Below are 60,948 nucleotides of genomic sequence, written 5' to 3'. Positions count from 1 at the left end.
ATCTAGTGGAAGTATACAGATATACAATGATCACTCAAGATAAACGAAAGCTAAAACATTAAACAAAAGGCAAATTGAACCAATTGCCGTTTCATCTTTTTACATTATTCAATCAACATAAACAGGTATGCAATCCAACAAATCTAGTTTTGCATTTTATCTTCACACTTCAACCTTTTGCAGCACCAGTGATGTAGGAGATTTCATAAAGCGTGCTTCCGAGTCCGCGTTTTGGATTTTATACCAGTTACTCGTAGAGTAAAAGGGTATACTAGATTCGTTGAAAAGTATGTAACAGGCAGAAGGAAGCGTTTTCGACCATATAAAGTATACATATTCTTGATCAGGATCAATAGCCGAGTCGATCTTGCCATGTCCGTCTGTCCGTCCGTCTGTCTGTCCGTCTGTCTGTCTGTCCGTCTGTCTGTCCGTCTGTCTGTCCGTCTGTCCGTCTATCTGTCCGTCTGTCTGTCTGTCCGTCTGTCCGTCTGTCCGTCCGTATGAACGCTGAGATCTCAGGAACTACAAAAGCTAGAAAGTTGAGATTCGGCATACAAACTCCAGAGACATAGACGCAGCGCAACTTTGTCGATTCATGTTGCCACGCCCAATCTAACTCCCACAAACCGCCCAAAACTGCCACGCCCACACTTTTGAAAAATGTTTTGATATTTTTTCATTTTTGTATTAGTCTTGTAAATTTCTATCGATTTGCCAAAGAACTTGCTGCCACGCCCACACTTTTAAAAAATGTTTTGATATTTTTTCATTTTTGTATGTCTTGTAAATTTCTATCGATTTGCAAGAAAACTTTTTGCCACGCCCACTCTAACGCACACAAACCGCCAAAAACTGTCAGTGTTGAAGACTCTCCTTCGCACTTTCACTGAGAAACGGGTATCAGATAGTCGGGAAACTCGACTATAGCGTTCTCTCTTGTTATATTTGAAAAACAGCTTATAAGAGAAAAAGAGCTATTCACTCTGAAATGCCATAACGCACCCCGAGTTTAAAATTCTGTCCAGAGTTGCCAAATGCTTTACCAAATCTCTGTTCGGGAAATAAATAAAATAAAATAAAATTAAAAAGAACACTTTCGAGGTCCGTCCCACTCGAATTTCTTCAACGGTTTCGACGTTTTGTATTAAATAAAAGACTCGAATCTTCCTCTGTGCTCTATTTCAAACGAAGCAATCGTGATCTAAAAATGGTGTCGAGGCAGTCAAACTACTTCTCTATTTCACCTGCTCCTGTTTCTTTCGTCGGTGTTTCCGGAGCTTATATTAGTTTCTCTCGTTGCCCCTATTTTGACGAAAAAATGCTTTTATTTTATTACTATAGGCTTTTTGTGGCCAAAATAAATAACTACAAAACGGAAAAAAATATTGAGTTCATGCTTTTCTGTATTGAGTACAAAACTTTTATAATACCAAAAATCGTGGGCGTGGAACCGCTACTTTAATCTAAATCGGAACTAAGTGGGCTACAATATTAAGTATTGAATTGAATTACATAAAACGCAGTATAGATATTATGGTCAGACTATATAAAACTCAGTCTAAATCTGAAATTTAACATAAGATTTTGTTCAACTAATATAGCTTAAAGCGCTACGCTTATATACAGGGATCACCACAAGAAATCCAACATATCAAAATTTTTTGATGCCAATATAACTTGTTTAGTAAAAACTTACCTTAGTGCCTTTTTTATTAATTTTTAAGCGATTGTGTAATTTGAAAACAAGCTCACGTGAGCACAACACTCCGACAACAACACTAATTTAAAATTTTTGGTACATAACATTAAAGTCTAACACAATGATTTTTCAAAACTTTTAAAAAGTGGGATTTTGGCCACAAAAAGGTATCATTCAGCTTGCTTTTTCGTTTGTCATAAGGTGTCTAAACATGTGTTTAGACATGATAAGTAGACAAACTATAAATATGTTCTATGTATGGGCTGCAATAAACATGTCACGGGACAGCATAAGTGGCAACTACATTTAAGTACGATTGCAGTTGTCTATTGCCGAAGTGTCAAGAGATATGACTACGTGGAGGTGATTAGCGCGATCATAGGACTTAAACATAGATTTAAGAATAAATCTCAGCTGCATTGACCAACGCAGACTGCAGCGTCTTACAAGCGCTGCATTATATAATTAGATGATAAGAACCTATGTAAGAACTAGTGGTAAGAAACACAGAATAAAAGACCACGCCTTAAAGTACTAGGACGATAAGGTGAAACATTGTGTTCTTGCTTTTCCTTGGCTGATCAATCAGCTGTGAGTCGAGGCACAGCTGGGTCAACTGGGCGACCAATAAAAAATCCTCCAACGGATCACGCCAAAGAACACAAGCAGAAAGCACAAAAAAATCACAGTGATTGTTTTCCCAAGATGTTGTCGGAAAGATCTGTGAAATTGATGCAAGACCAAGGAGAGTCGCAGAACAAAATACTGCAAGCCATCAAGGAAAAGGCATCTATACCAGCAATAGAAGCATTGGTAGTCCGAATTACTACTAACAACAACGCGCTGGTAAAATTGGGAGTTGGCGATCATCAATGTTTTAATGATAAAATATTTATTAAAACTAAGGATGCTGTCAAGGCCTACAAGGAGTCGCAATTAAAGGTAGAAACACTTGAAGAGATAAATATACCAAGTGGATCAAAATTATCTGATACCGCATCAGCTCGGAGCTCCAGTCAAGTTGATAATCTGGTTCAACTGGTGGACAGAAGAGCGGACAGGGTGAGGCAACAGATGAGCCTAATCTACGAAACCCTAGATAGTTCAAGTAAGATTGAACTAGTCAAGCAGCTGGCAATGATGAAAAGTCATTGGTCCAAAGAGACGGACACACTGAAACTGCTGGAAAACAGGAATGACAGAACTGCTTTGATCAAGATGAGGCAGACATTCTGCAATCTGAAGCTTCCGCACTAGAGATGGTACTTCAGAGGAAGTTTGAACAGTTCAAAAGTTCCAACTACGACGTGCCAGAACTCCCAAAAGTGGACCTTCCAACGTTCAATGGAAATGCGAAGGAATGGGCAACATTTTACGAGCTGTTCTCTGAGCTAATAGACAGCAGGAAGGATCTCAGCAACACAAGGAAGCTCTGATATTTAAGAGCCTGCTTAAAAGGAGAAGCTCAAATGGTGGTTAGCCATTTGATAACGGGATCAGCGGCTAGCTATGTAGCAGCATGGGAGCTTATCTGCAAATGCTATGAGAATAGCAGAAAAATATTCTCCCAACACTTCAACAAATTAATTGAACTGGAGGGCTTGCTGCCCCATGATGAGAAAAATTTAGGGAAGTTTTTGGATACTGCGACCGAGAGCATATTCATCATAAAGCAAAAAGGAAAAATAGGAAGCTCTGCTGACGTAATTTTAGCAGCAATTCTGCTGCGGAAATTTTCGCCAGAAGCCTTGCAGCTGTATGAACAGCATGTAACAAAGGCAAGAGCTATACCGTTCTTACAAGATGTACTGGAGTTTATTGAGCAACAATACAACTCAGTATATGCCATTACCAAAAATACCGCTCAGCTTGCTAAAAGAAAAGTACAAGTTAGATCGTGTGCCTTTTGTTCTAAGGATGGCCACGATATGATAAAGTGTCTCAAATTCAGAGCACAATCAATCGAAAAAAGAAAAGAATTCGTTCAAAAGAACAGCATGTGCTTTAGATGCTTTGGAAAGCATAATGCTATCGACTGCAGAAAGGAAATTACATGCAATCGATGCTCCAAAGGACACAACAGCCTTCTTCATGAAGACACAAAACGCAGTATCAACAGCAATAGCCTCAAGCAAGGCCAAGACACACTATTGGCTACAGCTGTTGTTTTAGTGAAAAACAAATCTGGAGGTTACAACGAGTTGAGGGCGCTTATTGACGGTGGATCCCAGAAGACGATTACAGGCAATGCAGAATGCGAAAGAAAATTACAAGAAACAACTGTCATCAACGAGGAAGGCAGATTTGTGGTTTCAATTCCATTCCACCAAGAGGCAAAGCTGGGAGACTCTCGCAAACAGGCAATGGCAAGGCTTATGCAAATGTTATGCAGAAGTTTCAAAGAAGCCCAACGAATTCATGAAATAATACTTTAAGATGGGACATATGGAATCTGTAAAGACAACGGGTCAAGGTAAATACTATTTACCCCATCAAGCAATCATCAGGCCTGGAAGCTTAACTACGAAGCTACGAGTAGTTTTTGACGCATCCGCAATGACGACAAATGGACTAAGCCTAAATGACGTTATTATAGCTGGTCCTAAGATTCAAAAGGATATATTCGATATTCTAGTTAAATGGCGCAAGTGGCAATATGTTATGGTAGCTGACATTGAAATCCTCATCTCTGACATATCCTATGGAGAGATGATCCAAAATTGCCGATCAGTGAGCTTAAGTTAACAACCGTAACTTATGGCACCTCGGCAGCACCTTTCTTAGCAGTCCGATGTCTACGAGAGTTGGCAGTTCGCTTCTGCCAAGAGGATAGCGTCTAAGCAGAAACAATTAGAGACGCCTTTTATATGAATGACCTCATAACTGGTGGAGACACAGTCAACGAGTGCTATGAACTACAAAGGAAATTGAGACAAGTGATGGAGAAGGCCGGCATGCATCTGCGAAAATGGGTTGCAAATGACGAACGTATTTTAGCTGACATTCAGGACGACGGTGCTACGGAGAAAAATCTGCATTGAGGAGAATGAATCGATCAAAGCCTTAGAACTTCAATGGGATCCGAAGAAGGATACATTTACGTTTTCGGCAGAAAACCCAATGCTAACACGCATAACAAAGCGGTTGTTATCACAGTTGTCCAGAATTTTCGACACCCTAGGATGGTTGGCACCTGTAACGATGGAGGGATTCGCAGATTACTATTGCTTGGATACAGAACAAGCGCAGCAAGTTCGTCAGAACTAGAGTGGAAGATATCAATAAACTAATTCCCAGTGTCAAATGGAATTACGTTAAATCGGAAGAAAATCCAGCAGACGTGGCTTTAAGAGGGATATCACCGCAAGCTCTTAAAATCTGTGAAATTTGGTGGAGAGGGCCGAATTGGCTATCTATATATGCACAACACTGGCCCTCTCAAAAGAAATCGGAAATTGTGGTATCCACATTGATAAAATCCGAATATCTGCAAAACCATCTTTTATCAAGTATTCATCGATCGACAAACTTCTTAGAGTAATGGCGTATGTATTACGCTTCATAACAAAACTGAGAGGAAAATCGCAACAACCTTCACATCTTACGGTGGAGGAATTAAAGCTAGCGAAGATCGCCGTGGTAAAGATACAAAAACAGCTGGATTTTGGACACGAAGTCAGACTACTCAAAAACGTTTTTGGATAGTGATGGCGTACTTCGAGTTGGTGTACGACTACAAAACGCAATGATACCGTATAATGTAAAACATCCAATTATACTGGATAAGTCACATTTGACTTGGTTAATTGCAAAGGATGCTCATAAAGAGTTCTGGATATTTGGCATACAAAATTCCTTAAAGAAATATTTAAGGGAATGTATTGTATGCATACGATACAAGCAAGGGATGTCCAGCCAACCGATGGGAAATGACGCCAAGTAAAGCCAAATCTGAAGGAGGGACAGCTGGTTCTTATAAAACATGAGAACACTCACCCTGCAAGATGGCCAATGGGAAGAATCATTAGTACGACTAAAGGACAAGATGATAAAGTCCGGGTAGTCACGGTTAAAACCAGATCTGTCAACTTCCTGTTAGCGAAGCAAAACCAGCTGGGGCTGAAACGCCATCTATAACGTAGTCAATGCAGCTACGCAAGGACAAGAAGCTTAGGCAGCGTCTGAAATGTCCCTAGTTTACGAATTATAGATGACAAGGAGACATGGAACGCGGTCCCGCTGAAGCACTTGATTGTCAACAACACTAATGAACTGCAAAATCTTCAAATGCGCATCAAGACTCTGAAAAATAACAAAGTACACATTCATGACTTGATTTTCCACACGGCAAGCGGACACTCGGCTCTAGGGTTGACAACAATTATCATAATTATAATGGTCATTTATATCCGGAGGCATCGCATAAATGAGAGACAACTACTGACCGTACATTTTCCCGCCCCAGAGAATGTCTAAACATGTGTTTAGGCATGATAAGTAGACAAACTATAAATATGTTCTATGTATGGGCTGCAATAAACATGTCACTGGACAGCATAAGTGGCAACTACATTTAAGTACGATTGCAGTTGTCTATTGCCGAAGTGTCAAGAGATATGACTACGTGGAGGTGATTAGCGCGATCATAGGACTTAAACATAGATTTAAGAATAAATCTCAGCTGCATTGACCAACGCAGACTGCAGCGTCTTACAAGCTCTGCATTATATAATTAGATGATAAGAACCTATGTGAGAATGAATAAAAGGCGATGCCCTCGCAGTAGCGAGTCAGTTAGATTCAAACACCCGAACTGAACTCATTAAGTGTACGCATTAGTTTATAGAGTGAACAGAAGGTCTACAAACATAGTTGCAGTGCAAGTTTGTTGACCCATGGTGCCACGCCTACTCACAAAACCAACAAAACTGCAACACCCACACATTTGAAATATGTTTTGATTTTTCATTTGGTTATTTTTTTCCTGTATGGCATCAATATGCCAGAAAAATGTGAAACTTTTTTGTTCGCACCTTCTTTGTTGTAAGGAATGGTGCGTTTGTCGATGGAGCATTTTTGATAGAATTCAAATTCAATCTTTATAAAAGTGTTGATATTGTATTTTTTTACAAATGTTACAAAAATTTCATTGACTTTATTTATTGGAGTATTATTAAATATTTATTATTAATTAATATTAGTTTTTAATATTTTGTTTTTAAATACCACCTTTAATGTATGAAGATATAAATGACTTATAAATCATTACAAACTTTCTTGTTTGCACCTTCATTGTTGCTTATGCATCGTTTATATCATCAACTTGGTGTAAGCAACAAATGAACCACATCTAATTTTTTACTTTTGATTTTTCAATCCAATTCCTTCAAGAGTGAGTAATGGTGCGTTTGTGTACAAAAATTTCATTCAATTTATGTATTGGAGTATTATATACTATTTATTATTAGTTATTATTATTCTCCAGTAACATATGTTTTTAAATACCACCTTTATTGTATGAAGATATAAATGACTCATAAATCATATAAAAAAAATGGGAGCTGCAATTCATGACGCAGTTGTTGGCTTCCTATCCCAAGTGTCAAGCACCCAGCAACGCTGTACGCACCATCCAGGACGACAAGAGTAGTAGGAAAACGGATACGAGGCCGTCGAGCAATCCCATTAGAGGGCTGCATAACACCATTCAAACTAGACATCTGCATGATTCCACTCATAAAATATGTCACATAGAATACATTCGAATGGAATTGAATTGAATGAGTGAAACGCAAGAAATGAAACGACATTGTATGAGTGAGAGGTTCTCATTCCACTCATAACTTACTACCTGCAACGAAATGAACGTAAATGAATGAAGCGTAAAATGAAATGAAACATTTGGAAATGCCTAGAACATTCGAATGATTCGAGTTGTTGCGTGCGAATTCGGTCCATTCCTTTGCTTATTCTTGACGGCTGTACTTCAAAGACGCAATAATGGACGCATTATTTTCAAAAGAAGCTTCATTTTTAATTAATGTTGGAGCTACATATGGTGGAAATGTCCATACACAACTATAAAAACAAATTTCATTTCTTTTTCATTGTTTTCAGTTGTCACTCGAATCATTCGAATGAAGCGTCTCAATTTACTGTGTTCTCATTCCATTCAATTCATTTCCATCTGTTTCGTTGTTGTGCGACTGAGTCGTACGTAAATTCAATCACTCACTCACTCATACCAGTTTGACTTTGCTTTCATTCTCATTCCATTTATTTTCGGCATTGTGTATTGAATGTGCTTTTTTCGCCACTCATGCAGATGTCTAATTCAAACCGGCAAATGAGACATTCGTGTTGAAACGAACGAAGTGAATTCGGTGCGTTCGCAAATGAACGAAGTGAAGTCGGCAACGCGCGCCTACTTCAATTCATTCAATTCAAACGACACATTCTGAAACGAATGAAGTGAAGACCGAGTAAAGTGAATGGGTGATTTGAATGTCTTGTCTGCGTATGTGTGTGTGTGTGTGTGTGTGTGAGTTTCAATAAAAGATGCTAAATTCGTGTTTTAATATTATTGTTTATTATTACATAACTGATAATACATTATATTCTTATCTTATAAATATATATATATTTTTTCTTTAATTTTCAATGTTATTGTGTAAAAACATAATTTTATTAATATTTTCCGACTTAAGCGAAATGGCAGATAAACGATGCGTCGCCTGACGTTAGCTATATAAACGATTTTATTATTTTGTTTTTACTATTTTTTTTAAATATTCATATTTGACAACACAATTTATATATTCGTATTAGACAAATGCTACAATATTATTAAATAAGACGCACACGCACATAATAATACAGTATTCAGAGTACTCTGAATTTCTATTGAAAATTCATTGGCTTCATTTAGTTTTCGCGCGCAAAACTCCGAACGCATACGAAGTGAACGCAAAGAGATCGCGACAACTGAATGGTATGTATTCTGAATACATACTAAAACGAATGAGTACTCTAAATGCAAACAAAGAGAATGGTGTTATGCAGCCCTCTAAATCCCATCTAGGTACGTTCGTACCAGCTTGAGGAAAAGATAGGGTGGAGCGTTCGGGTGTAGGCATCTTTCTACATGGACTGCGACGTAAACCGGGCGATTGCACGGAGCTTTAGTGGAAACGAAACAGGCGTCTGGCTGGACAAATTTTGCAGACTGCGCTGTTGTTAATTACTTCAGTATAATAGCATTTGACTGATCTTATTTTCTTTGTGTTTTCCTTACGTTTTCTTTTCACTTAATTATATTAGTAGTAGGGTCAATAAGAAATATCAAAAACATAATTTACAGAAAAAGCTTTATTCAATAATCATGTAAAAATATATATCGATTTTTTTTCAATAATACCGATTTTTTGATAAATGATACACATACCTACCCTGTAGCTGGGTGTCGTGTACTTAGGCAAGAAATGGCTTTCAACAGATTTTGTAAAGACAAGTACTAAGTAAAAAATACGTCCCAAACGATCCCATCCATTGAACTGTATTACTTGCTAGTATTTGTGAATTTAACAGGTAGGCAATTCTAACCGACGTTTGTACAGAAACAGACCGGATCGGACGAATAATAAAGCTGCGCGGCAGACGTGCCAGTGCGTCTTCCGGGTATAACGACGTAAAATCGTCGGTCCCTTGAAAGTCGCTATAACCGGATTCTTCTGTATTTTATTTTGATAAGCGCGCAATTATGGGTGGTAAGCTCTACGAGTAACGGATATAAAAAACTTCTTTCAAACCATAATAGTTACGAATCGAAATTGACCAAAACATTAATCAAATTTGTTTCTTAGATCAAAATTGATTTCGGCCCTAAAATCGTCTTCTAGCACAAGCACGCACACATACACACTATCTCCTTTCTTGTTTTTACTCATACAAGCAAGACAATTCCATTTTTCGATTTTAAAGCTTTCAATTTTAGGCGAGCGAAAAGAGAGCAATTTTGGTCGTCACCAAAAAGTGGCTGCATAGTGCAAAACCCATGTATGGCCGTTACGCATCTTGTTATTATTATAATCAGAAGCATTGCAGTGGACACAGGTCGCAGGGCTGAGACTTGTAGCAAGAAGGGCGGAGCTACGCAAATCAGATGTTCTTACGCTTTCCACCTGATTGCCTTCGCATAGCTTTGTATGGCGAACTCCATATTCTCCAGCGACCTGCATCGCTGCTCCAGAAACGATGTCTCGGATTCCCATGTTGGAATTGAACTCATTAAGACTGGTTCCTCCAAATGCTCCTCCCATTTCGCCTGACTCGCTGGATCCTTGGGCGATAATGCATCGCGTTGACTCCAGCGAATTTGGGAAGCTCAAGAGAGGGCAAAGTCAACGCACTATGATGGAGTGCTGGACGGTAGCTACAATCACACAGAAAGTGGGACGCGCACTTTGAAATCTCAACCGAACAGAGGATTTAAAAGTCACGAGAGTGTCATCAAATTTCTCACTTAAATGACTTTTCATTTCGTCAAAATCCAACTTTTTTAGCTCTTTACGAACTTTTCTAAATGTCGAGCTTATCGTTAGCGCTAACCTCCCATAGAAATTGAGATCTCGACGTTCATACGGACGGACAGACGGACATGGTCAGATCGACTCGGCTATTGATCCCGATCAAGAATATGCATACATTCTATAATCGGAAACGCTTTTTTCAACGAATTTAGTATAGCCATTTACTCTACAAATAACGGTTATAAAAACATAAATTTAGTAACTGCTGGTGGCTGCGAGTCCCGACAGGTTTTGAGAATATTGGTATCTGGATTGGTAAGTTAAAAATGTTTTGGGATATCATGTTAACTGTGGCTGGTATCAATAAGAAATTTAAAATTTTTGTATTTGTATTAAATTTTTATATATTGAGCTGAAAATTTTCAGCCGGTTTGACCTTGGGTTCTTAGCTGTCATTGTATGCCTCGTCTGTATTAATCTTCTGTGGCAGTTGTGTTGTCTGTGAACTTCGGTTGTATTCGTTTGATAGTAATACTCCAGATAATAGTCCGTATGGTCATAAAATGGTAAAAACGGTTATAAGAATATATTTCTTCATAATAATAATATATAAGCAGCTGTCTCTTATGTAACGGTTTATCCACATTTATCCTAGTTGGACTTTTGTAAGATGGTTCAAATTAGGATACGAAACAGATGACCATTTCTTGAACGAAAAGAAAATCAGCATGCAGAATTTTTGGTTTTTATGCCCTATTACTATGACCTCTTCTGAATCCGATCCCTTAATAGTGTTTTTCAAACATTTTCGAAAAAATAGACAGTAGATTAATTGGACGTCAAGATGTAAATTCTGATCCCATTCTGTTTGACTTATGGATTATAGTAACCTCTGCACATTTCCATCGACTTCGAAATGGAAAGAAACAAAATGTTTTTTTTTAGTAATCCTTTATTAAACTGTCGTCCATTTTATCTGTAGGTCTGGTGTTTTTTTATTGTTCTAGCAATTTATGATACAACTTCGTCAAAATTAATTATTTTAAATTGATACCTTATATTAATGTTGCAGTCATGCGCCTTTTCGATGATGTGGTTCGCTGTGTTCTGTTCTTAACCCACCGTAACGTACTGTGAAGTTCTTCGGTTACTATTTAATAATATAAATGTCCAACTTTTTCAGGTTCAAAAAATTTATGTTAAGTTAAACCTTAACATTTCACCAGTTTGACATTTGAAGACAACTTTATCTAGTGGAAGTATACAGATATACAATGATCACTCAAGATAAACGAAAGCTAAAACATTAAACAAAAGGCAAATTGAACCAATTGCCGTTTCATCTTTTTACATTATTCAATCAACATAAACAGGTATGCAATCCAACAAATCTAGTTTTGCATTTTATCTTCACACTTCAACCTTTTGCAGCACCAGTGATGTAGGAGATGTAGCCGAGTCGATCTTGCCATGTCCGTCTGTCCGTCCGTCTGTCTGTCCGTCTGTCTGTCTGTCCGTCTGTCTGTCCGTCTGTCTGTCCGTCTGTCCGTCTATCTGTCCGTCTGTCTGTCTGTCCGTCTGTCCGTCTGTCCGTCCGTATGAACGCTGAGATCTCAGGAACTACAAAAGCTAGAAAGTTGAGATTCGGCATACAAACTCCAGAGACATAGACGCAGCGCAACTTTGTCGATTCATGTTGCCACGCCCACTCTAACTCCCACAAACCGCCCAAAACTGCCACGCCCACACTTTTGAAAAATGTTTTGATATTTTTTCATTTTTGTATTAGTCTTGTAAATTTCTATCGATTTGCCAAAGAACTTGCTGCCACGCCCACACTTTTAAAAAATGTTTTGATATTTTTTCATTTTTGTATGTCTTGTAAATTTCTATCGATTTGCAAGAAAACTTTTTGCCACGCCCACTCTAACGCACACAAACCGCCAAAAACTGTCAGTGTTGAAGACTCTCCTTCGCACTTTCACTGAGAAACGGGTATCAGATAGTCGGGAAACTCGACTATAGCGTTCTCTCTTGTTATATTTGAAAAACAGCTTATAAGAGAAAAAGAGCTATTCACTCTGAAATGCCATAACGCACCCCGAGTTTAAAATTCTGTCCAGAGTTGCCAAATGCTTTACCAAATCTCTGTTCGGGAAATAAATAAAATAAAATAAAATTAAAAAGAACACTTTCGAGGTCCGTCCCACTCGAATTTCTTCAACGGTTTCGACGTTTTGTATTAAATAAAAGACTCGAATCTTCCTCTGTGCTCTATTTCAAACGAAGCAATCGTGATCTAAAAATGGTGTCGAGGCAGTCAAACTACTTCTCTATTTCACCTGCTCCTGTTTCTTTCGTCGGTGTTTCCGGAGCTTATATTAGTTTCTCTCGTTGCCCCTATTTTGACGAAAAAATGCTTTTATTTTATTACTATAGGCTTTTTGTGGCCAAAATAAATAACTACAAAACGGAAAAAAATATTGAGTTTATGCTTTTCTGTATTGAGTACAAAACTTTTATAATACCAAAAATCGTGGGCGTGGAACCGCTACTTTAATCTAAATCGGAACTAAGTGGGCTACAATATTAAGTATTGAATTGAATTACATAAAACGCAGTATAGATATTATGGTCAGACTATATAAAACTCAGTCTAAATCTGAAATTTAACATAAGATTTTGTTCAACTAATATAGCTTAAAGCGCTACGCTTATATACAGGGATCACCACAAGAAATCCAACATATCAAAATCTTTTGATGCCAATATAACTTGTTTAGTAAAAACTTACCTTAGTGCCTTTTTTATTAATTTTTAAGCGATTGTGTAATTTGAAAACAAGCTCACGTGAGCACAACACTCCGACACAACAACACTAATTTAAAATTTTTGGTACATAACATTAAAGTCTAACACAATGATTTTTCAAAACTTTTAAAAAGTGGGATTTTGGCCACAAAAAGGTATCATTCAGCTTGCTTTTTCGTTTGTCATAAGGTGTCTAAACATGTGTTTAGACATGATAAGTAGACAAACTATAAATATGTTCTATGTATGGGCTGCAATAAACATGTCACGGGACAGCATAAGTGGCAACTACATTTAAGTACGATTGCAGTTGTCTATTGCCGAAGTGTCAAGAGATATGACTACGTGGAGGTGATTAGCGCGATCATAGGACTTAAACATAGATTTAAGAATAAATCTCAGCTGCATTGACCAACGCAGACTGCAGCGTCTTACAAGCGCTGCATTATATAATTAGATGATAAGAACCTATGTAAGAACTAGTGGTAAGAAACACAGAATAAAAGACCACGCCTTAAAGTACTAGGACGATAAGGTGAAACATTGTGTTCTTGCTTTTCCTTGGCTGATCAATCAGCTGTGAGTCGAGGCACAGCTGGGTCAACTGGGCGACCAATCAAAAAATCCTCCAACGGATCACGCCAAAGAACACAAGCAGAAAGCACAAAAAAATCACAGTGATTGTTTTCCCAAGATGTTGTCGGAAAGATCTGTGAAATTGATGCAAGACCAAGGAGAGTCGCAGAACAAAATACTGCAAGCCATCAAGGAAAAGGCATCTATACCAGCAATAGAAGCATTGGTAGTCCGAATTACTACTAACAACAACGCGCTGGTAAAATTGGGAGTTGGCGATCATCAATGTTTTAATGATAAAATATTTATTAAAACTAAGGATGCTGTCAAGGCCTACAAGGAGTCGCAATTAAAGGTAGAAACACTTGAAGAGATAAATATACCAAGTGGATCAAAATTATCTGATACCGCATCAGCTCGGAGCTCCAGTCAAGTTGATAATCTGGTTCAACTGGTGGACAGAAGAGCGGACAGGGTGAGGCAACAGATGAGCCTAATCTACGAAACCCTAGATAGTTCAAGTAAGATTGAACTAGTCAAGCAGCTGGCAATGATGAAAAGTCATTGGTCCAAAGAGACGGACACACTGAAACTGCTGGAAAACAGGAATGACAGAACTGCCTTTGATCAAGATGAGGCAGACATTCTGCAATCTGAAGCTTCCGCACTAGAGATGGTACTTCAGAGGAAGTTTGAACAGTTCAAAAGTTCCAACTACGACGTGCCAGAACTCCCAAAAGTGGACCTTCCAACGTTCAATGGAAATGCGAAGGAATGGGCAACATTTTACGAGCTGTTCTCTGAGCTAATAGACAGCAGGAAGGATCTCAGCAACACAAGGAAGCTCTGATATTTAAGAGCCTGCTTAAAAGGAGAAGCTCAAATGGTGGTTAGCCATTTGATAACGGGATCAGCGGCTAGCTATGTAGCAGCATGGGAGCTTATCTGCAAATGCTATGAGAATAGCAGAAAAATATTCTCCCAACACTTCAACAAATTAATTGAACTGGAGGGCTTGCTGCCCCATGATGAGAAAAATTTAGGGAAGTTTTTGGATACTGCGACCGAGAGCATATTCATCATAAAGCAAAAAGGAAAAATAGGAAGCTCTGCTGACGTAATTTTAGCAGCAATTCTGCTGCGGAAATTTTCGCCAGAAGCCTTGCAGCTGTATGAACAGCATGTAACAAAGGCAAGAGCTATACCGTTCTTACAAGATGTACTGGAGTTTATTGAGCAACAATACAACTCAGTATATGCCATTACCAAAAATACCGCTCAGCTTGCTAAAAGAAAAGTACAAGTTAGATAGAATTTTGATAGAATTCAAATTCAATCTTTATACCAAAGTTATAAAGTGTTGATATTGTATTTTTTTACAAATGTTACAAAAATTTCATTTAATTTATGTATTGGAGTGTTATTCAATATTTATTATTAGTTATTATTATTCTCCAGTAACATTTGTTTTTAAATACCACCTTTATTGTATAAAGATATAAATGACTCATAAATCATATAAAAAAATGGGAGCTGCAATTTTGAGACCTGCTACACCGCGAATCGAGAAATGACCCTGGCGTTAGTCCGATAGTGTTTAATAGGAGGGCCCAATCCTAGCAAGGTTCCGCGTGCGTGGCGAGATTGTGGTGAAGACCAGGTCGACTGTTTCGGAGATTGCGTAACGTAAACCGGGCGGTTGTCCGGAGCGTTCGAAAGAGCTCAGCAGTCGTGCTACTGCCGCGACCGATCGGAGCAGACGCGGGGTTACGTGTTGTTGTTTCGCAGTTTCGCACATGACGCAGTTGTTGGCTTCCTAGCCGAAGTGTCAAGCACCCAGCAACGCACCAGGACGACAAGAGCCATAAGGAAAACGGAAACGAGGCCGTCGAGCAATCCCATCCAGGTACATTCGTACCAGCTTGAGGAAAAGATAGAGTGGAGCGTTCGGGTGTTGGCATTTTGCATGGACTGCGATGTAAACCGGGCGATTGCACGGAGCTTTAGTGGAAACGAAACAGGCGTCTAGCTGGACAAATATTGCAGACTGCGCTGTTGTTAATTACTTCAGTATGATAGCATTTAACTGCTCTTATTTTCTTTGCGTTTTCCTTACGCTTTCTTTTCACTTAATTATATTAGTAGTAGGGTCAATAAGAAATATCAAAAACACAATTTACAGAAAAAGCTGTATTCAATATATCATGTAAAAATATATAACGATTTTTTTTCAATAATACCGATTTTTTGATAAATGATACACATACCTACCCTGTAGCTGGGTATCGTGTACTTAGGTAAGAAATGGCTTTCAACAGATTTTGTAAAGACAAGTAATAAGTAAATAATACGTCCCAAACGATCCCATCCATTGAACTGTATTTCTTGCTAGTATTTGTAAAATTAACAGGTAGTAGTAATCAGATTGTGTCTTAGGCAATTCTAACCAACGTTTGTACAGGAACAGACCTGATCGGACGAATAACAACTGTGAATAACAGAAACGAGCTGGCCACAAACCCCCCTCTCGGCTATTCTTGCTGCCAAGTCTAGAGAAGCCACCTGCGGCAAATATCAAATAGGCGCCAGCGCCGGTCAAAAAGACACGCTCGCCAGCGGCTGCGCTAGCGACGTACATTCCTCGATCGACGTAGACGTTCTACAAGTTTCACTGCACCTTACCTCGGTATCTGGCGTCTTGTAAACTCCTCACCCATCGTGGAAATATACGATGACTTTGGAGTCTATTCCTAACCTAGCCATCGTGACTGTCGTTCTAACGAAGATTTTCACTCACATTTCAAGCTGATCGTAACCATTAGTTATAAGTAAAATAAAATAAAATAATAAATTTCGAAAAAACAAGCTGTCGCTTGATAGTAAAACGATCGGGCAATGTCTCGGCCACATTCCTTCCCCTGACAAATAAAATAATAAAATAATAATAATAATAATAAAATAATAATAAGTGTAATAAAAATAAATGTAAATGCTAGTGTAACGAGCGGGTTGTTGTCCAGGAATAATTTAAGCGGAAGCCGATAGTTTGTAATCGAAAGCTAAGCTATAAATAAGAGTTTAAAAAGGCACGCGTAAAGAAGGACACGCAAAGTTTTGTGAAAGCGATGGTTAATTTAGTTTAGTTTTATAATATTACCCTCTTACCCAAAAATAAACACTCCATTATCGAAAAGACAACAGACTTTACAGTTCATAAGTGGGATAACTTGAGTTGGCAATGTGTAAGCTGCAATAACAGTGTAAGAGACATAGAAAAGAAGAAGGAGCAGAAGAGTCGTCGGCGTGGGATGTTTGAAATGGGATAGGTGTTCCCAAAAGTCTACGGGACAAGAGATTACAAATTATGGATAAGGCATCCTTTTCTACGTGTATGAGCGGAACTCAAGGCAGACCATTTGCCGTATTTGGTAAGAGAGAGGAACTTGGGCGTTGCAGACTTCAGTGTTAGTGCAGAGACTAGTGGAACACCAGAATTCTGAAGAAGTGGACTTGGTACAAGCAGTTCCACTTGCCAACACGAAGAATTAAGCGCAGCACAGGCAGCTGCGATTTCACAACTACAACAGCAGATGACGACACTGACAAACATGATGTTGGAGCAGTAGTTTAAGTTTAAAGTATAAGAGATCTTAGAACTATTATGAAATTCCTATGTTATGTTATGTTATGTTCGACCAATTATGATATCATATTATCATATGTTATCATATTCTCATGAAAGCTCTACTATGTTAATGAGCCCACTCGTAAAACTGAAGTCGCATTAAACATTTTGGGTCGAACCTCTCGTTTTTTTTCTATCGGTGGAAATTTCCCAGCTAGGCTGTTAGCCGCCAGTCTTAATTTTGTAACAAATTTTCTTTGGGAAAACTCTCCCGAATTTTCACATGATGTCACAGTTTGTCAACAATATGCCAACAACTAATCAGCAACAGCAGAAACGGAAAGATGAGATTGATATAGATGAGTTCATCAACCGACACCCTGAAGATCAAAAGGCGGTTGACAAGCGTCAATTAAAAATTACCTTACCAGACTATGATGAGAATTCGATCTCCGTGAGTCAGTTCATCGATCGTGTTAACAAATTAGTATACTTCTTGCTATATATACAAAGCTGAAGGGTTCCGCCAAAATGTTGCTCGATTCCTCGCAGATTTTACACACAACATGAAACAGTTTTGCATCAGCAATCCGAGAGAAATTCGGATCGGAGCCGGACGATTCAGAAATTCATTTTATCATGGCAAATGCAACCAGACGATCGAAGGAAACCGTAAAGGAGTATTGTTTCCGTACGTCAGCACTTGATTTGCGATTTTAGCTTAATGAAGCTGCAGTCACTCGATATGTTATAGCGGGTCTACAGCAGAGAGAGTTGCAAAACAGTATTTCAGCCATTAATTCTTCGTTGATGAAGGAGTTAAGCGACGCTACCGAGTCGTATTTTATAAATAGAGGGAGGCCCAATACAAATAAGAAAAAGTTCTTACCCAAATCCAGTACTTTTCAGGTAAAGCTGGAAAATGAGATAAAGCAATCAAAGCCACGAGAAGATAGAGCATGCTCCAACTGCCAAAAGTTTCATGCCATCGATAAAACTTGACAAGGGGCTTGTGATGATTTTGGTCGCATCCAATCAGGACATGCTGTTCACACTGATAATCTACATCAACGAGAAAGGCTAACGGTTTAATTGATACTGGAAGCCAAGTAATCTGTTGCAGGATTCTGATGGAATCAGCCCCAGAGAAGTCAAAACTAATGCCACTGCAGACTTTGAAAAGCCAAGTAATATCACCGAAGGGTGCTGACGAGCGTGATCCAGAATCATGACCAAGGCGTGATGACTGATGCCGAATTAGAGAAGCTCCGAGCTGACGCTGCGCCCACTATTTATGACCGCAAAGCAGATGCCAAGAAGAGGACTATCTCGTCCTGTATCATTGCGAGCGTGTACAAATCGCAATGGAAAGCGTTTTCGCCCCTTGGGACAATTATGTCTACCAGTTCGTTTAAAAAATACTCCCTGCAGACGAAGTTAACCGTGTGGCGCCTTTTATTCCCGAATAGAATAAAGGTATTTTTGGACGAGAAATGTGCCTCCTTCAGTATTATCTGGTTCTGGAAGAAGTTCAACAGGCCCAAATGATGGCCAATAACTCCCGCTCGTTAGTCGCGTAGTTGCACTCACTGTCTTTAAGAGTCCTGGAAATCATTTTTACTGGGCGGCCCTCTTGGGACAACAACGCACCTATACCGTAGGCCGAAGCATCTGTCGTTAGATCAAATGGCTTCTTGTACTCAGGGTAGCTGAGCATGACGTCTTCTGATGCCAATATATTGCGCAGCTTTTGGAACGTCTCGGGGACTCGGAGAAACGCACCTGCATATTTTTCGATCTATGCCTACTGACTATTCCATTTTCGCCCTTTAATATGTTCGAAATGGGCCTTGCTATGGCACAGAAGTATTTTATGAAACATTTATAGTAGATCGCGAGGCCCAGAAACGACCTGACTTCGAATACCGTCTTGGGCTCACGCACCAAGAAAGCTCACGCTTTTCTTAAAAAAACGCGATTTCTCGGCCGATACTCTCATGTTCGTTTCTTGAAGGCTCTTTAACACCCACTCTACATTGCGAGACGATAATCACATCATCAACATAAACATAGCAAAATTTGCCTATTTGTTCACGTAAGATCGTTCGCTGGAAGATGCTGGCGGTGTTCCTGAGACCGAACGGCAGTCTCTTGAACTCGTATTTTCCCCGTTTACCGAGAAAGAAGATTTTTTGCGATCACGTTCCGCTAGCACAACTTGATGATATCCGGATTTGAGATTAAGGGCCGAAAAATAATGGGCTTAGCCCAAATTGCTTAGTATCATTGATATATTCGGCATCGGGTATTTGTCGGAAATGGTTCGCTCATTGAGTTTGCGAAAGTATATCACCAAGCGCTTGTTGCGGTTTCTCGCATCATCGGTGCCCTTTTTATCTACTAAACATTTGGCGTTGTTGCAGGGGGATGCTGATTTTTGAATTATATCGTTTTTTAGAAGATCTTGGATTTCCTCATTGACGAAGTCGGCTACGCCCATGGGATATGGTTAAAGTTTGGCATGGATGGGCTCTTCGCTCACTGCTCTGATGGTGGCAACCACCGAAGTTTTCGTATGGCAGGGCCTCGTTTGGGTCTGCAAAGGCCTTTTTTCTGGTCTTTAGTAATTTTCGAAAAGCCTACCGCACTAAAGGGGGCGCGTCTGGGTAATCCACATTGGTGAAGTTGACATCAGAGCATTTGTGGAAGGAGATTTTCTCGACCTCCGTACCCCATTTGAACCGATTGGAGGCCAGAGTGACGCCCCGGCCTGACCTAACAAATCGAGGCCGATTATACCATCAAAGGTTGACAAGTCTGGTAGAATGAAGAATGTTTCTCATACGTTCAACGAAACACAACCTTTTTGTGTGACGGTGGTTGAGGCATGGATCGATCGCATGGTGAATTGCGAGTTAACCGGACGGACGCCTCGCAACCCCTTGTGTGGTCTGATGTAATTTTTGGACGTCCCGGTGTCCATAAAAAAGCTCATATGCAGCCTCTCTACTCTTCGTCTGATGACGGGTAGCAGGGATTTTCCCCTAACAAATTGAGGGCGTCGGAATCGCTTTCATTATCGTCTTCGATCTGTGCCGCAGCGCCATTGGCGGTTTCGCCGTACAAGTTCTGCCCCTGTCTAGCATCTTGGGTTGCTCTTACCGCTATAGCAGTCGGACATAGCCAACCGCTTGCTGATACCAATGGAGGCCTAAATGGGCTGTCCATTGGTTCTGGAGCACTGGCGTGAGTTTGCTGCTCGGCGTTTCGCTGGCCGTATTGGCCTTGCTGCTTGTGCTGCCTACAAAAATGTGGGGTCTTGGACCCGCTTGCCTACGCTTCTGCTTGTTGGGGTAGCTTGACCCACTGCTGGGCACTTGCCTTTTTCCTCCACGCTCCTCGCAAAGCTGGCAGCGAACGCATATCTTTCATGGTTCGATTCTACCTCTTGCGCCAGCGCCAGAGCTGCCGGCAAGTCCCTTGACTTTGTTCAGAATAGTATATCTGTGAGACTACGCTTAAGTCCCGAAATAAACACACGTAGTGCATCTTCGCGGATCTTTTCACAGAGGCCCTTTGCTAGGACCGGCTCGTATGACATGTTGACTTTATTAATCAACAATGTAAGTTTTTTGCCGACTTCATCGAGCTGCCTTGTCTTAGCGTGCCCAACTCTTGCTAAAATGAACTGGACCTTTGTCGCTGTATGTGAAGTCGAGGCGATTTATAATCGCGTCAAAGTTAAGTACTGTGCCGAAAGAGGACAACAACACCCGCGGTCCCCTTGATTTTATTCCTTATAATTATCGCCGCCTGATAATGGCGTGAGCTTCCGTCGTACGGTCTTAAAATACGGTAGGCTGCGAAAGCCGCCTGTCTTCATGAAACATATGATTCGACAAGTGTTTTTTTTTTTTTTATTATTCTAGCTGCCAATAGTTTGTTATTTTTCGTCAACCTAATCCACCACTACTTTCACGAGTCGTTTTTGTGTTAAAACTTTGTACTGTTTAATTCCATTTTAGTAAAGGCACTTCCAAAAACTGTATTTATACCCGTTACTCGTAGAGTAAAAGGGTATACTAGATTCGTTGAAAAGTATGTAACAGGCGGAAGGAAGCGTTTCCGACCATATAAAGTATATATTTTCTTGATCAGGATCAATAGCCGAGTCGATTTGGCCATGCCCGTCTGTCCGTCCGTCTGTCCGTCTGTCCGTCCGTCCGTCTGTCCGTCTGTCCGTCTGTCCGTCTGTCTGTCCGTATGAACGTCGAGATCTCAGGAACTACAAAAGCTAGAAACTTGAGATTAAGCATACAGACTCCAGAAACATAGACGCATCGCAAGTTTGTCGAATCATGCTGCCACGCCCACTCTAACGCCCACAAACCGCTAAAAACTGCCACGCTCACACTTTTGAAAAATGTTTTAATATTTTTTCATTTTTGTATTGGTGTTGTAAATTTCTATCGATTTGCAAAAAGAGTTGAAGACACTTTGGAGGGTGTTGTGTGTGTGGGGGGGGGGGGTGCTTGTAAGAGAAATCCTGGAGTCCCTGCGGTACTACCGCGAGGCTATGCTTTGCAGGGCCAGGATGCGCTCATTTTTCCCTAGCTAGGGTCCTGTCCTCTCCGGGCGGCTCTTTCTCTTTCCGACCCCGTCGTCGTGGCCGAACCTAGCCAGATAGCTCCTGAAGCATCCATGCCCGCTTAGCATTTGGGTGAGCCAAAAATTCACCTCGCCATGCCGTCTTCGCGTCCATGCGACCACATCCGGGATGATCCTAAAGGTCCATCGTCCCTTCGTCGACTGCTGCCACCTTTCCGAGCTGTTGGTTCTGGCGTTCGCTTTTATGGCTCGCTTCTGGGCCGAGCTGCACTGTCCTACAGTCTCCTTCGCCTCCAAGGCCAGCAAGTCTATGGGCAGAGTTCCCGCTATAACTTGGGCTGCGTCGTCGGAGATTGTCCGAAAGCCGGAGCACACCCTCAGGGCACACAGCCTGTGCGTCGATTCCAGGCCCCTTATGTAGGACCTCTTCTCCAAAGCTTCCGCCCATATTGGGTCTGCGTACAGCGCTGTTGCACTGCAGACGGACTGTAGGAGTAGTCTGCGTCCCTGTCTTGGGCTCCTGCAGTTGAGCATTATTCGCTTTAGAGCCCTAGCGACGCTCGACGCCTTCCTGTTCGCTTCCGCCAGATGCTCCTTAAACGTTAGCCTAGTGTCTAACAAGACCCCTAAGAAACGAATAGCTCGCGCAGACGTGACCGTGGTGTCTCCGACTCGGATGGTGGCTGTCTCTACCTGCTTGCGGCTAGATATGAGCACTGCCTCCGTTTTGTGGTGTGCAATGTCCAGGCCGACCGCTAAGAGCCACTCCACTACGATGCCGATTGCTGCATTCGCGAGGGTCTCGGCTTTTTAAACTGTTTTTGCTACGATTACCACGGCAATATCGTCAGCAGAGCCAATCACTTTGGTTCTCCCTGGTAGTGACAGCAGTAGCACACCATCGTACATAGCGTTCCACAGCAGCGGCCCGAGGACCGAACCTTGGGGGACCCCGCAGGTCACCCTGTGCTCAAGTGTGCCTCCGTCTGTGTCGTTCAGTAGCACTCTGTCGCTGAAGTAGGCCTTGACTATGCCCACCAGAGCGTCCGGTACCCCTAGGTGCTGTAATGTTCTTATGGTGACGCCCCATATCGCTGAGTTGAACGCATTTCTAATGTCCAATGTTACTACCAAGCAGTACTCCTTGCGGCCTCCATGCCATTTTGTGCCTTCAATGACATATCCTTTGCGACCTCGCGTATTTCATCCGGTCGGAGCGCTATCTGCGACAAGTCGCCTGGGGCCGCGTGAGGAGGTTGCGGATCCGAGGGCACTGTTGGATCGCTGTCATCGTGACCGCGTCGCCTGTTTTCAGTGGTTTCGCCTCGCTTAAGTTTTTTACCACTATTTTATAAGCTGAACCCCAAGGGTCCTGCTCGGCTGAGTCGCATAGCTCCAAGAAGCATCTCCTCTTCGACTGCTTGATGAGTCTCTTTAATGCCCTTCGATTGTCAGCGTATTCTTGCCTCCGAATCTCGTTGTTGGGGTGGCCGTGCTCCCTTTGCTGCCGCGGTCTTGCCCGAAGGCAGGTTCTGCGAGCCTCCGCGATCTCGTCGGTCCACCAATGTCGGGGCTCCCAAATTCCCTCAGGAACGCGTCCCGCTAGAGCGTCTTTGGGTTGAAGTGCCTCTTCGCTGGTGGGGCTGTGAAAAATCCTCTGCTGGTGATGTCGCAGATAATCGCCTTGTGGTCACTTGCCGTATATAAATCGCTGACGGACCATTGTGCGCGCTGGAAAAGCGAGCCACTGCAGAAGGTCAGGTCTACTACCGACCCTGCTCCAGCTCGGCTGAAGGTGTGCTCCGTCCCCGTGTTCAGGAGATCTACGTCCATAGACGCGAAGGCTTCCTGAAGGGTTCGCCCTCTTGCGTTCGTGTGGACTGAGCCCCACTCCTCTGCCCAGGCGTTGAAGTCCCCAGCGATGACCACGTTTCACTCGCCTCTTGCGTCGTTAGCCAGCTCATCCATAACTGCCGAAAATTCCTGAAGGGAAAGGCGTGGTGGTAGATAGCAGCTGTACAGGCACAGGTCGCCAACCAGCCCCCTTACAAAGAATGAGCCAATGCGAAGGTTTCTTGGTCGGCTAGTCCCGTTGATCAGGATCGCGGCGCTTCTTGTGCCGTCCAATATGTATCTGCTGTTGTGAGCTGCGTTGTATCTGCCTCCGGCGCTGCCGTCTCCGCTGTCCAGATAGCTGGCGAGCTGATCTGCCCGAAGAGCTCCAGCGGCTTCGGTGTAACGTGAAATTAAATTTTGCGCTATAGCGCACCTCAGCCAACTGCACTCAAGAGGCGAGGTTAATGACGTTGTCGCTGTGCCGGCTAAGTCGACGAAGGTCAGCAGCAGCCACTTGTCTGATTGTTCTGTTATAAGCAACAGTGGTCACAAGCACTTGTTTTTGTTGTTAGCATTTGGTGTTTGTCACTACAGCCCTGTTGACGTGGCTGAAATTGATTCACTTGTAGTTAATTGTGATTTTTTAGTTCGTGGGTAATGACTAATACTCTGTCAAATACCGCTATGTTGTGTTTAGTATTATAAGTCACTTTTGTAAGCCGGTGGCTTCACAATAAATACTTGACGGAGTAACTTTTGATATTCTCTTTATTGGGCAGAGCAGGTGCTGCTGCTTAAGAATGTAGAAAAGAGCTGAATATACGAATACAAGAATTCAAATTAGGAGCGAAACACATTGTTGCGACATCCGGCATAATGCTTCCATTGCAGAATGCCGTTGCTGTCGTATTTCCCACGCTCGCCGTAGCGGCGTTAACTTGAGTTAACTTATACACCTCCTTAAGTTCCGTACCTGATCGTTTTCCTGGAATTACTAAATTCTCAGAGAGACTTTGCTAAATTTTTAATATTTCATTTTTAAGCTGATTTGGCCTAAAAATATTTTTATTTAACCTACCGTGATTAATATCAATCAAAAGGCTTATAATTACTGCTTGAGTTTTTTCACCTACTTCGTTCAAGGAGTGCAGCTCTTTAGTAATCATCAAGAATTTTATCGATTCCTTATAAACAATATAATTTTCTTTAAGAACTTCCGTCTTCGATTCTTCGATTCGATTCGCGTCGGGGTAAGACGTATTTTCATCGAGCTCTGTACAAAATCAATTTATTTAAGCGAAGTGAATAAATAAAACAAAATAAATTACAAATATCAGCGAAAAGACGCTATTAGCAATGTTAAATTGCAAATCTATAATATTTGTTGTGTGTGGAAACATTAAATTAAAACAAAAGCTAATTTAAATAGACAACAGACAAATCGACAGTTCCAAAATGAGCCAACGCGAATTGCGCGCTCAGCGGCAAAAAGAGCAAGACGAGCGCCGGCTCTCTCTCCAACGAAACAATGCCTACTTCACCTTCGTGTCTGACGCCCGTGAGTGCCAAACAACCCATCGAGTCAATGACCTAGCACCTGCAGAAAGCAAACGATCGCGGTCCTGCTCACCAATGCTTATGACTGCACGATGTGAACCCGAACGCATTGAGAGCGTCTCTCTCGCGCACTCCTCATTGCAAACGGTGTCAAGCTCTGTAGCTACCAGCACAGTAACTTCGATATCTACTGCAACTGCACCTATAGCAACAACAACAACATCAACACTATGCTCAGTACCGAGAGTTGTGTACATTTCTGCTGAAACAACAACAACCAAAGCAAGAGCACTCTCTCCGACTCTAGAAAACAAAAGCGGACAAGAACCAAAACAAAACACAAAACTGTTTCAAACAGGGCTGGATCGCTACATTCAAATAAAGCGAAAGCTAAGCCCACAACACAAACAGGCTGGCAATCAGCCGAAAATAAATCGCACCAACGTTGACAACTCAACTTCAAATAGGTTTGCACTACTGGATGACTGCGAAGTGCATCCAATGAAAGAACAGGAGCAGAAGAAGACTAAGCCGCCTCCAATATTTATACGAGAGAAAACCTCAAGCGCACTGGTTAACAAACTAGCTACGATCATCGGAGAAAACAGGTTCCACGTTATACCTCTTACCAAGGGAAACATACATGAAACGAAAGTGCAGACTCCGGATGAGTCTAGCCATCGATCAGTGACCAAGTACCTGGATGAAGCTGGAAAGAGTTACTATACCTACCAGCTTAAAAGTGCCAAAGGATTGCAGGTCGTCATTAAAGGAATTGAATCATCAGTGACCCCATCCGAAATTATCGAGGCACTAAAGGAGAAAAACTTTAAGGCAAAAACGGTGATCAACATTCTTAACAGGAAGAAAGAGCCGCAGCCACTCTTCAAAGTCGAACTGGAGCCATCGAGTCAAAAAATCAGCAAAAATGAAGTACATCCTATTTATAAACTCCAGTTTCTACTGCACCGGAGAATAACCGTCGAAGAGCCACACAAGCGCAAGCAGCCTGTGCAGTGCACTAACTGCCAAGAATATGGCCACACCAAAGCGTACTGCACCCTAAAATCTATCTGCGTTGTTTGCAGCGATGCTCACAGTACCGCAAACTGTCCCAAGAACAAGAACGACAGCTCAATTAAATTATGCAGCAACTGTGGCGAAAACCACACTGCCAACTGGCGAGGATGCATTGTTTACAAGGAACTTAAGTGTCGCCTAAACAAACGAGTGACTTCAGTTCGTGATCGTACCACACCAGCAATTCACAAAGCAATGGAACCGAGTACAACTAACATCCCTCTGTCTACCAGCTACCGAACAGCGCCAAATATTTCCTTTGCAAGTGCACTAAAATCAGGGATCCAAACACCAGCAGCGGACACCCCCATTCATCAAACAAACACTCACGATAACATGCAACAGCAGCCAATTGGCGTTGAAGCGATTATGCTTTCGATGCAGCAAAGCATGAAAGACTTTATGGCCTTCATGCAAACAACTATGCAAGAGCTTATGAGGAACCAAAACATCCTTATTCAAATGCTCGTTTCCTCTAAAACAGTATAATGACTCCCCTAATAATAGCAACCTGGAACGCTAATGGCGTTTCGCGGCACAAGCTAGAACTTGCTCAGTTCTTAGCCGACAGAAACATTGATGTTATGCTTCTCTCAGAGACTCACCTCACTGAAAAGTACAATTTTCAAATACCAGGATACAAATTTTACTTTACGAATCACCCGGATGGCAAGGCCCATGGAGGCACTGGCATACTAATACGATCGCGAATCAAACACCACTTTGTTAGTAATTGGCAAGAAGATTGCCTACAATCTACCTCTATAAGCCTCCAAGGCTATAACGGTGCTCTCACTCTGGCTGCTGTCTATTGCCCACCCGCTTCACACTATCAGAGGACAAATTCACAACACTCTTCGACTCGCTCGGTGAAAGGTTTGTTGCAGCTGGTGATTGGAATGCCAAGCACATGTACTGGGGATCTCGGATAGCGACCCCTAAAGGAAAACAGCTATACAACGCAATTATTAAACCGCAAAACAAGCTTAATTATGTTTCTCCGGGCACGCCTACATACTGGCCAGCAGATCCTAAAAAGCTTCCAGACTTGATTGACTTTGCCATCACCAAAAGGATATCCCAATCAATGATTACAGCTGAGGCACTCTCAGAACTTTCATCTGATCACTGCCCGGTGCTCTTTAATCTTTTGTACCAACTGCAACACATCGAGCGGCCGTATAGACTCACAAGCAACAGGACCAACTGGGAGAGGTACAAAAAATATGTTTGTTCACATACCGACTTCTCTAGCTCATTGGAAACCGAGCAAGACATCGATCAGTTTGCTGGTAGCCTAGAATCAACACTAGTCGCAGCAGCAAAAGCGTCAACTCCACAAGATACTAACGGATGCAGTAAAAAGTTCAACATGACAAGTCGAGATACCGAACTCCTTGTGCTTGAAAAACGACGACTTCGAAGGGAGTGGCAGGAGCACAGATCACCTGGCGCAAAGAGTAGACTAAAAGCAGCTTCTCGCAGACTTACTAAAGCGCTTAAGAAAAAAGAAGCGGACGCACAACTGCGTTACATCGAGAACCTCACGCCCACCAGCACAAAAAACTCATTGTGGAAAGCCCACAGGAATCTGCAGGCACCAGCAGAAACTGTCGTACCCCTCCGTAACTCTACCGGAAACTGGTCTCGTAGTGACATGGACAGAGCAAGAGTCTTCGCTGATCATCTCAAAAAGGTATTTCAACCCAATCCAGCCACTAACTCATTTACTCTCCCACCCTTAACTGCATCTGATTTAGCACCACAAGATCCCATAGAATTTCGGCCAAGCGAAATAACGAAAGTCATTAGAGACCAACTGAAGACTGGAAAATCGCCTGGCTTCGATTTAATAACACCGAAAATGATCATCGAGCTTCCAATGTGTGCAGTTCTACAAATCTGCCTACTCTTCAACGCTATTACCAAAATTGGATACTTTCCTCAAAAGTGGAAGAAATCAGTTATAGTTATGATCCCTAAGCCTGGGAAAGACAAAACACAGCCATCATCATACAGGCCAATAAGCCTACTTACTTGTCTCTCCAAGTTATTTGAAAAAGTACTGCTGCTACGAATCAGTCCCCACCTTAAAACACACGACACACTCCCATCGCACCAATTTGGTTTTCGGGCAAAACATGGAACTGTTGAGCAGGTTAACCGCATCACAACGGAAATTCGCACTGCTTTTGAGCATCGTGAATATTGTACAGCTCTATTCTTAGACGTTGCACAAGCATTCGATAGAGTATGGTTGGATGGACTTATGTTTAAAATAACCAAACTGCTGCCTCAAAACTTACATAAGCTTCTAAAGTCTTACTTATACAAAAGAGTGTTCGCGGTTAGATGTAGTTCAAGCACTTCAAGCGATTGTACTATAGAAGCTGGAGTGCCCCAAGGAAGTGTATTAGGTCCAATTCTATACACCCTATACACAGCGGACATCCCAACAGACTACCAGCTAACAATATCCACATTCGCTGATGACACTGCAATACTGAGTCGATCCAGATGCCCAGTAAAAGCTACGATGCAACTAGCACGCTATTTAACATGTGTAGAGAATTGGCTTGCAAATTGGCGCATACGAGTAAACGAACAAAAATGCAAACAAGTTACGTTTACCCTTAACAAACAAAGCTGCCCGCCCTTGGTTATGAACCACACGCGCATCCCACAAGCCGATGACGTAACATACTTAGGTATTCATCTGGACAAGCGGCTCACCTGGCGGAAACACATAGAGGCCAAGACGACGCACCTGAGACTAAAAGCAAAGGATCTACACTGGCTTATAAACGTTCGGTCTCCCCTGAGCCTGGAGTACAAAGTCCTTTTGTATAACTCCGTTCTTAAACCCATATGGACCTATGGCTCCGAGCTATGGGGCAATGCATCGAGAAGCAACATCGACATCATTCAGCGAGCACAGTCTAGGATTCTGAGAATCATAACCGGAGCTCCATGGTATCTTCGGAACGAGAATATACACAAAGACCTAAAAATAAAACTTGTCATTGAGACAATAACAGAGAGAAAAGTTAAATACAAGGAAAAACTAGGCTCACATCCAAATCCCCTTGCAAGGAAACTTCTTCGAGTATGCAGCCAAAGTCGACTGCACCGCAACGATCAACCAGCCCAGCGTTAAATTTGTTAGGCCACATAGCACAAATCATCTCATAAAATGATAATTAGCTAGCTTAGAATAAGATTTGAAAACTTATTGTTAGTCTCTTAAGTAAAAGGGAAGATTCAATAAATAAGAAAAAGAAGGAAAAAGAACTTCCGTCGTGTTTTCAATTCTTATTTGCATACTCCTAAAATTTGTGTTAACAGCTTCGGTTGTCCTTTTTAATAAATTGGTAGTTGAATCAACTGATGTTTGATTTACCCGTTACTCGTAGAGTAAAAGGATATTCTAGATTCGTTGAAAAGTATGTAACATGCAAAAGGAAGCGTTTCCGACGTTTAATTCATGTTTCCACTCCCACTCTAACGCCCACAATCCGCCCAAAACTGCCACGCATATAAATTTGAAAAATGTTTTGAAATTTTTTCATTTTTGTATTAGTCTTATAAATTTCTATCGATCTGCCAAAAAACTTTCTGCCAGGCCCACAAACCGCCCAAATCTTCCACGCCCACACTTTTAAACAAGAGAGAACGCTATAGTCGAGTTCCCCGACTATCTGATACCCGTTACTCAGCTAGTGAAAGTGCGAAGGAGGTCTTCAACACTGACAGTTTTTTGCGGTTTGTTGGCGTTAGAGTGGGCGTGGCAAAGGGTTTATTGGCAAATCGATAGAAATTTACAAGAATAATACAAAAATGAAAAAATATCAAAACATTTTTCAAAAGTGTGGGCGTGGCAGCTTTGGGCGGTTTGTGGGCGTTAGAGTGGGTGTGGTCAATAGTTTTTTGGCAAATCGATAAAAATTTACAAGACTATTACAAAAATGAAAAAATATCTAAACATTTTTCAAAAGCGTGGGCGTGGCTGTTTTGGGCGGTTTGTGGGCGTTAGAGTGGGCGTGGCAACATGAATCGACAAACTTGCGCTGCTTCTATGTCTCTGGAGTCTGTATGCTTAATCTCAACTTTCTAGCTTTTGTAGTTCCTGAGATCTCAGCGTTCATACGGACGGACAGACGGACATGGCCAAATCGACTCGGCTATTGATCCTGATCAAGAATATATATACTTTATATGGTCGAAACGCTTCCTTCTGCCTGTTACATACTTTTCAACGAATCTAGTATACCCTTTTACTTTAGGGTCAGCCTCATTCTTGTCAACAGATTTTATTCCTTGACAGGGACACATTTTAGCAATGGGTCTTGTGATAAATCCTTCCTGCATCCCTAATTTAGCCACACGGACCTTATCGTCATTCCCTTTATGGACTTTTTCCACTTTTCCTTAGGGCCATCTTGCTGGAAGACAATTCTTATCTATTAATAAAACTATTTGCCCTTCTTCTATATTAGGAATTTCTCTTCTCCGTTTATTCCTTTGCTGAAATCGTTCCTCATTTTTTGAATAAGGGTCCACCTATCCATATTTCCGATTCTTTAATCCTCCATCGGCACGACTATTTCTTAGGGCGGTCTTCAAATTAAAAAATGACCTGGCGTTAAAGCTTCTTGTTGTTCCATCTCATCAACTATAGAGTATAATGGTCTTGATTTTAAACATGCTTTTATTTTACATAAAACGGTTGACATTTCTTCATATGTCAAAATATTGTCGCCGATTATACGCTTTAAATGGTATTTCATTGACTTGAACCCAGCTTCCCAAATACCTCCGAACGTTGGTCCTGCCGGCGGATTAAAATGCAAATCAATCCTATCATTCTCCAGCTGCGCTGTAATCGCTAATGTCTTGATCTAATTTCCTATCAGCTCCTGCAAAATTTGTTCCGGTATCTGAATATATATTGGCTCATTTTCATCGTCTAGCAATGAATCTTATGAGTGCAGCTAAAAATGCGTCAGAAGTTAGATCGCTACCTATTTCTAAATGTATGTCTTTGGTGGCCAAACAAACAAATACGGCATACGTATACTTTAAATGTTAAGTTTGAATTCTGCATCGGAGTTTTGCAGTCTTCCTCCTACTCTGAGCAGTCCATCCTCATCCAGAAACGGATTCAGTAAAAATATTCTATTAGTTGTACCGATTTCTTTGTTGTTTTACAAAGCTTTTAACAACGTCATCTCAAAGGCGATTACCGGAGCCCTGACAGATCTTGGGGTGGACCGCCACTTGGTGAGACTAATAAACCAACTGCTCATCTGCAGGAAGGTTATGTCTTCACTAGGTGCGTCAACCTTCACTAGGCACGTCAGCAGAGGCACTCCGCAAGGAGGCGTCCTCTCCTCACTTCTATGGAACATAGCAGTCAACTCAATACTATGCGACATGGAAGGAGTGGGGAGGTGGGGGTGGGGGTGGGGGTGGGGGGAGTCTTCAGGATAATAGCCTATGCCGATGAAGTTGCTATCATCTTCACAGGCATCAGCAGTGCTTTACGCACCACCCCAAACGAAGCCTGTCCAAGTTACAAGGTTTGGACTGTCACCCGCTCTCCGCTCCCTCTCACGCTCTCTCGTTCTTCACCACAGAGTCTCTGCTGCGCTTGGGAGAGCCTAGCTAATTAGAATAAGCTTCAGTGTAAAACCTATTTTCGCCGAATAAACATACGCCGGGTCGCCCCCGAAAAGGCAAGTGTTTGCTTTCTTTCGAGTGTTCATATTTTAGCCGATTTGGAAAATTCCAGCAACCCCCATCACACCCAACAAAGCCCTAAATGCCATAGTCATCCTCCCAAGCCCAGAACTAGCTGGCATGGAACAGGCTACAGTAACTGCAATCAGGCTTAGAGATACCAAACAGTGGAACCCACAAGAAGCGGATAACTCATGTATCCTAAAACACATTCAAATAGCCCCCTCCAACGGAGTACATACAAACTAGAGGGCTGCATAACACCATTCAAACCGTCAAATGAGACATTCGTGTTGAAACGAACGAAGTGAATTCGGCGCGTTTGCAAATGAACGAAGTGAAGTAGGCGCGCGTTGCCGACTTCAATTCATTCAATTCAAACGGCACATTCTGAAACGAATGAAGTGAAGACCGAGTAAAGTGAATGGGTGATTCAAATGTCTTGTCTGCGTATATGTGTGTGTGTGTGAGTTTTAATAAAAGACAGTTATGCTATGCTAAATTCGTGTTTTAATATTATTGTTTATTATTACATAACTGATAATACATTATATTCGTATCTTATAAATATATATATATATTTTTTTAATTTTCAATGTTATTGTGTAAAAACATAATTTTATTAATATTTTCCAAGTTAAGCGTCGCCTAACGTTAGCTATATAAACGATTTTATTATTTTTTTTTTACTATTCTTTTTTAAATATTTATAATTGACAACACATGGACAACACAATTTATATATTCGTTTTAGACAAATGCTACCATATTATTAAATAAGACGCACACGCACATAATAATACAGTATTCAGAGTACTCTGAATTTCTATTGAAAATTCATTGGCTTCATTTAGTTTTCGCGCGCAAAACTCCGAACGCATACAAAGTTAACGCAAAGAGATAGCGACAACTGAATGGTATGTATTCTGAATACATACTAAAACGAATGAGTACTCTAAATGCAAACAAAGAGAATTGAGTTATGCAGCTCTCTAATACAAACACCGTTCAACACAATTATCCCAGAGAGGGATGAGTGAAACTCACAGATTCTGGCCCCCAGAATGCTATATGCTTCTATACGGACGGGTCAAAACTACAGAACAGAGTAGGAGGAGGAGTTTACTCCGAACAGCTAGGCTTACGTATCTCGTTTAGACTCCCCGATCATTGCAGCGTCTTCCAAGCTGAAGTAGCAGACATAAGGGAGGCCCTAAAGCATTTGAAAGCACTAAATCCGGAAAGTTCATACGTAAACATTTTCATCAATAGCCAAGCCAAGCAGATATCAAATCGATTGGCTCAATCTCAAGCCACTCAAAAACAGTATCAAATTGCCGCTCATTTTTACACGAGATGACACAACAATTCGTAATCAGCCTTATATGGGTACCCGGACACAGGGACATAGAAGGCTACTCCATCGCAGATGAAGTAGCTCGAGAAGGCACTACCGCGCCACTCATACAAGAGATGGAGGGCATGAGTATGCCCTTAGCCACATGTAAACTACTAACGGGTGTTTTTTTTAGAGGTATAGAACTTTAAGTTGGCATTACTGTTCAAGATGGCGACCGATTTAACAGCTGTCAAGTGATTTATTCTCAGTTTGGTTTGGCAATTCGTCATGAATAGACTCACGCCTGAACAACGCTTGCAAATAGTGCAATTTTATTTCGAAAATAATGGTTCTGTGCGGAATACGTATCGCGCACTACGTCCATTTTATCGTCGACAAAATCGTCCATCAGAGCAGTTAATTCGATTAACCATGGACCGTTTTCGCACCGCGTTTACTCTTATTGATAACTCGCATCCCCAGAGACGCCGTACGGTGCGTACAGAAGAAGCTATTGCTGCTGTAGAGCGTAGCATTGAGGAAGACCCGAATGAGTCCATCCGCCATCGAGCACAGGAATTGGATCTGTGTCCATCCACTTTATGGAAGATTTTGCGGAAGGATCTTGGTTTGCGTGCTTACAAAATCCAACTCGTGCAAGAATTGAAACCAAACGATCATCAAGCAAGGCGTAGATTCGTCGAATGGGCCCAAAACGAGATTGCTGTTGTTCCCGATTTTCATAAGCGAATTTTGTTTAGCGATGAAGCGCACTTCTGGTTGAATGGCTACGTCAACAAACAAAACTGCCGCATTTGGAGTGAAGCTAATCCTCAAGTGTATGTCGAAACACCGTTACATCCAGAAAAACTGACTGTTTGGTGCGCTGTATGGGCTGGTGGAATCATTGGTCCGTACTTCTTCAAAAACGATGATGGCCAGAACGTTACAGTCAATGGTGATCGGTATAGAGCCATGATTACTAACTTTTTCATTCCTGAATTGAACGACCATAATGTCCAGGAGCTGTGGTTCCAACAAGACGGCGCAACGTGTCACACAGCTCGTGCCACAATCGATTTATTGAAAGACACGTTTGGTGACCGCCTAATTTCACGTTTTGGACTGTATGCTAAGACGGATAACAGCTACATAAACTTGGGACAAAACCAAACCATGGAAAACAGAAATAGTAGATGGACCCGAATAATCAAACTATATAAACAAGAACCTGTCAAAATTCTTAAGGGTTGACCACAGAGGAAAACTAAACAAAAAAAAAAAAAAAAAAAAAAAAAATCAAGGTGACCAGAGCAAACCTCAGCACTGCTATGAGAGTCATCACAGGGCATTGGTTGATAGGCACCCATGCCAGAAGACAAAATGCCCTGTATAATGATTTCTGCCGTAGCTGTAGGGACGAAGAAATGAAAGAAACGGTGGAGCATCTACTATGCCGCTGCCCAGCACTGCAAGCGAAAAGTCTTGCTTAATTAGGAAGCAGATTCCTGATAGACACGTCCGACCTATCCGACACCGATACACATGGAATACAAAAATTCACCAGCGCCTTTGGCTGGGGAAACTGCTAACTCCACACGAACCTCGACGGGTAAAAGGGGAAAACATACACGGTATCACAATGGACCTCTAATGGTCTAAGTGAGTCGGATAACCGACGGCCGGTAAAACCTAACCTAACCTAACCTACAAACACTTTATGTCTTGACTGAATTTAAGTTTTTTTTTTGCTTTTTTAAGACTATCCTTTCAGCTAACTTTAATTCTTTTACCTGAAAGAAGGAAGAATACGATTAATTTTTTGTTTTTATTTTAATGAATTTGATTGTGTAGGATATAATACGTATTAATTTTTGAAAGCAGGAATACCTCTCCAACGAATTGCAAATAGGATCATCGGTTTTATTATTTAGTATTGTATTTATAAATGTCGTTTCCTTTTTCAATTGCTGCCGACGCCAATTTGGACCAAGATCCTAAATCAGCTGGATTTTCTTCAGACCTTACATGATTCCATTCAGTGTTGGCTAGTTTTCGAATGTCATCTGTTCTTCGTCTGATAAATTTAACCTTACTTTGTCCACTCTTGATCCATCCTAAAGTGATAGTGGAATCACAACAAGCATAAATTTCTACCTTACTGGTTAATGACTCTTTTATTCTTTGTATCAGAAGGCCTAACAAATGAGCGGCACACAGTTCTAGTTTAGGGTTATTTTTTTTTTTTATAGGATTGACTTTACTTTTGCTAGCTATTAGAGTTACAGCATCTCCTACTTTAGCATACACAACTGCAGCAGTGTGTATTTCCTAAAATAGTCACGGGAGCCAACCATCCTAAGGGATCATATATTTTAGATAATATAGATAATACTATCCTTTTGTTTGTCAATTTGGATAACCCGCAACTTTAAACTTAAATAAATCCTTTTGTGGTTCCCATTGAAGTCCAAGTGTTTTAACTAAGAACCTTGTTATCCCCAGTATCCTCTACTGCTGATATTATTTCTGAATTATTGGATATCCATTTTCTTAAATGTTGTCCTACTTTTGTAATTGGTTTGAAAATAGTTGGACAACATTTTTGGAAAGTTCAGATTAAGCATACAGACTTTAGAGACATAGACGCAGCGCAAGTTTGTCTATTTATTTTGCCACGCTTTTGAAAAATGATTTGATTTTCTTTCATTTTTGTTATGGTCATGTAAATTTCTATCGATTTGCCATAAAACTTTTTGCTACGCCCACTCTTACGCCCACAAACCGTCAAAAATTGTCAGTGTTGAAGACTCTTCTTCGCACTTCCACTAGCTGAGTAACGGGTATCAGATAGTCGGGGAACTCGACTATACCGTTCTCTCTTGTTTTAGTGCTGTATTTGTTTAGGGCAATTTTTTTTAAAATACCTTTGAAATAAGCACCGCTTAGTTTTTTACTTTAATGCAAACCCAAATTTAGAAAAATATTAAGGATTTGTCTCCGTGTCATAATATATATTGCATAATTCTAACCGCTCTACCATAGCCTAGTTGCATTTTAATATCCACCTATCATATGCGTATGTGTCAACAAAAAATAATTGAACTAATATCAAAACGTATACATATGTATGTAAATACATAATGTACGTACAGTCTATCGGTACAGCAAATCGCGTTCGTCAAATGGTTGAATAAGATGGAGGTTTCTACCATTATATATATTTTAATACGCGTTGCTCGTATGGTAAAATGATATACTAGATTCGTTGAAAAGTATGTAACAGGCAGAAGGAAGCGTTTTCGACAAAATAAAGTATATATATTCCTGATCAGGATCAAAAGACGAGTCGATCTGGCCGTCTGTGTGAACGTCGAGATCTTAGAAACTATTATGTAAATTTGTAAATTTTTTCTCGATTGCAAAATTGTAGTATACCCCAGTGTCGAGTATCGCAGCCGCCAGCAAATCCTATATGTATTAATCATAAACATGCCAACTTTGGATACGTCACCTCAGCTGTGCAATATCTTTCGTTATATATGCAGAGAGACTGCAGGAGCATTTGAGCTCGCCTCTCTCTCTCTCTCGTGCTCTTATCTTAGAGTTCTGCTGTTCGCTTTTGAATTAAGTCGTTTATTACTTTCGCTTTCGTAACCCATGCATGCGCGGATCGATGCCAATTAAAAAAAATTTTAGCAATCAAGCTCAACACTTTGGTGACCCCGACATGATTTGTGCATTAAAAATACATAGTGCAAATCATCCAAACGGTTCCGCTGATACAAACAGGGTGACATATTTAAAACGCTAGGCGGTTGTCATTTATAATAGGGTGAGTGGAACGATTATCATGCTCAGCAATAATTTTTTTTGACGAGTCCGTTCTTTTTATGATGTAACTATGCTATATAATTGGATTTATTACAAAATAGATTTGCCAATCATCGTTTAGTTTTTCAGGCACACATTACTGAGATGCCGGTGCTAAGGTCAATGCAGAGCAGTTTCGTTTCAATATCGGATACATTTGACGCTCATATTTGCGCACTAAATGGAAAGGAGTCAACGGAAGAAATCCCTGTATGCTTCACCGTCCAAGTACTTCAATAGCTTGATCTAGAGGATCAGGCGAAATGGAGAAGAGTGTTAGGGACCCAGTCTTCAAAAATGTAATTTCTTTGTGGGAATCTACGGTATCAAATCTGGAGAAGCGATGCCGGACGCTGGAGAATATGGATTTCGCCATGGCACGCTATGCGTGCAATCAAATGGGAAGTAATAAAACATCTCATGTACGTATATCCGCCTTTCTTGCCACAAGTCTGAGCACTGCGATCTGTGCCTTCTGCAATGCTTCTGGACACTCAATATATTATTACCAGAGCTTTGAAAACCGGACCACAGCTAAAAGCAAAAAAGATCACTTCTTGCATGAGGGAGTGCAACTCCGGCATTTGTCGTGCATGTGGATCTTAGCATCACACTCTCCTTCACCTGGGAAACGTGCCCTCGCCCTCATCACAAGAAAGATTACAGCATACTCGACTTGGGCTCTTAACTTAAGAAGCAGTTAACAACATCCCGATTTGCAAATCAGCTTCAACTTTTACAGACCAAGTCATCCAAGTCATTTAGGCGTCTCAGGGATTGCTTATTGTCTAGAAGGTGGATGGCAAGGTGGTTGGGGTGGTCTCCTCCGTTACCCGGGTTGAAACGGTTGCCGTGCTCCACAGCTGTATCATATAGGTGCAGATTGACTTCAGAATTGCTTTGTAGATGAGGAGTTTCAGATTTTCGCTAAGTTTAAAGCACTCCCTATGAGCCAGTGGAGTTGCTTTAGTCGTAGGCCGGCCCGGTTGCGTTCAGGTGAGGGCGCCATGTGAGCATGTGGTACAACCCTAGGTGTGTTAATCGATGAGATAGTTTCCCCTTTGAGTGTGACGGGGGGACATTCTCCCCTGCTTAGTGCGAAGGTTGTGTGCGGAGATTTGTCCGCGTTGACTACGATGTTTCATCGATTCGAGGATACGACTTGAGAATGGCGAAGTGGGAATTTTGAAGGGGTATGATTTTAAAAAGAAGTCCAGAAAAACGGCGCAGCAGTCTAATGATCAGGGATCAGTCTGGTCTCGTCCAGATTGGCAATATTTGCGCAGAAATACTCTTTCAAGTATTTTTGAAAAAAATTTCCAGCAAACTAGTCGGACGATAGGAGGCTAGATTGGCTTCAGGTTTGAGACTTCGCCGCGCTTCCATTCTTTCAAGAAGTACGATAGCCGCAGGCAGCGGTTGAAGATGTTAGTTAGCCTCTGGGAACCGAGTAGGGGTAAAATTTTCAGTGCTGATGCATCGATTCGATCCGGACCTGGTGACTTGCAAAATATGGTTTTTTTAATGTTCTAATGACATTTTTATGATACAGTAGTCCGACTTCGATCAAATTAATAACGAAACAAGAGAAAGCGCTATAGTCGAGTTCCCCGACTATGTGATACCAGTTACTCAGATAGTGGACGTGCGAAGGAGAGTCTTCAACACTGACAGTTTTTGGCGATTTGTGGGCGTTAGATTGGGCGTGGCAAAAAGTTTTTTGGCAAGTCGATAGAAATTTACAAGACTAATACAAAAATATCAAAACATTTTTAAAAAGTGTGGTCGTGGCAGCCTTGGGCGGTTTGTGGGCGTTAGAGTGGGCGTGGCAACATAAATCAACAAACTTGCGCAGCGTCTATGTCTCTGGAGTCTGTATGCTTAGTCTCAACTTTTGTACAGACGGACAGAGAGACGGACATGGTCATATCGACTCGACTATTGATTTTGATGAAGAATATATATACTTTATATGGTCGGAAACGCTTCCTTCTGCATGTAACATACTTTTTAACGAATCTAGTATACCCTTTTACTCTACGAGTAACGGGTATTATAAACTTTTCCGAAAACTACGGGTTAGTGACGCATTTTAATAGGCAGCCGGGAGTTTTGTGTGATGTCTATATTATGTTTTATGGGTATTACCTAGGTTGTCCCTCGCCGTAGTCCGTAGGGAAGGAGGTGAAGACGTCAGCGCTGATGTAGTCGGACAACTTAACTTAACTTAGTTAACTACTCCTTCCTCACAATTAAGGCCGCCCTCGGCCGACCCTATTTGGTTTAATACCTCCTTTTGGCCCTTGTGGCTCGCTGGCGGGTTAGGTCGATGCAGATAATGGCGGAGTTCACGAGCGCACGAGCTTTTTGTGGATAGTTGACAGAACGTGACCACTGGTGTTATGGAGCAGTTCTTGACGATGCGTATTTCTTCATCGCATTCCGCCACCACATTATCCTCTAACCTTAACACCGTATCATGGTGTGCCACAGAAAGAATGGTAATTTTGTTGCAGACTGTTTTAACCCTGGGGAATTTTATTATAAAGTGTAGGGGATTGCAAAACCATTACGGACGCAACGGACAAAATATCCCGGATGGGGGTGTCGGTGGGCTCCTCGACCAAAACACTCTCAAAATCAGCATGGTCCAAAATGCTTGGACTTACTATGTTAATTTTTGCAAGTGTGATAATTAACATGAGATTCTGTAATTCCATAATAATGATTCTATTACGAGTTAAAAGCATTTCGTATAAATGGCCTGAATCAATTTGTGCACTTTTACAAACTTTTAAAATCTATTTGAGTTCGTTAATTCGAACTTGTGTTCTGGTGTTGATTTCAATTTGGCTATTGTGTGCATCAATTAATCGTGCTTCAGTAAACAGTCTTCAGCGTCAGGTGTCCCTGCGACAATCTTAAACGCAGTTCCCAGAAAGTCTAAGCTCCTGGCATCTCGGTGATGGACGCTGACGGAGATGAGCGATGTCAATGTTCAGGAGCATTCTCATGTGGGATTGGGGAAACATATCGGCCATGCTGTCGGTTTCCTCCACCACCCGCCTAACTCAGAGATATTGGCTGTGCTTAACGTAAGCGAATTCCTCCCAAAGACTCTACCGTCGATGACGGAAATGTAATTTGCTCGGGAGTAGTCGGTAATATGGGCCGATGGCATGGCCAGAAGACAGAGTAGAAGCGTTGGAAACGTCCTGTAATATGTGTGATTGATTAACACGAGTTCTGAATGGAGTTGCCCACCAATAAATGGAGTAAATAGATGATATAAAATAAATTATACTAAGACGTGTTATAAAAAATATGCCAAGTGGCTATGAATAATAACAAATAATAAAACTTATGCCAAGTGGCTATGAATAGAAAAATAAAGAAAACTCCAAGGGATCCGCAACTGGGACCTGCTCGGGTTACTTGAGGTTTTTTTTGTGGACCACAGTCCTAATTAAAGGGAGGGTAATTAGGACTGTGGTCCCCAAGTCCGCCTCGATGGTCCTCTCCTCACATAGGGGAGTAAGCTTGTTGCCTAGTCGCCCGTTTTGACTTTAATAGGACTTTATCGTCAACTTTGAACACTCTGTTCTGCTTAGGGCGTTTAGGGCATTTTTAATTTTTTCCTGGACATCATCCTGTGGATCGGCCGGATTTACCCGCATGACCTCAGCTGTCTTTTTGTTAATGACAGAATGGATTGATTGGTTATATCTGGCAGTGGCCAGCAAGATCAACTTCACTGTGTCACTTATGCCTTTATCCATTTTTAGTCTTCTAGCAAGTTTGATCAACGTGCTGTGGAAGCGTTCCACCTGCCTATTGGAGACGCTATGGAGGGGCGGTGCATTCGATGCTGACGCCGAAATGGTTCTCCAGCATGGCCACTGTTGTGTGCGATTTCTGTGATGGTTCATTGTAGCAGTATATGGCTTTGGCCCTGGGTAAAACATTCATGAGTGGTAGCAGGAGTTCTTTTAGATCCTCTATGGTTCTACACGGAATCGGCTGTACCATAGAAAACTTGTCGATGCAGGTGAGAAAGTATATAAAATATCGATGTGCAATATCACAGTAGAAGGCATTTACACCATTAGGAATAATGGTGTTGGTAAGTTCCTCAAGTAAGGTCTGCTTGCACGAGAAATTGATTGAGTGCCGCCATTTATTTCCAAACAATATAATATAAAATTATCTGGATTTGGAAGCAGTTCACGGGTTTGTCTGTAGACTCAATCGTGTGTGTGAGCGAAAGTTCACTGTGTATCGTAGCCGCGCACGTCTCTGGTTCCTGGTCTCCAACAACGTTGAGTTGCTGTCTCGAGAGTTTTTTTTCCGGGCTTGTAAAAAATTCATGCGCCGGACTCATCGATGGGTGCTTTCCACCTCTTTATTTTGGCGTTCGGATTATATTCCGATAACGCAAATGTCGACGGTTGGTGGTCGGTAAAGATGCTTATCTTATTTACCGCATATATGTAGGTAGGGTCGTAATTTGCCTAGTGCCCAGACTATGGCTAACAGCTCCCTTTCGTTGGTCGCATAGTTAATGTTGGTCAGCAAGGTGGCTGGCAAGTTCTTGGATTGTTTGCCGTAATTCATATTCCCTGCGTTGGCTTTCTAAGACTTGGTCTTGTGACAGCTTTAACCTGCTCTGTATCGAGAGACATTTTATCTGTAGCAAATGCGTTAGCCCGGATGCTTTTACGTGAAGAGTTTTTTGCTGAATCGTCGCTTTCGGACTCTGAGTCGCTATCGTACCGTTTAGAATTCCTATACTGCCGAATTGAATTGCTCATGAGGAGCTGTGTGTGAGAATACTCAAGCCGTAGTGGCCATTGGCCAAATAGTACGGCAAGGAAGTCGGGGGGCTAAGTTGCCGTTTTGAATGTATTGGACATGGAATCGCTGAACAGAGCCCCTGCCTAGCTAAGTAACGATAAGGTGAAGGGTCCGCGGGGAGCGTGTTCCTTCTAAGGCAAACAAATATGCAAAGACAAAAAATACACAGCGAAGACAAAGAGATATATAAAAGGCGACAAAATTGATCCAGCAATGCATAGGCCGGTGTCGGGTAGCGAAGTGGAGTGGGTCAAACAAAGCTCGAGACGGCATTGCAGAGAATTCAAGTTCCGAAGAAATGACAGTTTTAATGCACAAAAGTGGAATAATTTAACCCGCACGGTCAATCATATTTAAGATTCAATACTTAATTAATAATAATAAAACGCAAATATAAGACACAAAAATAGATAGATGAGGTGGAATAATATAACCCGCACGGTCAATCAATATTTAAAATTCAACATTTAATATATAACAAGAGAGAACGCTATAGTCGAGTTCCCCGACTATCTGATACCCGTTACTCAGCTAGTAGAAGTGCGAAGGAGAGTCTTCAACACTGACAGTTTTTGGCGGTTTGTGGGCGTTAGAGTGGGCGTGGCAAAAAGTTTTTTGGCAAATCGTTAGAAATTTACAAGACTAATACAAAAATGAAAAAATATGAAAACATTTTTCAAAAGTGTGGGCGTGGCAGCTTTGGGCGGTTTGTGGGCGTTAGAGTGGGCGTGGCAAAAAGTTTTTCGGCAAATTGATAGAAATTTACAAGACTAACACAAAAATGAAAAAATATCAAAACATTTTTCAAAATATAATAGTATATAATAGTATAATAGTATAATAGTATAATAATAACACGCAAATATAATTTACAAGAATATATAGCTGTTTGAATTATTATGGAACTGCAGTTACAATATTTAAGAATTTTAATGTACTAAATGCAGTTCGAAGTTAGTTTGGGAACAGAAGCTCACATACATAATTGAGTTTTGTGGGTTCAGTATCCGGTAGTTGGCTGTCAATTATGTTTTATGGGTATTCCCTAGGTTGTCCCTCGCCGCAGTCCGTAGGGAAGGAGGTGAAGACGTCAGCGCCGATGTAGTCGGTTGCTCAGCTAGGGCTGTGTGTATCGGAGATCTTCTTCTCCGGGGATGACGCAAGTATCGACGAAGCCGGCTTCTCGGCTAAGAATGGGTGGTGGAGATCTTATGCTCCAGGTGGTGCGTTGGCCGATGCGTTTGCTCGGCGCCGTTTCTGAATGCGTTCAGTATATAATGGGAGACAACCAATTCAATAAAAGCAGCTTTTTAGCTGGAGTCAGTTTTATGAGCGAGTGCTCTTTGTTATGGTTGAAATCAAACTGAACTTAAGAGCTAACATAAAGAAGCTGCATTGCGGCCTCCGCCAACATGCAGAGCTTGCCGGCTAAGTGAGAGCTTCCGGTCAAACGCTGTGTCAGTTAACTTAGTTAACTTCTATATTAAAATCCTTGTCTATAGAAACTCCGATTTAGATAATCTACTTACAATACAAAATACCTTGAAGGATACTGCCAAAAAAAAGTGACAATAACATTAATAAACGCAGTAAATGTCGAAAACATATGCGTAAAACCCCAACAAATTTAAAAATTAACTTTAAAAAACAATTGGTTTGGTCAGTTATGCATATAATAAGCCATTTTTTTTAACTTAACTTTAACGTATTTTTCTTAAAACTATTAAAAACGAGTAACGGGTATAAATATTTTATTTTCCATTTTGAAGTGTACACGCAAACTTTGAATGGCGTGGAATGCAAGATTATGCAATATCGTTAGGTGTTTTAGCATTGATATTCTTTAGACTGTCTATTCCCTTAGGTTTGCGCAGTTGAAATATAAATTATCATCCAAATTCAGGAGAATTACAAAATGAAACAAAAAGGTAAGGAATATTATGTTAAGGAGCGAATAATTATAATGCAATTCATTGGCTCTATGAATTGTGCGCAATTCAGTTTTAATGATTCTTTTACATTCTCCTTCAAAGTTTAACGTTAATCCTTTTAATCCGACAACAATTAAAATTGAATTTTGTATAAGGAAACTAACTTTTACTACCATAACACGTCGTAATTCAATATTTGGAGAGGCCCAGGCACCTGCCAGTTTTAAAATGCCACGTTCAAATAATGTTTATAAAGCAATTAAAAGATGTGAATACGTTAACTATTTTCGCCCATTGCAAACAATAATGCATGAAAACGATGAATAATACAAATGGATAGCTGTTGATGAACCTGCTGATAATATTACTAAACAAGAGAGAACGCTAAAGTCGAGTTCCCCGACTATCTGATACCCGTTACTCAGCTAGTGGAAGTGCGAAAGAGAGTCTTCAACACTGACAGTTTTTGGCGGTTTGTGGTCGTTAGAGTGGGCGTGGCAAAAAGTTTTTTGCCAAATCGATAGAAATTTACAATACTAATACAAAAATGAAAAAATATCAAAACATTTTCCAAAAGTGTGAGCGTGGCAAAGGTACAATGGGAGTACAAGACAAAATCACCAAACAAGCTTGACCAACTGTCAATTATTTGGTCACGGATCGCTATAGTGTGCTGCAAAAACATCATGTGCTAGTGTGGCGGTCACCATACATCATCCGACTGCCAAAACAACAGAGTACAAAAATGTGCAAATTCCAAAAATAACCCCGCTTCTACTGATGAGAACTGCCCTTGTAGGCCCTCTTATCAAACTATTTTATTCAAACGCCCACTTCGTGGACGAAAGCAACTTGGTTTCACAAGCGTTGCCAAAAGTAACTGTTTTGGCTAAACCTAATCAGATGTCACCTCCAGCTGGTAATTATCTAAGTTATAGTCAAGCTGCTACTGAAAAACCCTCCAACTCATCCGACTTATTTACTGTGGATGAAGTCTCTGCTCTTCTTAGTGAGCTCAACAATTTAATGCTTTTACTGATCTTGCTGTTAAACATGTCTAAAGTAACAAATAATTCTCTTAATTATCTTAATATTATGGCTTGGCATTCTATTCAAAACGACTTGAAGTAAAAGAATTCCTAGCTAAAAATCAAGTTCATATATGTATGTTTCTTTAGCGAAACCGGGCTGGCTCAAAGTACCAGGTTCTTAATCCCGAACTACATTTTGCCACAAAATTTTTTCTAACACAAGTTAACACACTAACACATCACCTCATTGAGCGGATGGACACAACTTAAAAATTATCTGAACCCATATTGGGCAGTGGGTAAGATATTTTTACCGTCTAAAGGATTTATTAGTCTAATTTTTACTAGACGTTCTAGAATTTTTGAAAAAGTAGATAGTAAGCTGATGGGACGATAGCTTTCTGGAGATTCAGAAGGCTTGCCAGGTTTGGCTATTGGAACGATTTTTACAGTTTTCCATACAGCAGGGAAGTATCCGATTTAAAAACATTGATTGAAAATTAATGTTAAGGAAATGGAATTTATTGAAAGGTGCTTAATACAGACGTTAAGAATCTTATAAACTCCAGAAGTTTTCTTAATTTGTAGTGTCTAGATACAGCTTGAACTTCGTTTATAGAGATGACAGACACTGAGGAAACAGACAAACAACTAATACTTTGTAAGGAAGTGTTTACTTTACTTAAAGCTTCATGGTCTGTGAAATGAGATGTCAAGTTATGTTTTCCCCCAAAAACGTCAGCTAACAGGTTGGATTTCTCCAAGCTAGTTGTGAACCGCTTGTTGTAACTTCAGCATTATTATAGTCAAATTCCATAACGGTTTCGAACGTTTAGACAATCTATCTTTTTATTAAGTTCCCGTAAGTTGCATGAAAAAGCAAATAAAAAGCCGATTGATGAGATCATCATCCGAAACAAAAATAAATTTAACTCCAACTTAACTTCCATTATGCATTTTCAAATTAGATTTCTAGAGTACTAATCCTAAGTCAGTAAGTTAGTTATTACTATAGTTTTTAAGAACTAAAAGGTTTTTTGTATATGCCACAACTGTCTTATTTTGTAATATTACTTTACATAAATAAATAATATATGTATATATATATATAAATAAGTTTAATTTTCAGTTGTGAACATCTTATTACGATCTAATCTTTGTATATACCCGTTACTCGTAGCGTAATAGGGTATACTAGATTCGTTGAAAAGTATGTAACAGGCAGAAGAAAGCGTTTCCGACCATATAAAGTATATATATTCTTGATCAGGATCAGTAGCCGAGTCTGTCCGTATGAGCGTCGATCTACAGGAACTACAAATGCTAAAAAGTTGAGACTAAGAATACAGACTCCATAGACATAGACGCAGCACAAGTTTGTCGATTCATGTTGCCGTCCACTATAACGCCCACAAACCGCCTAAAACTGCCACGCCCACACTGTTGTTAAATGTTTTGATATTTATTCCTTTTTTTGTTAGTAATGTAAATTTCTATTAATCTGCGGAAAAACTTTTTGCCACGCCCACTCTAATGCCAAAAAACTGTCAGTGTAAAGTCAAGTTGTAAATTAGTAAAATAAGCCGTCGAGGGATCAAGTCCGAGCATAGAAGTTGGTGTGTCGGAGGGTCAATCGTCATCAAGTCATCAAGTAGATAAGTCTATAGCTACTACTACAATTCTAAATATTTTAATAAACAGGCGTTTATGCCTTACATATACTTATAACTTGACTGGCAATATCTTGTCGAAGGCTCATTCTGGGCGTCCACTATTATTAATTCTATTTGACTAAATCCCAGGACGACAGCTCATCATTCAAATCTTCTGATCGAGAATAGTTGTTCCAAAAGATACCGTACGCCGTGTCATAAAAAAGATAACCTTTCATAGCAGAATTGCCCGCAAAATACCTCTGATTTCAGGAGTAAATTGGCTGAAAAAACACACAACATAAAAAAATGCTGAAGGATGTTATTTTAGAGGAATTGAGCAACATAGCTGCGGAGGATACAAAAAATCGTATTTATACGATGCCGAAACGCCTTACGGAGGTTTTGCAGAGAAAAGGATACCCTACTAGCTATTAAAATCAATCTACTTGTAGGTTACATTAAATTTATTAAAAACAAGAGAGAACGCTATAGTCGAGTTCCCCGACTATCTGATACCCGTTACTCAGCTAGTGAAAGTGCGAAGGAGGTCTTCAACACTGACAGTTTTTGGCGGTTTGTGGGCGTGGCAACAAGTTTTTTGGCAAATCGATAGAAATTTACAAGACTTATACAAAAATGAAAAAATAGCAAAATATTTTTCAAAAGTGTGGGCGTAAGTGTGAATCGACAAACTTGAGCTGCGTCTATGTCTCTGGAGTCTGTATGCTTAATCTCAACTTTGTAGCTTTTACTCTACGAGAAACGGGTATAAAAAATGAGCTTATTATATGCATAACAGACCAAACCATTGGTGTTTAAAGTTTCATTTTTAAATGCATATGTATGTATGTATCTGTAACATCTGACTTTATGTCACCTATTTAAAAAAAACCGGTCTAGAGTGTCAATGATTTTTCGACAATTATACGTTTAATTTTTATTATACGTGATATATGTACAGTGCCTCTCAACTAAATATGTTTGACTTTTTTCAAATCATGATTTTGTTCTCCATAAAGGGAATTCCGATTTAAATAAATTTTGTTGTATAAAGAATACTGTTATTTTTGAAATAGCAAAGTTTTGGTTCTGTCAGTTTTGTTTTTATTATTTTTTCAAAAACATAAAACAAAATGTTCTTTGTATTTGGCTCAACTGAATAGGTTTTACACTTTTGACTTCTCTTATTGTTTAACCGTGGATTGAAAAGAGTTGAATTCTATAATATTCTATTCTATAATTTAAGGCATTTATTCGGGCAAGCTCCGGTAATCGAATTCGTAAGAATTTTACGATTTGTAAAACGGGCACTTCTGCCTGGTTATCCCAAAGGTGCCATACTGTTGGTGCAACGAAACAGGCACGTAAAAATACTTATAATTTAATTACTTAAATGCTTAAAGTGCAGTAAAAAAGTAATTGCAAACATCGGAATTAAAACTGTGAAAAAGGTGGCAGCTCTAGATTTTCTCAAGCCCTCCAATTTCTGCCTTCTCCTGGCTTCAAAACAAACAATCGGAAACATAAAAGGCATTTTTTCACGTGTTTTAGCAGCAAGAAGCGATGAGAAACGAAACATTTTGATAGCAAAAATTTCGCCCAAATCGAAAAAAAACGAATTTGTAGCATGCCTGATAAACTTTAATCAATTTTAAAAAAGGTAAAATAAAAGGCTATATAGAAGCGGGTAAATGCAAGTTTTTCTAATTGAAGAACACACTTGAAGAAAATCAAAATAAAAAAAAAAACCTAATAATGATGATGAAGAAAGGCACTACTTCGATTTGCCCTTTTGACGTGGAACAAGAGGTGGGAGACAGTGGTCCTCTCTGACAAAAAGAGGTTCAACCTTGATGGATTAGATGGTTATAATTACTTTTTTCACGATATGAGACTTATGCTTTGATATACTTTTGTACTTCAGTTCTGTCCAACATCCGAAAGCTTACGCTTCGACAATAAAACATTGCTTCGGCTATAGCCGCCAGCGATTAGGGAGAAAAGTATGTAGCTCCCCAACATAACCATCCTAAGAAGACTTGACTATAACCAAGTTGCTTTTGCACTGCAAGGAATCACGGACAACCGCTAACGCCGCTGGATCACACCGCTATTGGAATATAAGAAGGAAGCACAGTTTTTCGCGGGAACTTCACCTGTACTTAATTTGTACTCCAAAGGGTTTCCCACCGATTTCTAAGATTGCCAAAACAATGGAGATTTTGTTTTTGAAATCTCCGTTATGGATTTACGTTTCGAAAATTAAAAAAAAAGTCAAACCTGTTCAGTTAAGCGGCACTGTCTATACATAGTGGCGCACATGAGAAATGAGGCAGAATTGCTATAACAGGGAAGTATTTGCCAGTCGGCGTTTTTTTTTCAGAATTAGTTTTTATTTATATGGAAATTCATGAGACAAGATTAGTAAATTTCCATCTATTTTAAATTGTTCATAAAAGTTCGATGAATGTAAGAAATTATACATCAATTTTAAATAAACCAACATACCAAAACAAAGATTTGAATACCTGATACCGGTTAAATCTATTTGTGTGAACAATAAACAAAATTTTTTGTATATGTTCTCTTCGTGCACAGTGCTTTATTTTACCAATAAAATAAATGCTTTACAATTTATCGCTTTCTGTGCATGTGCTCACGGTTCTTGCGCTTCCAAGCAGAACGCCTAGATCCACCAATAGTCTGGGAGTATCTATACCCTTTGCCAATACCGCGCGAACTTTTTCCTGCCGATGTAAGGCCACGCAGTTCACGATGCTTATGGACATGCCTGCAGATCCAGTTGATTTTTGGGTCACGACGAATTGCACTGTGGTGTGTGTCAATTAAGATAACTTCAAAATATTTATAGGAAGCATCCTGCGCAATCCAGTACGAGTTTAAAACTCGCAAGCCGCCAAGTCTACGACCAACACGTTCCTACAAGAAAGTAAAACCCCATGATATATTTCAGTGTATTTTGGTACGGACCTCTTAATTGGACATGAGTAATTTCAGACATCTAAGGAAGTTAATGTCAACAAAATATGTATGTCAAAAAAGGTGGTCATCAATATGTTAATATGTGTTTAAGCAAATTGCATGTTTTCTTACCTCAGCAATGGATTGCAAGCCACGATAGGGCTTTAATTGGTTAACACCATGACTCTTCGGCTTGCCATAAGTGCATCCTTTGGGAACAGGACGCTTACGACCTCCGCGGCGTACACGGATTCTGTAAATCACGAATCCCTGCTTTGCTCGGTATCCTAAACGCCGTGCCTTATCCGGGCGAGTAGGTCTTGGAGAACGATGCAATTTTGTTAGTTGACGGTATTGCCAAACGCGAATACGTAGCAAGTACCGCATCACATCGCTCTGCTTCTTCCTATAAAGTTCCTGCATGTACCGATAAGCCCCCATCTCTGTAATTCGATAGACCTAGTAACAAATTTATTAGTTATTTAATAACTGTCACATCATCGGTCTATCAACTTCTTAAACTGCACAAATAAGATCGCAAAGCGCATTTTAAAATCTAGAACAGATAATTATACGTATCAATGTTACATAGCAACGTAAATATATATACGAGCAAATAATGCATCAGATAACCATAATCAACACCAAACTCAGAGTGGTGCACGGAAATTATCATCATATGACCAATATTTCATGATATACTAAGGACCGAAAAAAAATTAGATTTACTCTAGAAACTATTTCTTTAAAGAGCAAGAAAAAACCATTCACAAAAATAAAAAAAAAATAAAATAAAAAAAACTATGGAGAGCACAGTACACAACCAACTTACAGCACGGAAGAAATCCAAAAGAAGGAAACTAAACTATACACCACACCACATGAAGAATTCAGAGTTGCTATGGCATATAATTACTCTTATGCGTGAAACAGATAAAAAAAATGTAGTTATACCCTTTTCTCACATAGCCAAATCAACATTCCAATTTACTAAAATTAGCAAACGGTATTACATCATGGTACGAGGAATGAAAAGAATTCCTTTCGTTTCTTATCGCTTCTTGCTGCCCAAGCACCTGTTTTATTTTTTTTTCAGAATCAAACAACGTGAAAAATGCCTTATATATTAGAAAGTACTCGTCGGAATTAAAACTGTGAAAAAGGTGGCAGCTCTAGATTTTCTCAAGCCCTTCAATTTCTGCCTTTTCTTGGCTTCAATGCAAGCAATTGCAAACATAAAAGGCATTTTTCACGTTGTTTGATTTTGACAAATAAAATAAAACAGGCGTTTGAGCAGGAAGAAGCGATGAGAAACGAAAAATTTCGATAGCATGCTTGAATAGACCTAAAGCAAACAAAAAACAAAAAAATTGTAAAACACATGGTTTTTTATGACTTAAGTGTTTTTCTATTTAAATATCATAAGGCCCTTCCTCTTCACAATTATATCAACAAAATTGGGGTCTGTCTCAATAGGCTTTCATTTGGATGATATGATACCAATATCACATTAAATACATCTTCGAGCTATGGAAAGTCTACTGTTAAAATATTCGTTGCATGCATTTATATCTCTGATGAGAAAGATGGTCAAGTAGCTATAAATCTTTATATACGAATAATTTTTGACATCAGTTGAAATAATTAATACAATTTTTATTTCAGAAGGCTTTTAAAAAAAAAATGGAAGAACATCCGTGACCAATTTTGCAACGAATGGAAAAACTCCTGCTCCAAAATCTGGAGACCCTGGAGTTTCAGAGGATGCTTACCGCCATTATACTTCTTGGCTTATTTTAAATAGTTTTCTCTTTTTAAAAGACCAAATGAAACTCCGAAAATTGGTTGGAAGTTTTGACACTTCATCACAATTTTGCTTCTCCAGGATTTTCATCAGAAGTGTCTCTAGATGAGACCATCACTTAAGAATTTCGCGAGCTATGTGAAGATGAATCGATTTTGCAACCGAAGAAAGAGCAAAAGAAGATAACTTCATCGGAAGAATTAGTAACTATTGAGCAACAAAAATTACTGTTGCTTGAAAATAAATCTAATAACAAACAAGAGAGAACGCTATAGACGAGTTCCCCGACTATCTGATACCCGTTACCCAGCTAGTGAAAGAGCGGGTGTTTGAGGGCGTCAGAGTGGGTCGGCAAAAAGTTTTTTGGCAAATCGATAGAAATTTACAAGATCAATACAAAAACAAGAGAGAACGCTTTAGTCGAGTTCCCCGACTATCTGATACCCGTTACTCAGCTAGTGGAAGGGAGAAGGAGAGTCTTAAACACAGTTTTTGGAGGTTTGTAGGCGTTATAGTGGGCGTGGCAGAAAGTTTTTTGGAAAATCGATAGAAATTTACAAGACCAACATAAAAATGAAAAAATATCAAAACATTTTTTAAAAGTGTGGGCGTAGCAGCTTTGGGCGGTTTGAGGGCGTTAGAGTGGGCGTGGCAAAAAGTTTTTTGGCAAATCGATAGAAATTTACAAGACCAATACAAAAATGAAAAAATATCAAAACATTTTTCAAAAGTGTGGACGTGACAGCTTTGGGCGGTTTGTGGGCGTTAGAGTGGGCGTGGCAAAAAGTTTTTTGACAAATCGATAGAAATTTGCAAATCGATAGAAATTTACAAGACCAATACAAAAATGAAAAAATATCAAAACATTTTTCAAAAGTGTGGACGTGACAGCTTTGGGCGGTTTGTGGGCGTTAGAGTGGGCGTGGCAAAAAGTTTTTTGACAAATCGATAGAAATTTACAAGACCAATACAAAAATGAAAAAACATCAAATTATTTTTCAAAAGTGTGGGCGTGTCAGTTTTGGGCATTTTGTGGCCGTTAGAGTGGGCGTGGCAACATGAATCGACAAACATGCGCTGCGTCCGTTTCTGGAGTCTGTATGCATAATCTCAACTTTCTAGCTTTTGTAGTTCCTGAGATCTCGACGTTCTTACGGACGGACAGACGGACGGACATGGCCAGATCCTGATCAAGAATATATACACTTTATACACTTACACATACTTTTCAAGGAATCTAGTATACCCTTTTACTCTACGAGTAAAGGGTATAATAACAAATATCAAAACATTTTTTCAAATTGTGGGCGTGGCAGCTTTGGGCAGTTTGTGGGCGTGTTTGCGTTTGTGTGGGCGATTTGTGGGCGTGGCAAAAAGTATTTTGGCAAATCCATAGAAATTTAAGACACTAATAGAGTAGAGTTAGAGTAGGCGTGGCAACATGAATCGACAATCTTGCGCTGCGTCTATATCCCTGGAGTCTTTATGCTTAGTCTCAACTTTTTAGCTTTTTTAGTTTCTGAGATCTCAGCGTTCATACGGACGGACAGACGGACATGGCCAGATCGAATCGGCTATTGATCCTGATCAAGAATATAGAATATATATATATATATATATATATAGAATATAGAATATATATATGTGGTCGGAAACGCTTCCTTCTGCCTGTTACATACTTTTTAACGAATCTGGTATACCCTTTTAATCTACGAGCAACGGGTATAAAAAGAAAAAGCCATTTATTGACAGCCTAATACCATATATGCGGTAAATAGATCCGAAGAAAAAATTATTATGCAGAATGGATATACAGAAAACCATTTTTAATTTTTCTTTTGACAGTAATTCCGATACCAATGTTACTAAATAATAATAATAATTTTAAATTCCATGTTACAAACTTCAACTTCAACTATATATACATAAATATATATATATATATAATAAATATAATTGAAATATATTAAAAACTTACCTCAATGTTATTGTTAATTTTTGGCCAGGGGCCGTCCATAAACCTCGTGACGCTAATTTTGGGCCATTTTGACCCCCTCCCCCCCCTATGTGACATACCATGACTCTCCCCGCAACCCCTACTGTGACATTACGTGACTCTTCGGCGCACCCCCTCCCCCCCTCGGAGCGTCGAGAGGTTTATGGACGGCCCCCCAGGGAGTATAGGGTGTTAAACACAATTTGTCCAATTCTTCGTCAAACGACTACTAATTTTATTTAATATATAAAGTCAGAAGTCGAAATACATATATATCCGCGCACAGTTAAAGAACTATCTGGGTGGTTTTGTAAATCATTATATAAATTATTGAATTCTCCTTTTTCATTTCTATTGCAGTTAAGGGGGTGGATGCCAGTTTTTTTGTTAAAAGATAGTTTATAATTGCGCTTGATGCAAAAAATTCCTTGTCCGAATCCATCACGTTCACATAAATAACTAAAAGGGAGCAATGTTGCTCGTTTCTCGCATAGCTCATCTTCTCGCTTTGCTCATAGCTTCTCGCGAGCACTTTGCCGTCAGCCTATCGAGGATATGGTTGAGTTAGTTGATTTTGGATGAAAAAAATCTATAAAAGTACTTTGTTTAATTGATGCTGGATATATAAGTTAACACGAGGCAGAGGGGTGCAACGACCCGCCGAAATGCCATCCAAGACCGGATGCGCCAACAATAGCATCGACAACGCTGAGCCAGCCCAGTAACGCATTTCGCTTTAGCGAAAGCGATGTGCAACGGTAAGCGTAATGCGAGGCGGGCATGTGTGCGCTGGGTGACCGTCGAAGGCATGAAGCTCCAGCCGGCACGAGGCGCTGACTAAGGGCTTTGCTGGGTCCGCTGCCTCCAACCGAAGAATTCAGAGCAGTTGGCTCTAATAAAAAGAACCATTTAATAATACAAACGTATTCGGTTTAATTGACGCCCAACGCGCTCGTAATCGGGTTTTCTTTAAAAACACTTCGAACTCGCGCGCTGCACAACAACTGTGAACAGCAACACACAAACAAAAACAAGAGAGAACGCTATAGTCGAGTTCCCCGGCTATCTGATACCCGTTACTCAGCTAGTGTAAGTGCGAAGGAAAGTTTTTGGCGGTTTGTGGGCGTTAGAGTGGGCGTGGCAAAAAGATTTTTTGCAAATCGATAGAAATTTACAAGACCAATACAAAAATGAAAAAATATTAAAACATTTTTCAAAAGTGTGGGCGTGGCAGTTTTGGGCGGTTTGTTGGCGTTAGAGTGGGCGTGGCAGCATGATTCGACAAACTTGCGCTGCGCCTATGTCCCTGGAGTCTGTATTCCTAATCTCAACTTTCTAGCTTTTGTAGTTCCTGAGATCTCGACGTTCATACGGACAGACGGACAGACAGACGGACGGACAGACGGACATGGCCAGATCGACTCGGCTACTGATCCTGATCAAGAATATATATACTTTATATGGTCGGAAACGCTTCCTTCTGCCTGTTACATACTTTTCAACGAATCTAGTATACCCTTTTACTCTACGAGTAACGGGTATAAATATCGAATACAGAAGCAAAACACGAGAGAACGCTATAGTCGAGTTCCACGACTATTTATACCCGTTACTCAGCTAGTGGAAGTGCGAAGGAGAGTCTTTAACACTGACAGTTTTTGGCGGTTTGTGGGCGTTGCAGTGGGCGTGGCAAAAAGATTTCTGGCAAAACGATAGAAATTTAAAAGACTAATCCAAAAAAGGAAAAATATCAAAAAATGTTTCAAAAGTGTTGGCGTGGCAGCTTTGGGCGGTTTGTAGGCGTTAGAGTGCGCGTGGCAAAAAGTTTTTTGGCAAATCGATAGAAATTTAAAAGACAAATACAAAAATGAAAAAATATCAAAATATTTTTCAAAAGTTTAGGCGTGGCAGTTTTGGGCGGTCTGTGGGCGTTAGAGTGGGCGTGGCAACATGAATCGACAAACTTGCGCTGCGTCTATGCATTATGCCATATGTTTGTATGTACCCACGATGACCGATGTGATTGGCACCCGCACTCAAAATTGTTGAGTGTGATCAGGGTGGCAAAAAATGCCACTCTTGCAGTTTCTGATGTGAGTCTTGTGTCGAGATGTACTCCCAGGTACATTACCTCATTTGCTCTCGGGAGTGGTATGATGTTCAGCGAAGGTGGAGGTAATCTTGGTCGATTACTTTTATTCGCCAGTCAGAGAGCCACTTTCAATGTCTATGAGGTGCAATGCCAGCTGAGCTGTACCTTGGAATGGGGACCTTGAACGGCTTAGGGTAACTGTGTTGTCGGAAAATGTGGATACCGTAAGGAATGTCGGCTATATAGATGAGGTATAAAGTGGGACCAACGCTGCCTTGACGGACTCCAGCTTCGATTTTATGGTCAGCGGAAATAGCCGTGTTGTATGTAACAGGCAGAAGGAAACGTTTCCGACCATATAAAGTATATTCTTGATCCGGATCAATAGCCGAGTCGATCTGGCCATGTCCGTCCGTCCGGCCGTCTGTCCGTAGGAACGTCGAGATCTCAGGAACTACAAAAGCTTGAAAGGAGAGATTAACCATAAAGACTTCCGAGACATAGACGCAGAGCAAGTTTGTCGATTCGTGTTGCCACGCCCACTCTAACGCTCACAAACCGCCCAAAACTGCCACGCCCACACTTTTGAAAAATGTTTTGATTTTTTTCATGTTTTTGTTAGTATTGTAAATTTCTATCGATCTGCAGGAAAACTTTTTGACACACCCACTCTACCACCCACAAACCACCAAAAACTGTTAGTTTTAGTGATTCCTTCGCACTTCCACTAGCTTAGTAACGGGTATCAGATAGTCGGGGAACTCGACTATCCCTTGCTTTAACGTGAGCTCAAAAACTAATTTTTCAGTTACCGCAAGCATTCTCGTGTTGCGGTAGTTGTACCCGTGTCGCTCGCCCCCGTTTTTGGTTTCTTCTTTGCCTACCGCGAAACTCGTGTCGTTTTGGCTGTACAAAAAAAAGACTTTGTGCATAAGCAGACACACATCATTGTTATTGTGTGTGCAGTTTGGTTGCCGGTGCAAATACAGTGCTTTAAAACTTTTAAACATTGTGTGTGCTTTTTACATTGCCTGGTTCAAAATACAGCGCTTAAAGAACTCTGTTAAAAGTTTTCTTTCAGTCTGAGTTTTTTTGACTTGTATATTTTTTTGTTGTTCCAAAATATTAGAAATAATCAAGAATATAAAAAATGCCAAGCAACGACACAATCGGCTTGCCAGCCGGCAGAATAACATCTTTAAAGCGCATGGCAAAGTCCATATTTGACGACGCTAAAAAATTGCTGCAGGTTTACCCACCGAGTCGGCCACTTTCCTTATTGAAGATGGTCTGCATTTAAAGCTGAATTTAATAAACCAAACAAACGAAGCCTCGTTCACCTTTCCTCATGATTCCCTGGAGGAACTGGACCTCGATCAAATGGGAAGTGGCGTGACCAGTTCAAAGACCAGTTGTTTTTGAAATGCGGTTTGTTGCAAACGGAACTCAGTAGACGCAAAGTGCCAGAGATTTCTTGTTCAACTCTGCTTCAAGATTCTGAGTGGCATTCTGGTTCTCTATTTCGACGACCGAATGTGCCTGACCTGAAGCTACCACATTTCGGCGTTCATGAACCTACCAAAGGTAGAGGGTCCATCTTCTGGAAAGCTGCGTGAACTGTCCGACCAAATTAGTTTGCGTTTACGGGCCCGCCTATTGTCTGCTCCAACAGGTCTACCGTGAAACGCTACTTCCACTGAAAGGCTAGCCGTCTTTAGTGAATTTGTTAAATTTCTGGAGACAAGATTCCAGCAATTTGAAAACATCGAACGTATTAATGCTGCACTTCGAATCATGCCACAGGTTTTAAAACCTGGGAAAGCCATCAACAACTCTAGAAATTCAATTGTCGCCAATACCCCTGTCGCTTGCTGCCCTGTCTGCAATGCTGTAGATCACATAATTTTTGATTGCCCACAATTCAAAAGACTGCCGATTACATGAAGCAAAAAGGCCAAAACAGCCTTAAAGGTGGACATCACCTATGATATTGTAATGTCGATCGCTGTCGCATTTGTGGAAGTAAGCACAACAAATTGCTACCTTTTGGCTCAAGGCCTTTGTCAGCTTCCTCCCAGCCTGCACAACCTCAGCTAGCTTCTGATACCCATTCCAATGGATTGCAAGTAGTTACACAGGGATCATCACCTGGTCAATCTTCTGCCTTAGTGGCGCAAAATCTCGGAGCAGACTTTGTGTTGTTGGCGCATCACTGCGTTTTAAAGGAAGACAGCACCACAATTAAGCTGCGAGTTGTTATGGCTGGCTGTGCCAAAACTTCTTCTGGATACTCTTTAAACGAAATACTCATGGCAGGCCCCACTTTGCAGCCCAAACTGTTTCACACTTTGTCACAGTTTCGAACCTTCCCTTTCGCTTTACCTGGTGAGATCTGTAAGATGTACCGATGTGTCCGAACCTGACAGCTATTTACAATTAATTTGAAAAGAAAAGGTAAAAGTAAAAAGGTACAAGTATTTCAGCATAATACCGTCACCTACGGAACAAAGACAGCTTTATTTCTATTTGTCAGAGCTATGCATCAGTTAGCAGAGACGAAAAATCGTCTCCAATTGGCGCTAAAGTTATTCTTCGAGACTTTTGTGTCGATGACCTCATCGCAGGAGGTAACTCAACCGAAGAAGTCTTGGAGATCATGCGACAGACCACTGGATAAAGGTAATTTTAAATAAAAAAAAATGGTGCTCAAATGATCCTGGTACTTTAAAGTAGATTCCCTATTCTGAAAAGGATTCCTTTCTAAAATTTGATGATGGCAGCGAGATTACCAAAACTCTTGATATCGGCTGGGATTCAATCTCGGATATTCTGCTATTCTCCACATCGCACATGAAGGCAGTTCTAAAACGCAGCAAGCACTCTTGTCTTGTCTACAATTGCTCGCTTTTACGACCTTCTTACTACAGTAGATACCTAAAACTTTACGAACGTATCAAATAAACCTCCTTTGTTAAGACGAAACCTTCGTTTTCGTTAAACCCTTTTTACTCGACAAGGAAGTTGATGGAGGTGCTTTAATGTGGAATTCAACGTTCACTTTACAGACGACAACGAAGTCGTTCCTGAAAGCACTGATCGACTAGTTTGGGACACAGAGGTCCCGGCGATCAACACTTACATCTAGCTGGACAAAGAAAAAGACCACGCAACTTTCGACGAGAATCAACATTGAAAAAATAAGGAAACCAAGAAATTAAATTGGAACTACAGTAAGCTGTTATTATGTCCAGAACTCTTCAATACATTAACCAATGGTTAATACATGTACGGAGTGACTAAACCCGAACTGGAGAAAAGGAACTTAAGCTGAAAAATTTTTTTTTTCAACAAAGCTCTCAATGGTAGTTAAGATATGAAACAAAAAGCTAACTATCAAAGCTTGCGAGTCTCGAGAGAAAACAAAAAATCTAAAATGAACGAAAATAGAAATAGAAAATATACTTCCTTCTTTTGATGTTTTTGACACGACTACAAAAAATATATTTTTTGGCTTTATTCATAGGCATGGAAATATGACAGAGTGGGAATGTTTTAAACGTGTAATTCTAAAAAATCACTCGCGAAGCTGACGGAGTTGTAATAATTAGGTTTACAAAATAAAATAAAAAAAAATGTATTAAAAACCGCCGCTGGATTTGACAAACGCAAAATGAATTCGGAGCGCAGAAAAGAAACTCTGTTCGTAAACCCAAGGTTGTAATCTCCCTTTTATCATAAGTACAGATCAACCCTTTTTCAAATTTTCGTAAATATTGGTGATATATGCTTTTTGGAACCGCCTAGTCATGTCGATTGCGAAGCTCAATTCTAGGGAAACAGGAAAACTCTAGTTGTATCAGTCACGCGGGTGGAAAATAGTTCAGTCAGTTAGTCAGTTTCGTTTAGAAACCACCGAAAAGCACCCTAAAAGAAGACCATAATAAATAAGTGTCACAAAAAAATTTAAAGAATTCGAATTTATTTAATAAAAAATGAATTTTTTATACGTTTCACGTCACATTTCATACATTTCACGTCATAAGTTACAGATTAATTTCGTTGAATACTTAGCTGTGAACTAGAAACAGCATCTGAAATATCTTCTTTAAATCGCGTCCATTTTATAAGTGTTTCTGGAGATCGATATAAAAATATAAGCTTTCCAATTGCCCAATTTTGAAAAATGTTTTGAGTCACGTCACGCGGTCACTGCGGGTGGAAAATACCGAACTTATCGGTCAAGTAACTGTTTCTAGATGAGTCAGTTTCGTTTAGAAACCACCGAAAAGCACCCTAAGAGAAGACCATAATAAATAAGTGTCCCAAACAAATTTAAAGAACTCGAATTTATTTAATAATAAATTAATTCTTTATAGGTTTCACGTCACATTTCATACATTTCACGTCATAAGTTAGAGATTAATTTCGTTGAATACTTAGCTGTGAATAAGAAACAGCATCTGAAATATCTTCTTTAAATCGCGTCCATTTTATAAGTGTTTCTGGAGATCGATATAAAAATATAAGCTTTCCATACAAATCCTCTTCAAGTCGATATTCCTGTGTTTCACGAACTAAATATATATCTGTGCACAACTTCAGAACTCGATCAACATATGGCAAATCTTCAAACATAATTCGCCTGTGCTTATTGGATATTATAGATCGGATAATTCTGGAGACTAAATAAACAAATGTTGTATATAGTCCAATAATCCTAAAAAAAAGAGTTATCTGACTAATATAGAAATATATACAATTACAATATGTACACATACCCAGTTTTTTCTAAAAAACTCATAGCAGACGGAAACGATTTATCATTAAACACGTACAGGACGACTCCTTTTTCGCAGTTACTCAATGGTAATGCTGACAAAATATCCCTATGAAATCTGTCTTCGCAATAATCATTCATTTCCCACCAGTTCACTTGATTTGCTGCTTTTTTTTTCAGTATTATTGGACGGTTAAATTTACCTATTAAAATGAAATGGCATATTTAGGTATCTGCGGGCTTAAAAGTTTAATAGAGTAAATCTGTATTGAAATGTATGTAACAGGTGGAAGGAATAGTAAAAAATGTTGCATTTGGAAGGAAAAGTTGGATATACACTTTTGTGAAAATAACACAATTGTTACGGAAAGACACAAATTTTTTTGGAATTCAAATTGTCTGAAATCTTATGAGCGTATTATATAATAACTTTGTAATAACTTGATAATCGAATTTAGTTTAGTTTGGAGCGTCTGCTCCGTTCGAGTGATTTTATTTGAATAATCCGTAACATGCTGTCATCGGGTGCAGCTAACCCGCACATGGTATGCTTAA

The 60,948-nt window shown here is 40.3% G+C and overlaps 1 protein-coding gene, 2 long non-coding RNA genes and 1 other non-coding gene across 8 annotated transcripts; 2 read left to right on the top strand and 2 right to left on the bottom strand.

Annotated features, from left to right (window-relative positions):
• The first annotated feature begins 11,215 nt into the window (after positions 1-11,215).
• Positions 11,216-51,737, top strand: LOC120457599. Of its 2 annotated transcripts, none has more exons than XR_005617043.1 (3): positions 11,216-11,350; positions 11,411-11,600; positions 51,390-51,737. It is a non-coding gene; the product is annotated as an uncharacterized LOC120457599 (long non-coding RNA). The 2 variants fall into 2 exon arrangements; XR_005617044.1 differs by having other exon boundaries at positions 11,216-11,355.
• Positions 47,436-48,849, top strand: LOC120457598. Of its 4 annotated transcripts, XR_005617041.2 has the most exons (3): positions 48,182-48,402; positions 48,667-48,745; positions 48,815-48,849. It is a non-coding gene; the product is annotated as an uncharacterized LOC120457598 (long non-coding RNA). The 4 variants fall into 4 exon arrangements; XR_005617039.2 differs by having other exon boundaries at positions 47,436-48,402; positions 48,667-48,849; XR_005617040.1 differs by lacking the exon at positions 48,182-48,402 and adding an exon at positions 48,413-48,607 and having other exon boundaries at positions 48,667-48,849.
• LOC120457597 (60S ribosomal protein L15) lies at positions 49,114-50,614 on the bottom strand. Its single transcript, XM_039645108.2, has 3 exons — positions 50,557-50,614; positions 49,857-50,183; positions 49,114-49,682 (listed from the first exon to the last, which is right to left on the bottom strand). Exons 2-3 carry the CDS (start codon positions 50,163-50,165, stop codon positions 49,377-49,379), a joined length of 615 nt encoding a protein of 204 aa, XP_039501042.1. The 5' UTR covers positions 50,166-50,183; positions 50,557-50,614; the 3' UTR covers positions 49,114-49,376.
• Positions 50,343-50,413, bottom strand: LOC120457604. Its single transcript, XR_005617047.1, has one exon. It is a non-coding gene; the product is annotated as a small nucleolar RNA Me18S-Gm1358 (small nucleolar RNA).
• Positions 51,738-60,948: the final 9,211 nt, after the last annotated feature.

Source organism: Drosophila santomea, unplaced genomic scaffold (genome assembly GCF_016746245.2).
Source record: "Drosophila santomea strain STO CAGO 1482 unplaced genomic scaffold, Prin_Dsan_1.1 Segkk5_quiver_pilon_scaf, whole genome shotgun sequence".
NCBI classification, from domain to species: Eukaryota; Metazoa; Arthropoda; class Insecta; order Diptera; family Drosophilidae; genus Drosophila; species Drosophila santomea.
The sequence above is the reverse complement of the archived record's forward strand: the minus strand, read 5'-3'. Positions and strand labels throughout refer to the sequence as shown.

What these genes read in the sequence shown, in the direction of transcription:
- LOC120457597 (XM_039645108.2), bottom strand. Translation starts at nt 50,165, where the DNA reads ATGGGGGCTTATCGGTACATGCAGGAACTTTATAGGAAGAAGCAGAGC. An exon ending in GCTTGCAATCCATTGCTGAG is followed by an intron (nt 49,683 to 49,856) that starts GTAAGAAAACAT and finishes ACTTTCTTGTAG; the next exon opens with GAACGTGTTGGTCGTAGACT.